This window comes from Bidens hawaiensis, unplaced genomic scaffold, assembly GCF_021521415.1.
Source record: "Bidens hawaiensis isolate Kalapana, Puna unplaced genomic scaffold, B.hawaiensis_p1.1 tig00018852_1, whole genome shotgun sequence".
In the NCBI taxonomy this organism is placed as follows: Eukaryota; Viridiplantae; Streptophyta; class Magnoliopsida; order Asterales; family Asteraceae; genus Bidens; species Bidens hawaiensis.
The window spans coordinates 322,537-394,625 of record NW_027492865.1 but is presented as its reverse complement, the minus strand read 5'-3'; the positions used below and the strand labels follow the sequence as shown (position 1 = coordinate 394,625).

Below are 72,089 nucleotides of genomic sequence, written 5' to 3'. Positions count from 1 at the left end.
TTTAGTCGTGTGAAGTTCTCTCTTTTCAATATTTTCTTTTAAGTAGTTCGACAACGTCTCTCGATGATGTAGAACATCATAACCGTAAACTACGATTATATGAACTTTAAGTGTGAAATTTTGATAGATAGAATACCTAATTCATACCCTTCTTTATTAAAATATCGACATAGTCGTTCGTACTACGTACAACTAGTTTTATTAAGATCATATAAGAGTTTTGAGATTTATAAAACATATCTTGAGGTATTATTTTTAATCTTTTAGGCTCTTTTATCCATTTAGTGATACTCATGTAGATGTAATGTTTAATTGTCATCTATAATAATATAGTGATAACATTCGAAAGTATAATATGAAGTCCTTTTAAGATTACCAGGTCGATTAAAACATCTAAGGGTTATGGCATCCACTACAGGGGAATACGTTTCCTCAAAAATCAACTACTAGGATTTGAGAAAACAACCATTGTGTTACAATTCGTGACATACATCGCAAAATCTCATTATTTTCATTTTTATTTTTAAACACACCCATTTGTAACCTACTGATTTTGCGAATATGTGTGTTCAGACTACAGTTCCGAAAATGTTTTTATTGTCATACATTTAAACTCAGCCTTTTTAGACATATTACATTTTAGGCAATCATCTATGTGCATGCACTTTTACAGAGTTTTAGATATGTAATATCTCTCATTGATTAAGTCTGTTGCTATAGAATATACAAATATTTCATTAGCATGTGTTTCATGTCGGTTCCACGTGTATGTTTTGTATATACTTTATTGAGATCTCATATATTTGTGTGGTACCTGAGCTTCTTCTAGAACTCCACTATCCTTTTTAGGGTTTTACTAATCTCTTTTCAGATTCCGTTAATCTCTTTTGGGATTTTAACAATAACCTTTATTTGGTTTTACATGCGACCTCTTATGGTGTTACAGAGGGCCGGCTCGGAGGGTGTTCGAGCCGTACGGTCGGCCGGGGCACGTAATTTTCGAGGGCCCAAACATTCGGAGTGTTGTGTTCTTTTTTCTTTTCCCGATCATAGTTAAGAACATGCAAGCACCTGCATCATCGGAACCAGAGGGGTACTTGTCAAAGTTTAATTTTTTTTTTCGACGATGGCTGCTATATGTAGCGTCAAATGTGTGAAAGAGAAGAAGAAGATAAATAGCAAAATATGAAATAAAGAAGTTTACTATGGTCTATTGTATTGTTTCATTTAAAAAAATATTATTTTATTGGTTTTCTAAAAATAGTGTAGACTACTTAAAAGCTTAAGGTGACACAGTGAAATCACATGCTAAAAGCATGCCATCCATAGGTTCCATCATGATTTTACTATTTTAATTAATAATAAGTATGTGTAAAAACAAGTACTTCAATTTTTATCCAAATGTTTGATTTAATTTTAAAAAAAATATTGAATTTTTTGAAAAACCTTGTAATACATGTATGGGGAAAGTTAACATAGAAATGAACTTAACGTGCTAATTGTGAGAATCAAGTAGAGTAATTATGTAATTACATTATGATGTAATTACGTAATTACTCTAGTTACATATATAATTACTCTACTTGATTTTCACGTTAATTTCATTTGTATTTGATCCAAACTGTAACACCCCGGCTTTAGCGGAATACGTCCGGGTGTGACGTACAGATTGCCCAAAACACATGTGACACTATTAAGTGACAATAATATCATTAATTCATTCAAATCCCAAGTACACAATTTGTTCAATAAGACAAATATAAAGGAAAAACAATAAAACACATCTTCTTGTTTATATTTTAAATAACCTAACTGCTGGTGTCTTTCGCCATTTCATCCTCTAATGTAAGTACATGTAGCATATATATAAAATAAAGTCAACTAATTGAATAGTTTGTGAGTTCACACAAGTTTAAATACTACATAAAAACATTACAATTTCATGAAAACTTGTGAAAAACACATAAGGGTTATTTATACTAAAAACAATGGTCCATGAGTGTAAAGAATAAATGAAGGTCTTTTTCAGTTGGGATTGTTCACCAACGTACTCAGCTCGGAGTCCCTTTTACACTAGAAACAATGGTCCTGAGTGCAAAGGGGGGCGTATGATCATACTTATCGACGAAATCCATGCACGTAATATTGTAGCAAGTAACAAGTAAACACACAAGTCCATGATGCGAATTGTAGTTTGTAAATAATAAATAAACGAAATTGAATTTTGGTAGAATATATATGCTACCCCCAAAATAGTAAAAGGGGGGTGTGAGAAACTCACCTTTGATATTGGAGACAACTTGAAATAATAACCGAAAGCTAGTTAACAAACGAAGCAATTGAATCTCACGAAACTATAAATAATAACGAAGATACAAAAATCAAGGACTAGCTACCGAAATTATAAAGTTAATTAACTTATGGTAAATGGGGACTTGGGGATTTTTAATGAGTTTAATAAAAATAAATAAAGTTTATATAAATCATTTGATGTTTATTAGTTGAAGAATGATTTGTAGACAAATAATTATAACTTATTAATATAAGATTAAATAATATTAATAACAATTTATGGTTAAACATTTGTTTCCAAGTAACATAATTAATTAATTAACTTAAATGTCATGCATGAATTCTCTTAAAATGGAAAATTGGATTTTAATAATCCCTATTAAATGGTATTGGCCGATAATAATCCCTATTCGTTTTATCGCCACTGGCGGTCCCAAATTCAAAAAAGTTGGCCACCAATGATCCTCCGTTAAAAATGACTTAACGTCGTTATAGTTTTTTCTGAATTTCAAACCAATGTTTTGGGCTTTTGATAGTTAGGAGGATACGAGTCTATTGGTGTAAAACTTAGCTTGAAATAGTGTTTCAAAATGATGAAACAATGCTTCAATTCGGGTGTTTGAACTTACAACTAACCAAAATCGAGTCGTTTCGATCATTGTTTCGAGCTAAGTTTTACACTACTCAACTCGTATCCACCTAACGATCAAAAGCCCTAAAACATTGGTTTGAAATTCAGAAAAAACTATAACACCGTTAAGTCATTTTTAACGAGGGACCATTGGGGCCCAACTTTTTTGAATTTGGGACCGCCAGTGGCGATAAAACGAATAGAGATTATTATCGGCCAATACCATTTTATAGGGATTATTAAAATCCAATTTTCCTTTATAAAAATTTATTTTATTTAAAATATTTTACAATAGATATAACATACTTCATATCTTTGAATTAATAATTGAGTAAATTAATTATTGTTTATTTTCTTTCAACATAACTATTATGGAAAATTAGATTTTAATAATTTAAAATAAATTTTTATAAATAATCTTATTTAAAAGAAAGTTTATAGGTTATGATGATCAACAAATCATAAGATTTAGATAAATATATATTCATGTTTGTTCTTGTAAAATAACTAGGCTTGATCCAAAATTTAGAAAAATCAAAGTGTTCATCTTGGATATCCATGATCATAATGATTCTTAAAACCAAGATATAATAATTTTATGATAAAAGTAACATGAACATGAAGAACAACTTATGAACAAGTATGAACATTCAAGATAAAATCAAAACAAAAGCTATAAAATGCTTGAAATGGTAACAACTTACTTGTTACTGCTCTTAAACTTAAGAAAAGAATGGATTGAGGTGTGAAAATAATGGAGGATTTGTCCTCCTTTTATATTGAAAATATAGAGTTGTTATGTCTTAAGAAAATTATGAAAATTAATCATATTTAATATAATTAAAACACAAACTAAAAATTGTTTAATAGGGTATTCAAAAGGTTTAACTATTTTAATAAATTTTATTAAATTAAAACATTCATTAGTTTTTATTAGTTAAGTAACATATGAAAAGATGATGATAATAATAAAATTAATAATAATAATTATAAATAATAAAAGTAGTAGTTGTAGTTAAACAATAATTCTAGTAAATTGCATGGGATATGTACATAAATATTTGATCTTGATTATGAATGTTTTAAATGAGTATGTAATACTACAAGGGTGGTGAAATGTATAATTGCATAGAAATGATCACATAAAATACATTAACGAAAATTGAGATTAATTAATAATATTATAAAAATATATAAATTTAAATAGAAACAAAACCGAAAATTTAAAATGGGTCGGGTTTTTGGGTTTGAAAAGTAACGAATGTTACAGGACTTACAACTTTTAGAAATTTCGTCCCGAAATTAAAATAAAAAAAAATTAAAAGAGAACAACTAATAAGCGGAGTTGTTGGAAATTTTAGCAATTTTATACATGCATAATTAAAATAAAATAACAAAGATCTTTGAATGACCCGAAAGAATGCCACAAATAGGAAATATGACAAGGACACTTATATATAGAATGTACCGGCGACGTATCCACCATGCCCTTATCATATTGTATTTGCCCCGTTCTCCAAAAATCATTCCAAGTTCCGAGTTATTTCACACAACCGGACTTATTATATTTTCCATGCGAGGAATTTGATAATTACGTGTCGACCCATAATTACCTCTATTGTCGGATGGTCCATATAACTTGCTCTATTGTGTGGTTTTAAGACATAGACTTTATAACTACATAAAATTCTCATATAGAACGTTGGAAATAAAAAAAATAATGAATTTAAAGGGTAAGCATTACTAAAACATATTGATAGACTATTAAGACCAAGGACGACGCGAAACACTAAGTCAACTAAATAAAATCACCGAGTCTAAATCAAGTAAACGATTTAAAAAAACGAAATAAACGAGGTAATGAAGTTAAAGAATGAAGCATTTAGAATTATGAACATCGTAACATGTGATTGAAATAATGGGGTCGGGAATAACGTGGTAAGTAAACGTAGCATTTAACCAACGAAGTATGAACATGTAAATGATAACGCATTTGGGTTCGAGAATAGCTTACATAAACAAAACTTTTTATGTATCAAAATACCATGATGTTTAACAAATGGAAATCTCCGAAAGAATGCATCGCAATTAACGGTAACATTGAGGTGAAATGAAGTGAACATTACAACATATAAATTAATAATTTGAAATAAAACGGATAAACGAAATTCTATATTCACATTATTAAAATCCATTTAAGTTTGTGAAAGAAAAGTTACAATATCAACCTTGAGTTTATCAAAGTAAACAATTGAAATTTCGAAATCAAAATAAAGCATTGATTCCAGATTGATGAAATCAAGAACAACATAATGATTTAAATAAAACATCGAGTGAAAAAGAAGTACACAAATAAACAAAACAATTTGTGTAAAAAAATATAACATAACATAAACTCGGCATGTACATGGGACACAGTCCCGGTTCTAAGTAAACAGATTCGTTTGGAGAGAACCGGTCACCGATAGTAAAATGTATAAATAAAATGAAAATACAATTTCTATTAGGTAGCATAGTCCCAATTTCCACTTAACGGTTATGTTTAAGAAAAATGGGTCATAGACCACGAGATTTGAAATAACAAACGTAAACTGATTTAATAGAGCGAATAAGAATGATGTACGAATTCACGTTTCGTAAAAATACAAACGAATATGGATCAAAGATCAATGAACAATCAAAATAAACTTCGTAACAAATATTCTAAAGAAGTGGGTATAAAAATCACTTTGGGTACGTCCGAAAAAAATATGTGAAGGAGAAGTTAAAGAAAAGAAAATGCAGCTTGCTACGTTTGTCTTCTCGAATGTCGGTTTATTTGGGGTATGAGAGGTTGACGTGGGAGGTGGTGCCATGATTTATTAGCCAAAACTCATTGGCGTTAACGAAGGGGAAAGAAAGGAAGGGATACAACATATATTTTAATTTACGAAAATCGGTTTTAAATCGTGGTGTTTTTATATCTCATGGTGAAATAATATTTATTCTATTTTTATTTAGGCAAAAAGTGTTTAGCTATCGCTAAGACTTGCAAGTTTTATGAAATCTTAAACGTAAAAACAAATGTTTTCTTCTGGCCAGCGGCCTAGGAAAAAGATTGTTAGATAACCTGACTTGTTGAATGAAATATAGCCTCAAAAGGGCTTAAGATTTGTTTGAAACAAAAAGTTTACTTTAAATACGGTTTGAAATAATAATTACATTATTATTAGATGTGACGATAATACTAGTAATAATAATATTACTAATCATAACAATAATAAAAATATTATTGAGTTAAAAAGAAGAAATAAATAGTTTCAAAAGGGCTCCAAACTTGTTTGAAACAAATATTTTACTTTAAATATTATTATATAATAGTAGTGACAATGATACTAATAATATTACTAATATCAATAATAATAAAAAAATATTAACAATAATAATAAAGATAATAAGTTTTTTTTAAGAGAATCCATTTGACTGAATGTGACAACCGGTAATTTCCCAAACCCATAAGCTAAGTAATCAACCTAATAATTAGGTGATTGTAAATATTAAGCGCGTGCATTTGTTATGTGCGCCCTGCGCGAGCGCGCCATGTTAGTCAGCGCGTGCAGTTGTTATGTGCAACCTGCGCGAGCGCACCATGTTAAGAACCAGCGTGAGCATATGTTATATGCGCCATGCGTGAATGATTTGGCTTTATGTTTTCATGTAACTTAAACGTTATGTTGTCTATGGGTTGACCATCCCGCATGATGCTAAGGCGGGTGCATCCTACATCGTTTATGCGCGTGCGGAAGGGAACTAACCTACCCGCATGGCGGGAACGTTGAGAGCTAGTTTGTCTGAAGCTCCAAGATGGAATTGACTTCAACATGACTGATCACTATGTTGAAATACCAAGACCACCTGGAGAATCTACAAATGAAACTCAAATGTCCCTAACTGCGAGAAGGTTACGCACCTACCCGCAGCAAAGACATGTCCTATACGCAGAAAGCTATGCGCACCAAGTTATACGCGCAGAACACTTGGTCTATTCTCCAGTTAAGGAGATTACTCCCGCCCGAAAGGAAACAGTAGCGTGTTTCAGAGATTTTCCACTTTTTACTGTACACTGACAAAAGTACCTGAAAAAGCACACTGTAACATGAAAAGTCAACTGTCAGCCACCCTATTCTCACCAACCCCAGACCTGCATGTTCTGTCCAAATCAAATCAAAATCTTTTATCCACCACTCCACTCTTAAGTAAATAATAATAACTTCCATACTTTATCATCATTACATTTAGATATGAAAAGATTTCAATCCCCTAAAGCAAGGGATTGTGTTCCCTTGAGTTTGCCTATAAATTTGTAGCCTAAATTATCACCCAAAACACACTTCAAAGAACTACAAACTTGCACTAATCCTTTCCCAAGCATCCGTTGTTTCCAGCTCCGATCCTGTTACTAGGTAAGCCGAGAATATAACCTTGAGACCTACTATCCAACCCTTATATTCTCCTATTTCTTGATCTTAATATATATACTTGTTATTTAATCGTATTCTAGACCTTCGATTCCGAGGCCAACACCAAGAAAACCCGAATCTCGATTAATCCCTTAACAAGAACCTCAGGTGAGTCTCACAGCCCCTATTTTCACTGTTTTCACTGTTTTTAAACTGCTTTCGGGGCGAGGGACACGTACTTAAATAATGTTTTATCATGGTATACTTACAAGCTATGCAAGCGATTATGTGTTTAAGTTATGTTTCATGATGAGCAATGCAAACGGTTATCTAAGGTTTTCAATGTATGTGCGCTAGAACTCGAGTAAGTGATCACTTTACCATTGGAACTCTAAGGGTAGGGACTGCTGGTTTGATCCGCCCACTCGTAGGGGTCGCACCTCTTTGCATGGACGAGTGCCTGGCATGGGGCAGTACTATGGGGTTGAGCCCGCTCGTAGGGGTCGCGCCTCTTTGCATGGACGAGCGCCTTGTTTTCCGGCACAACGTCTGCGCGTAACCCGCGGGACGGTATCCTTAGCTCGTAGGGGCAATGCCTCTTTGCATGGACGAGCACAGTTTCTCAGAATTGTTCGCGCGTAACCCGCGGGACGGTATCCTTAGCTCGTAGGGGCAATGCCTCTTTGCATAGACGAGCCTAGTTTTCCAGAAACGTCTGCGCGTAACTCGCGGGACGGTTTTACGTTATTTTAGCTCGTAGTGGCTGCGCCACTTACATAGACGAGCACCGTATCCAGAATTTGTTCACGCGTAACCCGCGGAACGATTTTTATCAGAATATTGTCAGAATTATGTGTTAATACGATTTTACCAAGCAGATGTTAATAATGTTGCCAGAAATGTTTCAGAATGATTTTATCAAGTTACTAAAACTTGTGAACTCACTCAGTTTATACTGATTCAAATGTTTTTACGTGTCTTTCAGGAGATAACTAGGTAGCGCATGGAGTCACACTTAGAGCACCACACGCTGAACATCTAAAACAAGCTTTTTGGAAGATTTTGGTTTTATCCCCTCGATGCGCACGGTTACCCGCCGCGCAAGGGGATATGGCGAGGAAATCTTCAGTTTTATACTTGGATGTTTCTTTTTGTAATCTTTGAACAATGTAATGTGTTTGTACTAAACTTCTCATGCGCAATAAAAATCTTTGAATGTTTTGCAATGGCCTGTGCTTAATTATCAATCCCCACTCGTGCGCGCCCGGCTGTTTCCGCCGCTCAGGGCCGGGTGTGACAGATTGGTATCAGAGCACTGGTTATAGCGAACTAGGAAAAGAAGTTTTTAACCTAGACTATAACCTTTGGGGAATCGCATGAAATATTTTTCAAAGAATATTTTCAAAAGAATATTTTCAAAAGAAAAATCACACACGCACTTAGGAACACGGGTCACAGTGTCTAGAGATAAGAACATTATGTGCTCTGAGTACATGCGCTAAGTTTGTTATATTTTCTTTTTATGAAAAGAATGCCTCCAACCAGAGCCAAGGGAATTACCATGACACCCGAGGGGCTCGCAGAAATAATCGCGCAGGCGATTGCAACGCATGAGGCCAGCAAGGCCGAATCTAGTCAGGGTCGCCAAGAGAACGAGACCCCAGAACCCGAATCCGGAGCCTTGAACAAAGGATGCTCCTATAAAACATTCATGGCCTGTAGGCCTTGGCCGTTCAAAGGCACCGAAGGAGCCATTGGGCTCTACAATTGGATTGACAAGATGGAGACCGTTCTCTCCATCAGCGGATGTAGTGAAAACCAGAAGGTCCTTTACGCGACCTGCATGTTCCAAGAAGCAGCTTCGTCTTGGTGGAAGCTCCAAGTAAAGACTTTGGGGCGAGAAGTTGCTCTTCACAAGACCTGGGAAGAATTGAAAGAAATGATGATGAGAAAGTTCTGCTCTCGCGCAGAAATTCAGAGCTTGCAACAAGAATTCTAGAACCACACCATGGTAGGAACGGATATCGATGCCTACACCAATCGTTTCAACGAGCTTTGCCAGCTGGTGCCAGACATGGCAAACACAGAAGAAAAGAAAATCGAGAGGTACATCTTTGGGTTACCTCCTGTCGTTAGAGTCCCGCTCAACGCCGCCGCACCTCCGACCTTTGACGAGGCGGTTGCGCGAGCCATCACCCTTACAAGGGATACGGTTCGTGCGGGTATGTTGACCGCTCGCTTGAACGAGCAGCGAACCTCTGACTCCAAGAGGAAATGGAACTCCCACCGAGGGTCAGACTTCAAGCAGCCACCGCCCAAGAAGCAGGAAAGCACAAGGGTTTACGCGATTCAAGCCGCGGAACCATCAAGGAAAGGATACAGCGGGCCTCGCCCATGGTGCAGCAAATGCAAGTATCACCACGAGGGTGAATGCGCAAAAATCGAATGCGCCAAATGTGGCAGACCAGGACACAAGGCGATGAATTGTCGCATCAGAGAAGCTGGATCGAGCGACAGCTGCTACGCATGCGGGAAGCCTGGACACTTCAGTCGGGATTGCCCACAGAAAGGAAACCAAGCTCGCGGGAGAGCTTTTGTGATCGGCGCGGGTGAAGCAAAGGAAGAGCCGAATGTGGTAACCGGTACGTTTTTGCTTAACGGTCATTATGCATCTGTCTTATTTGATACTGGCGCTAACCTAAGTTTTATATCCCATGAGTTTAAAAACTCCCTGGGCTTAGCGACCAGTAGGCTAGACAAACCTTATACTATAGAACTAGCCAATGGTAGGCAGTTATGCGCGAATGAAAGGACTGAGCAATGTGTATTAGTCATGGGAGGTCATGAGTTCAATATAAACTTGTTGCCAATAGATTTGGGAAGTTTCGATATTGTGGTAGGTATGGATTGGTTGGTCGAGAATCTCGCGGAGATTGTTTGTCATGAGAAGCAGGTTCGGATTCCACTGTTGAACGGAGAAACTTTGATGATTCAAGGGGAAAGAAAGGGAGTTGCGACGAAACTGATTTCGTGCCTAAAGGCGCGCAAGTGCCTAAGGAAAGGGTACTACGCCTTCCTGGCGCATGTAATAGAGAAGGGAGATGAGCGAAGAATTGAAGACTTACCTGTAGTGCGCGAATTTCCAGAAGTTTTTCCTAAAGATCTGCCCGGATTGCCGCCACCGCGACAAATCGAGTTTCGAATTGATTTGGTCCCAGGAGCTGCGCCAGTAGCCCGAGCGCCTTATCGATTAGCTCCATCTGAGATGCAAGAGCTATCCAATCAGTTACAGGAACTTTTGGATAAGGGTTTCATACGCCCAAGCTTTTCACCTTGGGGAGCTCCAGTACTGTTTGTTAAGAAGAAGGATGGTTCGTTCCGGATGTGTATTGACTACAGGGAGCTGAATAAGCTGACAGTCAAAAATCGGTACCCCTTACCGAGGATTGACGACTTATTTGACCAGTTGCAGGGATCCAGTTATTATTCGAAGATAGATCTACGGTCAGGATACCACCAACTTAGGGTCCATGAGGAAGACGCGCCAAAGACAGCCTTCCGAACCAGATATGGCCATTATGAGTTCTTAGTGATGCCTTTCGGGCTAACTAATGCGCCGGCTATATTCATGGATCTGATGAACCGTGTGTGCAAACCATACTTGGACAAGTTTGTGATTGTGTTTATAGATGATATTCTAATTTACTCTCGAACCAAGGCCGAGCATGAGCAACACTTGAGGTTGATTTTGGAATTGTTAAGGAAAGAAAGGTTGTATGCAAAGTTTTCTAAATGTGAGTTTTGGCTTAGAGAGGTTCACTTTCTCGGTCACGTTGTAAACGAGAAAGGAATACACGTCGATCCTTCTAAGGTTAAAGCCATCGAAAACTGGGAAGCGCCAAAAACCCCAACTGAGGTGAGGCAATTCCTTGGACTAGCTGGCTACTATCGACGCTTCATTGAGAACTTCTCCAAGTTAGCTCTACCTCTGACCGCGCTAACTCAGAAAGACAAGGCGTTTATTTGGGGCGAGAATCAGGAAGCGGCATTTCAAATGTTGAAACAGAAGTTATGTAGTGCGCCAATTTTATCTTTACCAGAGGGGACGGATGACATCGTCGTTTACTGCGACGCTTCACACCAGGGACTCGGATGTGTCCTTATGCAGCGAGACAAAGTTATAGCGTATGCCTCGCGCCAACTCAAGACCAATGAAAAGAACTACACAACGCATGATTTAGAACTTGGAGCGGTTGTCTTCGCGCTAAAGATTTGGCGCCATTACCTCTACGGTACGAAATGTGTAATCTTTACGGATCATAAGAGCCTCCAACATATATTCAATCAGAAGGATTTAAACATGAGGCAACGAAGATGGGTTGAATTGTTGAATGATTATGATTGCGAGATCAAGTATCATCCGGGGAAAGCGAATGTGGTAGCAGACGCGCTAAGCAGAAAGGAGCGAATAAAAACACTACGGGTCAAGGCCCTAAAGCTAACAATTCACGCAGAGCTCTCTACGCGCATCCGAGACGCTCAGCAAGAAGCCTTGAAACCAGAGTTTGTTAAAACTGAATCCCTTGGGGGTATGATTAAGAATTTGGAACTTAAAGGGAACACTCGATATTTTGCCAACCGCATATGGGTCCCTCTCAAGGGAGGACTGCGCGAGCAGGTATTAAACGAAGCTCACAAGACGCGGTATTCCGTACATCCTGGCGCAGACAAGATGTACCAAGATGTTAAAATGTTGTATTGGTGGCCCAATCTTAAAGGCGCCATCGCGACACATGTCAGTAAGTGCCTGACGTGTTCAAAGGTAAAGGCTGAATACCAGAAGCCGTCGGGGTTACTTCAACAGCCAGAAATTCCCATGTGGAAGTGGGAACAAATCTCCATGGATTTCATCACCAAACTACCAAGGACACCTGGGGGTTACGACACGATATGGGTTATTGTAGATCGGCTAACTAAGTCAGCGCACTTCCTGCCGATTAAAGAAACTGATAAAATGGAAAAGTTAGCCCGACTATATATTCGAGAAGTAGTTTCAAAACATGGAGTCCCAGTGTCCATCATTTCTGATAGAGATAGTCGGTTCACCTCAAGGTTTTGGAGATCATTACAAGAGGGGTTAGGTACTCGACTGGACATGAGTACGGCTTATCACCCCCAAACGGATGGACAAAGCGAACGAACGATCCAGACATTGGAAGATATGCTGCGCGCGTGCGCGATCGATTTTGGAGGTAGTTGGGATACCCACCTTCCGTTGGTTGAATTTTCTTACAATAACAGTTATCACACAAGCCTCAAGGCAGCGCCGTTTGAAGCGTTATATGGGCGCAAGTGTAGATCCCCACTGTGTTGGGCTGAAGTGGGCGACAAGCAAATGACTGGTCCAGAAGTGATCCAAGAAACAACAGACAAGATTTTTCAGATAAGGGATCGCCTTAAGGCAGCACGCGACAGACAGAAAAGTTATGCTGATATGAGAAGGAAACCGTTGGAGTTTCAAGTAGGGGATAAAGTACTTTTGAAAGTCTCTCCATGGAAGGGAGTCCCCCGTTTCGGTAAGCGAGGAAAGCTAAATCCGCGCTACATTGGACCATTTGAGATCCTGGAGAGGATCGGTCCAGTTGCTTATAAACTCCGTCTACCCGCCGAACTCAGTGGAGTTCATGATACGTTTCATGTATCCAACCTCAAGAAGTGTTTATCTGACGAAACGTTGATTTTACCGTTGGGAGAAATTCATATTGACAAACAGCTGCACTTCGTAGAAGAACCCATAGCAGTAACCGATTGGAAAGAACAAAAGTTACGCAGAAGCAAAATCAAGTTAGTAAAGGTTCAATGGAACTCGAGGCGTGGGCCTGAATTCACTTGGGAAAGAGAAGACCAGATGCGCACAAAATACCCACACCTCTTTCAGAACATGGCTTCTGCCAGCAACGTCTCCTAAATTTCGGGACGAAATTCGTTTTAACGAGGGGAGAATGTGACAACCGGTAATTTCCCAAACCCATAAGCTAAGTAATCAACCTAATAATTAGGTGATTGTAAATATTAAGCGCGTGCATTTGTTATGTGCGACCTGCGCGAGCGCGCCATGTTAGTCAGCGCGTGCAGTTGTTATGTGCAACCTGCGCGAGCGCACCATGTTAAGAACCAGCGTGAGCATATGTTATATGCGCCATGCGTGAATGATTTGGCTTTATGTTTTCATGTAACTTAAACGTTATGTTGTCTATGGGTTGACCATCCCGCATGATGCTAAGGCGGGTGCATCCTACATCGTTTATGCGCGTGCGGAAGGGAACTAACCTACCCGCATGGCGGGAACGTTGAGAGCTAGTTTGTCTGAAGCTCCAAGATGGAATTGACTTCAACATGACTGATCACTATGTTGAAATACCAAGACCACCTGGAGAATCTACAAATGAAACTCAAATGTCCCTAACTGCGAGAAGGTTACGCACCTACCCGCAGCAAAGACATGTCCTATACGCAGAAAGCTATGCGCACCAAGTTATACGCGCAGAACACTTGGTCTATTCTCCAGTTAAGGAGATTACTCCCGCCCGAAAGGAAACAGTAGCGTGTTTCAGAGATTTTCCACTTTTTACTGTACACTGACAAAAGTACCTGAAAAAGCACACTGTAACATGAAAAGTCAACTGTCAGCCACCCTATTCTCACCAACCCCAGACCTGCATGTTCTGTCCAAATCAAATCAAAATCTTTTATCCACCACTCCACTCTTAAGTAAATAATAATAACTTCCATACTTTATCATCATTACATTTAGATATGAAAAGATTTCAATCCCCTAAAGCAAGGGATTGTGTTCCCTTGAGTTTGCCTATAAATTTGTAGCCTAAATTATCACCCAAAACACACTTCAAAGAACTACAAACTTGCACTAATCCTTTCCCAAGCATCCGTTGTTTCCAGCTCCGATCCTGTTACTAGGTAAGCCGAGAATATAACCTTGAGACCTACTATCCAACCCTTATATTCTCCTATTTCTTGATCTTAATATATATACTTGTTATTTAATCGTATTCTAGACCTTCGATTCCGAGGCCAACACCAAGAAAACCCGAATCTCGATTAATCCCTTAACAAGAACCTCAGGTGAGTCTCACAGCCCCTATTTTCACTGTTTTCACTGTTTTTAAACTGCTTTCGGGGCGAGGGACACGTACTTAAATAATGTTTTATCATGGTATACTTACAAGCTATGCAAGCGATTATGTGTTTAAGTTATGTTTCATGATGAGCAATGCAAACGGTTATCTAAGGTTTTCAATGTATGTGCGCTAGAACTCGAGTAAGTGATCACTTTACCATTGGAACTCTAAGGGTAGGGACTGCTGGTTTGATCCGCCCACTCGTAGGGGTCGCACCTCTTTGCATGGACGAGTGCCTGGCATGGGGCAGTACTATGGGGTTGAGCCCGCTCGTAGGGGTCGCGCCTCTTTGCATGGACGAGCGCCTTGTTTTCCGGCACAACGTCTGCGCGTAACCCGCGGGACGGTATCCTTAGCTCGTAGGGGCAATGCCTCTTTGCATGGACGAGCACAGTTTCTCAGAATTGTTCGCGCGTAACCCGCGGGACGGTATCCTTAGCTCGTAGGGGCAATGCCTCTTTGCATAGACGAGCCTAGTTTTCCAGAAACGTCTGCGCGTAACTCGCGGGACGGTTTTACGTTATTTTAGCTCGTAGTGGCTGCGCCACTTACATAGACGAGCACCGTATCCAGAATTTGTTCACGCGTAACCCGCGGAACGATTTTTATCAGAATATTGTCAGAATTATGTGTTAATACGATTTTACCAAGCAGATGTTAATAATGTTGCCAGAAATGTTTCAGAATGATTTTATCAAGTTACTAAAACTTGTGAACTCACTCAGTTTATACTGATTCAAATGTTTTTACGTGTCTTTCAGGAGATAACTAGGTAGCGCATGGAGTCACACTTAGAGCACCACACGCTGAACATCTAAAACAAGCTTTTTGGAAGATTTTGGTTTTATCCCCTCGATGCGCACGGTTACCCGCCGCGCAAGGGGATATGGCGAGGAAATCTTCAGTTTTATACTTGGATGTTTCTTTTTGTAATCTTTGAACAATGTAATGTGTTTGTACTAAACTTCTCATGCGCAATAAAAATCTTTGAATGTTTTGCAATGGCCCGTGCTTAATTATCAATCCCCACTCGTGCGCGCCCGGCTGTTTCCGCCGCTCAGGGCCGGGTGTGACACTGAAAGTTAAAAATAACTAAGGATTTGGGATTAGGCTCGAGGTGTTAGTAAAAGAAATAAAATGTAGGAAAGTATGCAAAAGAAAATATAGACGAGTTTGATGAGTTTTGTAAAAATCTAAGTATTGAAACCGAAAAATCGTATAAGGTCGACAAAGGATGCGAGGTTAGGATATTGCATGGCGGAAACAAGTTAGGCCTTCTAAAGTATGGTGGGTGTGCTAGGGTCACCATGATGATTGTAGGCTTAAAGCATGTGGTCAAACATCTGATTGAGACAAATGGTTAAGTACAGGGTGAATGGCCTTGAGTTTGGGTAGGTTTTGGCATTATGTGGTAATTGAATCTACCACAAATAGAAATACATCAATGTTTCAGGGAAGTAAAGTTGTGGGAATTACACATACTATACAAAAGGGTGTGTTTCTGTGTGAGGGTTTTCGGTTGGGTTTGGTTTGAGTTTTCAAGAATTGTGCTGGATTTGAATTGGGAATTACTATAGCGATGAATGTGGGTGTGGTTAAGCGTGGTATGATTGGAATCTTGGAGGCCTTTTGCTTGCTAACTTGGGTTGTCATTTTGCGGGTTGAGCGCGAAAACTTGGAAAACGAGAAGGCGCGATACGAAACTTGAAGAATTCGCGTGACTTGGGACGTAAGTATGACACGACCAACAGATTTATCGAGATCAATCATAAGAATAAGTAAATAAATGAAATTTCATGAAACAAAATTCAAAATCAAAATTGAAATTCCTATAGTAGTCATAGGTTTTCATATTTCAAGAAACGAAAAATCTCATAAATCATATGGAAAAGTATTACACTTAACAATAAATAGTGAAATCGATTTAAAAATCGAGGGTTTATGTACCACCATGACTTTTTAAGTTCAAACATAAGGGTAAATGAATATGGAAATAAGGTAATCGAATTGAAATTCGACCATTCATGTATCACCATGACCTTTCGAAATTTCAATTCTAAAACGTAGTAGTAAATAAATAAAATAATATAGTAATCAAATCGAAATTCAACCATTTATGTATCACCATAACTTTTTGAATTTTCAATTCTAAAACATAATCGAAAAATAACAAATGAATCGTTTGAAATTTGGTTGTTACTTTGCAAACTTTTAAAAGTTTAAGCCGTAAATGAGCGTATAAATAAAGAAAACGTGTCTCAAAATTTTTAAAACTTAACTATTCTCGTATAAAAATGCGTAATTAAATCGAACCGAAAGTTGGGTATTCGTGTACAGACTTCCAGTTAAAACACATTGTAAAACATAGATGAGTGCAACCATATTCTTTTCACAGAGAGAACATGGTCGCGCTTGAAAACTTAAAGTTGTGATTCATATGGCGTTGAAAGTGGTATGCTTTGGCTTAATAGAGTTCATGCTCTTTCCTAACTATCCAGGTATGCAACCGGTCCCGCGTCTGATTGGGATTTATACGCATTGCTTATCCTTAGGTTTCAATAACATTGGTGTCAAGAGTTTCGGAAAATAGGCATGTCCCCCTTACAGTTTACTACATACCCGCCATATAGAACCATCTTTAAGAAGAATAAATATCGGAACACCACAATAAAAATCAATAATTGAAAATGTTAGAAAAATATTTGTTTTTAGGCATAAGCCTTGGACTTGTGTGTGCTTGTGTAATTGAAGTACTTGAATCATCAGTATAATAGTATTTGCGTACATGAGGCATAAACAAATCAATAATTATCAAATAATGTGCATTGAATAATCAAATTAGGCTCACATAATTTCTAATCATGCAACCTATACAATTAAGCAACTAAACTATAGCCAACTAGAAAACTACGTCTAATGTCCTATCTTATAGTCACGGCTCTCATACCAATGGCCTCTCGTACTACAATATTGTCTGCTTTGCCCCAATGGGTTGCCCATCCGGGAACTCACGGCTTTGTTTTGGTTGCCCAGGTAGAGACTTCCCAGGTGGTCACCCATCCTAGTACTACTTCCACCTAAGCGCGCTTAACCGTGGAGTTTTCATGTGCTTCATAGCCAACTAAGCCCAAAACGCGTTGGTGATTGAAGAGACAGGACATTTACTTATGAACTAAGGATCTCTCTTGTCCATGGCCGATGTGAGATAGCCTAAGAGTGGGACGATGTTGTGTTTGCCAAGGGTGTTACACAAACCCTACATGTATATACAATTTAATTATTTTATGCCTTAAAACTTTTTACTTTATTTGTTTCTCTCAACATATACATATGTATTATATATATATATATATATATATATATATATATTCATTTGTGTATCATAATGAGGAAGGTGTATTTAAAAGTAAAACAATAACTTCCATTTCGCTTTGGGCCTTCTAGCTGACCTATTCTTTTTAACCCGACCAACTTTTAATCCTATCCATTTTATGCCCCTAGTGAAAATTTTTGTACTAATAACTCGTATTAGCATTAAATTTTAGGGACTTGTAAATTGGGGTATTACAATAATACTATATTTTAGTAATGTTAATTTTTATAACATTAATCGTCGTTTATAAAAATTTGCTTATATATTTCGTTATTCGTTAAGTCCTACGGGCCTTTTTATTTTGGCTCGGCCGGGGTATAAATCCTCGAAGACGGCCCTGGTGTTACACCAACTGTATTATTCTAATAATATGATTTTCGTGGGTATTATCTTTGGAACCGATTTGCCTTCTACGTTTCTTTGCATGGTAATCTTATTTGGATTGCTTCAAATCGAGCAAATGCATTTGATACTAGTATATGTGACATTGTCACTCTGTTTGTGTTTGTGTTTGTGTTTGTGAATGCATTTGATAATTCTTTTATATATTATTTTCTCTAAATGTTTGGCATATATTAGACTTCAAATTTACATTAACTACTTCCAGGGTGAAAATTTGATTATGACGCATTCAATGTTATATGCAGTTTACCAGTCTTTTCATATTCTTATCCCCCCTAAGACTAGAAACACTGTCATATGCAACTAATAGTTAGCATACTGAGATGCTATAATTATTTCTCTACTTGTTCATATAACTGTAATTTAAAACCAATACAAATATCTTTATGTGAAACATATTTGATCTCTTATGGAGATTAGTTCTTTTCTTTTCTTTCTTTTTTTTTTGAAAGGCAAACTTATATAGAAAATAAAAAACTATCTGGTTAGCAAACCACTGACCCGGAGGAAAACATTCAATTACATGAAGAGAATGGGGTTTTTCAACCACTCTGTCAAGCCAAACTTACATGTACTATTACGATTTGTAAAACATTCAAGAAAATCATTGTTCCTACCATGACTCACAAAAATAGATTGGTTACGCCTTTTCCAAATACTCCACCAAGACGAAAAGATGATAGCTTCGATCAAGTTCTTCTTTGTTCTCAAGAAATGATTTGAATCCAACCAATTTAAAATGGATTGAAGGCTTTTTGAATCTGGAAATGATATATTGAGCCATCTCTCAATTCCACACCAAACACGATTAGCAATATTGCAATCGCCAAAAACGTGATTCACAGTCTCAACCACCAAGAAGCATAACAAACACAAAATAGATGGGATACCAAAACCTCTCTTGCTCAAATTTAATCTCGTTGGAAGTCGATCCAAAAATAGCCTCCACACATGAATGTTCACCTTTTTAGGCATCATCAAACTCTATCTAGTAGGTTGAGTAGCATCCGGTAAAAGTACCCGGTCAATACTTTTCCTCACTCCATTAATCGAAAATTCATCTTCGCAATCACATACGCATTCCCATTTGTCTTTCGAGTCGGTAACCTGGAATACTCCCAAAACCCACATAACTCATCTAACTGCGAAGCCTCCGCCCCTCCCCTAAGAACCCATCTCCAGTCCCAAATGAAACCTGAGTTGTGTATTCGATGGCTAATTAAAACCTCCTTCTATTTATCTAAACAAAATAGCCTAGGAAATCTATCACGAAGAGAGGTATCATTTAATCACATAAATCTATCACTATGAGATTAGTTTTTATGAGGAGTATTCGTAATAGTTGAATAGTTAGTTAAAGATAAGGTTATGTGTGCTCTACCCGAGCCTTCAATAAGATTACTAACACCAAATGTAGTACAAACATGTGTCTCTGTTAGAGACAACTTAGAGAAAATTTTATATGTTTGAGAATGATGTTAATACTACCGCTATCCATCATGATCGATCATAGCTCTACTGGAGCTAGTGTACATATTTCTTCAAGAAATAGAAATAGATAAAATACTTTTCAAAATGTGAATGGTAAGTTCTTAGTTATATATGCTATCGGAACACTAAACCGAACTATTATCAAAACTCAACATCTATGTATCGTTTTATAAATAATATGTTACATGATGAAAAAGTTTATAATAGTTAAGTATACCTACATTATGAAAGTACTTCTCATTCAAAAACTAACATGTTTTGTTCTCATTTATCTAAACATGATTGTTTTAATAATGGAAATGGACTTGAATTGACCCAGAAACCCGTGATTAACTAACGCTTAACCCTATTACCCAAAAATTGAATCATTTTGTAACCAAAGTTGATTAGTGATTAGTTATGAAAATCTAAAAGACTAAAACCGAAACATCGATTATATATTAAAATCTTGGCTCATTACCAAACCAATCAACCATAACACCATATTTAATAAAACTCCTTATGTATATATCTCACTTTGCGAATTGACCAGTACGCACAAATCAATTCTAGTTAAATCTTAAATTTAGTGCATGAAAACTTAGGTGAAAATGATAGCTTGTGTCATTTGTTTCCAGCTTTGATTTGTGTACAATTCTCAACAAGTCTTTCGAATTTAGCGTGACCTTAAAAAAAACCGAATCCGGAACCGGTTTTTTTATACCCAGGTTTTTGATACCCGAACCTGTACTCAACCCTATCCGTAGGGTACGGATAGGGTATGCATTTTTGTACCAAAACCCGTACCCGAACCGGACCCGATTTGTACCCGGTAATACCCAAAAACCGGTTCCATACCCGGAACCGGGTTTTTCCAATACCCGAAACTGGGTTTTTCAAATACCCGATCTATACCCGAAATTACCCGAAAAATATCTAGAAAGTACCCGAAAAATACCCCTAAAAATTCCAATCTATACCCGAAAAATACTCGGAAATAACCCAAAAATATGGTTTTTTCAATACCTGAAATAGGGTATTCAAATACCCAGTTTTAGAATACCCGACCCGAACCCGATACATAGGTATGGTTTTTAGAGGCAATACCCGGAGCCGTACCCGACCCGGGTATTGCTAATTCCCGATTTTCCAATATCCGATCATACTCGAACCCGGATTTTTCTAATACCCGATTTGTGCACCTCTAGGTTAGTTTGTTCTAAAAAAATCAATAACAATTTGTGCTTGTTTTTCTAGATCCATTACTATATATCCACCTTCACAGTTTAGACATCAAGATCAAACTATAAAATTTGATCACGGATGATAACTTTTTGAATAAAAGACGTGTTCGAATGATCAAATGATCCCCTCAAACTGTCCTATAGCTCCGCTCATGCCTACATATATATACTTTTAATATATTTCATGTTAATATTGGTTGATTTTTATATATAAATCCGATAATTTTTGTATTTTTGTAACTAATTTTTAACTTCTGTCTTCTAAAATATCCAAAGAGAGACGAAATAAGAAACGAGCTGATAAAGTGGATGTCTTACAATAAACATTAAAGCTAAAACTAAAAAAATTGAGACTGATTCTAAATTTTGTTTGATGCAAATGGTTTATTGTGCTTAAGCCCATTCTGAATGTGGACAAGAATTAGAATGTGTACACCAATGTTAGGTCCTACATGAGCTTGCCAATGCAAGGTACAATTACATTTGCACCAAGTACAACCTTACAGAGCTCTAGCCATTTCAAGAACAAACCTAAATCTTGATCCGCTCTTAACCTATAAATACAACCCATCTAAAGCATCAATCTTCATAAACCAAAACACTCGAATTAACCATTTAAAGGTCTTTTAGCCTTAAAAATTATGGGTATTTTGACATACACTGACGAGCACACCTCATAGGTCCCGCCGGCTAGGATTTTTAAGACCTCAATAATCGACTCGCATAATTTGATGCCAAAACTCTTGCCAGATGCTATTAAAAGCATCGAGATCATCAAAGGCGATGGTGGTGCCGGAAGCATTAAGCAAATTAACTTTGCAAGAGGTAAAGTTATACAACTCATATTTGTCTAAATATACAAGTTATTAAATGTGACTAATTGCTGTCTAATATGTCAAAATGTCCAATTCAAAACAATTAATTTTAAGTTTGGATTGATAGAAAAGGTTTAGTTGATCGACAATCGCGCGCGCACACACACTTTTTATGTAACAATATTAATACCATATAAGCCATTAGGAACTTTAATTTGTTGATATTATACATCGGGCATATTAGACATGTCTTTACATTTGCTAACTTTGTTGAGTTTTTTATATATTTAACATAATGTGCCGCCTAAACTGACTTACTAATGCACGCGTAAGATGATTAAAAAAGTTATTATCTCTATGCACTTGAATTTGATAAAATTCTTTAATGCAGGCTTTGTGAAGCACCAAATAGATGAACTCGATGAGAACACGTTCACATACAAGTACACTCTGATCGAAGGAAATGGAATATCAGACAAGGTTGAAAAGGTATGTTACGATATTAAGTTTGAGAGTTCTCCCGATGGAGGGACCATCTCCAAAATGATCACAACTATTTACACAAGGTGATTTTGAGATCAAGGAAGAGGAGCTAAAAGCCGGCAAAGAAAAGGTGCTAGGACTTTACAAAGTTGTGGAAGCCTACCTCGTCAAAAATCCTGATGCTTATGTTTAAGGATTCTCATTGTAACTTGTGTTGTAGCCAAAATTGGCATTTTTAAGATTCTTGCATGTTTCCTTTCAATAATTGTTACATCATCAAAACATCAATAAAGTTTGACTCAATAAATTGTTTCTTCGTGTTATAAAACTTTTTTTGATTATTTATTGATGCATTTGTAACGTATCTTTGTAGTTGAAATAAAAGAGGCGTGTTTGATATTATTACAAGAGTTGTCTTAAAAATCTTAGTTGTGTAAATAACGTAAACTTGAAACAATGTATCTTAAGTTGTGATGAGATACAAGAAAATGAAGTTTGGACTTTGTACATGCGTTTATGGCAAAATAAATATTGTTTAATAGAACTGAGTTCACGGATTGATGATTTAGAACAACGCTCGAAACTTATTCAAAGTTCAAACTCACTAAACTCAAACCAACAAATTTCGAGGTGGCTTGAATCTAGATGGACATGTAAGATGGGCCGTGTAATGAGTTAAAATGAATTAGATTAAATCAATCCATTTTTAGTTACTGTAACGTTTATTATGAACACAAAACAATATTATTAGAATATAATCTACATCATTGAATTAACAGATTTATAAGCTTTATTAATGCGTTAAAGGTAGAGGTGACCCTTCTATGTTTTTGCTAACTCTGTAGAAGTGACGTATTTGATATAAAACATACCCGACCCGACTAACTTATCAACACATTTAGGCATAAACGAAACAAAATGCCACTATAGACTTGATACCATTTTATTGTGTATTGATTTATTTGAATCAATTCTTTAATGTAGAAATTTGTGAAGCACCAACTAAATTAATGAACTACAAGGTTGTTTAACAATCTTGTGTTGAACCATTAAGTGACCTGACTAATTAAGAGGTGCATCTGACTTATTCAACATGTTTCTAAGACTAACTCTTTAAGAGGCATCATTAACCATTAAGAGTTATCTTTTAAATAACCAAACATACTTTATCCCTAACCAATTCAGAAGTAGCCTATTAATTAAATTATTATATTAAGAGACTATCAAACAGCCCACCATACACATACAAATACAAGTATACTGTTTTCTAAGTTAAGTATCACTATTATCAATAAAATTCCGATTCAATAATAAACTATATTGTGTGTAAGTTACAAGTAAACGTATGCAAACATGGTACACAACCTTTTGATGTATTGATCGGTTACAATATAAACACGTGTCTTTGAATACAAATAACAAAGAAATTGATTGTTTAACTTAAAATCGTCGTTATCGTTATTGTTAGAAACAAGTTTATAGTTGTCCAAATAACTTAAAATTGGACACACATGTCAAAAGTGTGATGTGATACAAGAAAATGAAGTTCTTTTTTGTGACACCAATTAGGTCCACACAAAGGAAAGAAAGTTTTGCACATTTGTTTTACATAGTGGATTTTATGACCAATTGTGTCCACATATTACTAAAGTTTACATGTATACATAACGCAAGTTGGATCACGAACCAGCCATGTGTCCGGTTCAGTCAGGTGACGGTTGTATGGTAGAATAAGGTTTGAAAAAAATAATAAAAATAATAATTTGTAAGTTGTTGTTATAAATATATTATTATTATGGTTATCAATACCTAATATAGATTAGGCTTGTTCTCCAAGTTATCTTCTCCTATATATATATTCCATTGTACCCAATTGTATTACACACATATTAATGAAATCTCTCTCTTTCTCCTAACATCTCATTGACATATTGTTTTAGCTATTAGGATTGTTTCAAAACACGTTATCAGCACGAATTGCTTTTAGAGTTGGATATAAGTATTTATCATAAGAAATCGATTTCCACATCCGTTTATGTAAAGATCGGAGACCGTGTGGTATGTATTTTTTCTTATTATCTTTACCTATTAGTTTACCTTAATCGTTAACTGTGTATGGAATATTTTGGTGATGCTAACATCTACACGAACAAAACAAACTTAGTTTGAGCATTCATTCCTGAAAGAGCCTTTTTTTTATGTTAATATATGTGGACCGTATATATTTAATCAAATAAAACTAGCAACTGGTGTTGATAATTTTCGACGGCTATTAACTTGATTAAAGGAGATGACCTAATCTATGGATGATATTGTGAAAGGAATTAATATCAAAAAATTCTGGATTTAAAAAAGACAGCTTTATTTTACTTTATTTAGTTAAATTAAATAATTGTTAATTGTTTAATAATGAAATTAAATACCCTCCGTATAAATCTTACATTTAGTTTTAACTCATTCCATAGATTAGGTCACTGCTTTCCTATGTTATTAAATTAAATAATAATATTAATTAATAAAACTAAAGATTAATATTCCCAAAAAAATTGCGAACTAAAACTAATTAAAGCAATGATTAATATTTAAAAAAATATAAACCTAAAATATAAAAATATTAAATTTTGTGTAAATGTTTCCGGGTAGTTAAAAACGTAAGTATATATCGCTTAATTTACCGGTCTAATCGCATGTCAAAGTTGTTTACAAGACAAAAGGTTAAATTTTAGAAAACAAATCCGTCTTCATTAAAACTCATACTCAGATATTCAAAATTCATCATCATCATCTTCGTACTCAGTATATCCCACCAATAGCAATGCTATGGTAGGGTCTGAGGAGGGTAAGATGTAGACAGCCTTACCTCTATCCCATAGGGATAGAGAGGCTGCTTCCGGTGAGACCCCCAGCTCGATAGTAGTTTTGAATCAAGCCTTGGACATAAGACACATAACACTCAATCATCGGGACACCGGCTGATTGGTGCATGTGCCCTTGTCTTTCGGCTATCAACGCCACCACATGATGCCTGATTAACCTTCCGCCACTTTTAACGTTATTTTCACGTGATTAGTAAAATAACGTCAAAATTAGTGCAATTTTACTTTTGCCCACCCAAGGATTCACACATATATACATTATATGTGCGCACCGCAAGCAGGGCGTGAGATATTCAAAATTACAAATACAAATTATTAACTAAAAATGAATTTAGTTGCTAAATTATCTAAGTAATTATAATTAGAATTTAAATTCTTTAACCGGTGATTTAACGTGAAATTATCCCCACCAATTTTCACAATGGGTGGTCCCGACTGCCCCCTCATATTTGCAAACCATACAGCGATTATACTAACAATACGACTTTTATTATTTTGTAAGTTAAACTCAAATTAAGGACTCCTTGGAATCTTAGAAGGGAAAAGTATGAAGCCACTAAACGACTAGACATGAGAAGTCTCCAAAAGCATATATATATATATATATATATATATATATATATATAAAAGAAAACCATTCTATAAAAATGGTACATGTTAGCATCATACAATAGCATATTACTTACACTTTTGTTCCAATATAACGTGTGGATTATATTATTACACGTACGATTATTAGTGTGTCCACTTACAAGAGATGTGCCTTTCATCGCTATCTGGTGTATCCGTGTATATGTGACTATGCGTCGTCCATTAATTTTTGTTACTATGTGCCAATATAACAATCTTGTTGGCTCTTTTCATCTTTAAAAACTAAAAATATTATTGTATAAAGTAAACTTTTTTAAATTAATATATTAAAAAAGTTTGTTATTTAAATCAAAACCAAATTTCGCATCTTTGAAGAATTGAACAAAAATTAACGTGCGTATTATGTGAGGTGAAGAAAAATTTACCTGCTATACTGACTATAATCATCATCTCTAGATTCTAGTCATCAACTTCGTCAACACTCCATAATCGTGTTTCATATTTCATACTTCTCACTATCGGAACTCCTTATGATATCATCCCATGCAACACACACTCATTGAAACACTCCAACCCGGAACAGGCTGACGTGTCACTATTACAGATATCAAATCAACTTAAGTCACATTATTAAACCAAAATGGATGAACTTTTAAAACTTAAACTTCATTATTCTCTTTCATCACTAATTTCCCCAAGTCCCGGATTACCTGAAAACAAAATAAGAAAAACAAAACAATAAAATACGGTTGAGCCAAAAATTGCCCAGTAACGGAAAGAACAATAGTATAGGTAAGGACATACGTAAGAAAATAAATATACGGACTTCAATTCAAACTCAAAACCAACCTTTTTACCGAAACATATACTTCATAAAATTCAGAGGTATGAACCAACACTTGGCCAGAACATAATCAAACGCATACGGAAACATATCAGAACATATCATAACATATACACACATCAAACCACGCGAGTACACATATATAAAAAAAACTCAAAGTCACGTGAAACGGAAGCACCCATGAGCCTAAACAAAACAGACTGGTACACAGCTAGCTAGTCCATGCACCTATGAGACGGTGAGCGTGGCGTACACCCATTATTCCATCTCTACACAACAAACGCAAACTCAGAGCTAAGATCGATCTATATGCCTCTAGGGGCCAAAGTGCTACGAAAGCACAAGCTAGAGACGCCGTGAACTTTTATTACGCACTGTCACGATAAGTGCATGCCGTTGACGCCCATACGACATATCAGACATGCTCGGGTGACAGAGTACAAAAACTAAATTCATATAAATATGCAACAAAATACTACTAACGGGATATGCAATAACGAGTACACAATTTATTATCTATTGCATGTTACAAAAATGATTATAAAATATAATATACCAAATAAGCCAAACTCAAATGATAACTAAAAGTTAACAAAAGGTCCACACTACAAAGTGAGAGACACCGAGTACAAGATAGAATATGACCAATACTACGAGTAAACGAAAACAGAAACCGTACAACAAAGTAACGGACTATAATTAATACTAAGGGTAATAAAAATAGAATCCGTACAACAAAGTAACGGACTATAATGAACACTAAGAGTAATAAGAACAGAAACCGTACATAAATTATTGAGCAAAAGTAAACAAGGTGGCTTATTTTCAACAATTATGAGAACCTACGGTTTATTTAAGGATCAAATTAATTTTATGAATTAAACTTATTTATTATCTGACGCACAAAGTTATTATATATTCCTGCGACAAAAGCTTTCTGTTTCTAAGCTGATGACTTGTATTATATACATATGATATTAGATATGAGTATGGACTTTCGTGTAACCAATTTTGTGATCATAGCAACATTCCATAATATTAATAAAATAATCATATGCCTTTGTATTAATAAAAAAGACGTATTAACAAAATAACCATTCATGATGCACGAGTACAAAATAATTTAGATCAGTTTAAAATTCTTCGTCGCCGAAACGAACTAGACTCAAGAACCATGTTAACCCGGATTATTTAAACAAGAACGATTAACAAAGACGACTATTACCTTCCTAACCGACCAACACCAATCGGTCGAGGAGTAAAACGGTGCGTGCGGAAACAAACGGACGCGTGACGATAACTGCGTATTTAACCGAATGAGTTACCACTTTGTCACGTAAATATGATATCAAAAGAATGAAACTGACTCGGGTTGGAACCGGTCTCTTACTAAATCGGGGAGATCGATGGCAGCGGCGGTGTATTCCCGGAAGTTTGCAGAACGATGGTGGTGTAAGGTACGTGACAGCAAGCGACGAAGAGGGTGGCGGAGATCGCCGTTTTCTGACGACGAGTTATAGGGAGGTGGTAATGCCGTAACGGATGAATAATCATGTAGGGTTTGTGATAAAAGAATATATAATCAAACGAATCGTACGACTCAAGTTAAGCTTCAATCTAGGATTAGTTTTTTTTTTCAAATTCAATTGCCGGAAAAACCGTCAGGAAGATGCAGTGGGTTTACAATTCAAGTTTTGAGTATTTGGCAAAACTGGTCCTCCTACTTTGTTTCATAATTAATTTAATATTTACAAAACAAATCTTTATGTTTAGTATTTAATTTAACTATCCCCTAAACTCACTTTTATCATTATCTAACATGTTTGACTATATATATATATATATATTTTTTATTAACGTTCCAACTGGTTAACGAGATATTAACACATCTAATAATTGACCCCAAAACATTCAACGGTTATTTCTTTATTATTTTATTGTTTCGATGTTTCGTATCACTCATTATGTACCCCTCACCGCCACTATCACAGTCATAAGTTTAGTAGCAAGTCCAGGAATTTTCATTATGAGTGAGTAAAAAATGGGCTGGGCAAATAAAACGGTAAAAGATGACCACACTTGTAATGAAAACAGGTTGGATCAATAACCATTTTAACTTACTAAAACTCGTAAAACAACATCTTCCAGTTTCATAAAACTAATGCATAAATATTCTAAAGCAATAACCTTTCAACACAAGATGTCGTAGCCTACATGACAGTTGAGTTAGGAATTCCTACAATAAGGCGATAACAATGCTACTAACTATATAAGTACACATCTTAATCAAAAGTATGAGGGTGCATTGTGATCTAAACTATCCATACACTCCCTTAAAAAATATCTTAACTTAAAATATTGTTTTATAATTGATTAATTTCTAAATTCCTATTACTAATGCATATAACATTATATTTATTTAACTAGTGTAATACGCATGTTTCTAACCTAGTACTAATACACACACATATACTTAAAAATCAAGAAGTTAGGACTTGTATCCACCGAAAAAGTTTGTAGGTGTAATGGGCTTCATGTCATCATCCATCCCTTTTCAAGCAGTACAAAAAATAAAAACAATCTCTCTTGAAAATCCATATGTTTACCCTACCTTTAATTCCACCTGATTAAATTATTTGAATGCTTCATAAACATTTTGAAAAAAAGGTGAGAAATCACAAAGGAGATAAAAAGTGCATGATTTTATATTAGTTATAAAAGGTCTCAATAGTTTCAAATGGATTACACTTGTTATGCATCAAGAGTTAATGGTAGCTTTTATAATTCACTTTATTAAAAAGTGACCCTACAAGTCACTGTGCTTACCTAACATTAGCTTTCTATTATCCTTAATACTAACTAACTAGGTTAAATATCAATCAGAAATCCCCAAATTGATCATGAGTAGGAACTTACTCTTAAAAAGTTTTGAAACAAATTCATTTGAAAAATGGTTTTTTTGTAAACGAGCTGAAAGTCAAGCTCAATGTTTAGCTTGGTTTAAAATTCAAGCCGAGTCAAGCTAAACTGGCACGATTTTAATATCAAATCAATTTCAAACTCGAATCTAAACACATATATTATGATCTGTCATACTTAATCCACTTCAAGTTAGTTTTATAATTTGCCGTGTCATTTAAAGAGGTAACCCGAACTCTAAACTTTCTTTTTGTTTTTAATAGTTATAGCGTTTAAACAAACCTTTACAACCACATAAATTATTCCAAGATATTATACAACTAAGAATTATAAAAAATAAAAACTAAAATCCTAAACTCTAAATAGATATTTATCTTATCTTATCTATGAACTTATTTTCCAGATACTTTTGGCAATTTCGGGACTACCCAAAAATACTACCACTTCAATAAAATAAATTATATTAATAACTTAACTCTAGTTCATTTAAATTATATTCGATTTGTTAGTTTGATTCTCCAGATAAATTTAAATTTTATTAAGATTTTTCCAACAATCTTTATAAGAAAATATCAAAGTACAACTTTAAAAAGGCTTACAATACAACAAAATAACTAATAGTATATTTGATATTTCAAAACAAATATCACTACTGTATTTAAATAGATATTTTCTTATCTAATCTTATGAACTTATTTTCCTGATATTCTTTATAACTTTAGAACCATCAAAAAATATTACAAGTTCACTAAAATAAATTATGTTATTCACTTAATTTTAGCTTATTTAAATTTAAATTTAAATTGAACTTATATTCAATTTCTCCAACACCAACTTAAAACCTTACCATTTTTTTTTAATTTAACTTCAACAAGTTTTTAAATATTAAAAAATTTAAAATAATGTTTTCAAAGCATTATTTAATACTTATAATACCTAAGAAATCAATACTCATAATACTCACCATAATAATAAAAATATAGATATTTTAAACAAAATGTCACTATAATTTCGCTTAAAATTTAACAAATATAATAATAATAATTTAATTCAAGTTTTCAAACAACTTTTTCAATAATAAAATAATGTTTCCAGAGCATTATTTAAATTTAATACTTAATACCTAAGATAATATATACTCATAAAATACTTATATACCATAACTAAAAAATAGATATTTTAAATTTTAAAACAAAAATCTCTATATTTTCGATGATATTTTGGTTTATTATTGACCACAAATTCAATTTATTCAATTAATAACGCGTACAAATTAGTTGATTGACTTACACGCAAAATCCACTATATAAATAACCACACACGACACGCCAAACCCTAATTTCATCAAATTGCTATTGCTTGCTTACGAAAAACCCCCAATTTCTTCAACTCTTTTTCGCGTTCAATAACCCTTACGTACTTTCGATTAATATGATTCTGGATCAGAAGATGATTGTCGTACCAGCAGAGATGATGTGTGATCAGTTCAATTTCAGTTTGTTAAAACTCGCCGCCGTTTCACCGGAGTCTAATTCTGTTTCGATCGCTGAGAATTTGGTAAGTTTTTTTTGATGATTTTGATCTGGGTGTGTTTAATTTGGTGTTTGTTCATCTGTGTTTGCTTTGGTTTTTGCGATTGATGTGTCGATTGTGGGATTTAGGGTTTGTGTCTCGATTTTGGTAGTTAGGGTTTATCGGTGGATTCGGTTGATTTGGGTTTAGTTGCTTCTGGGTTTTGTTAGTTAGGGTTTTTTGCTTCTGGGTTTTGATAATTAAGGTTTATATGTTTATGGATTGTGTTAATTAGAGTTTATGAATAGATTGTGTTAATTAGGGATTATAGGCGTATGGATTATTCTGGAATTACCTGGGTTAAGTTTATGATCTTTGTTTGAATCAATATGGTAGATGTTCTGGGATTTTTGTTTTTAGGTTTAGGTTTGGTATTGATCGGTGCCGGTACCGTTAGAAATACTGAAAGCATGAAAATTGTGTTTGGTCGGTACTGCTTCGGTATGGTACTGGTATTAGGTGAATATTGCTAATATCTAAGTATAGATCAAAGTTAACATCTCATCATCTATATTGAAATACGCAACCAAAATAATTGAAACGATTCAGTTTGCGCTGTTCAAGTTTAAGCTTAATTTTGCGCGTTTGCCCGGATTCCTTTAATCTTGTACATATAAGGCTTCTTCATCTGGACTTTAAATCGACCAATTTTGATTCACGTGATGGTTAGGTCTGTTCTGTTAGTAATTATTTGCAAAAAACATGTATGTTTTGTTTGTTCCGTATATCTATGCTTGAATGTGCTACTAGTTGGATGAACTTCAAATATGTTGAATATGTTGTTTGGTTATAATGATGGTTTTACTGACGGTTTCGTTTGTTTTATAGGCTGTAAGCTGTTCTGCTGTTATAAAGAGTACTACGATTGTGGAGTCTACTACAAGTTGTGTGAGTTCAACAAGCATCCGATCAGGAAGCCACACTGACATCGGGCTGCGCAGATTAAACGAAGACCAACATATCATGGTTGATGACCTGTCAAAGCATCTGGGCGAAACTTACAAGTGGGGCCTACCGAGCTCTTTCTATGCTATATTCGATGGTCATGGTGGGGCCGAAGCTGCAAGTTACGTTAAACAACACGCCATGCAGTTCTTCTTTCAAGATTCTGATCTGCCGCAAAGCGTTCTGGATAATGACTTGTTCTTGAAACGAGTGGAGCGGTCTCATTACAATGCGTTTTTACAGGCGGACCAAGCCTTAGCTGATGAATGCAGCGTGAGATGTGATTGTGGGACCACAGCTTTAACGGTTTTGATTGTGGGAAAACATGTGATAACCGCCAATGCTGGTGATTGTCGGGCGGTGATATGTAGAAACGGGTCTGCAACACAGATAACTCAAGACCACCGAGGTTCGACTTGTGAAGAGAAGGAAAGGTGTGAGCGGTTAGGTGGTTACTTTGACCAAGACGGGTACTTAAACGGTCAACTCGGTGTGACCCGAGCCCTCGGAGACTGGCACATGAAGAACAGTAAGGTTTTAACTGCTGAACCGGATGTGAGACAGATGGTGTTGACGGATAATGATGAGTTTATGATTATCGCATGTGACGGGATTTGGGATGTTATGTCGAATCAAGAAGCGGTGGGTATCGTTCGGTGTCAACTAAGGCTGCATAACGACCCGCAACGGTGTGCTAACGAGCTCATCAACAGAGCTTTACGGCTGGATGCTACTGATAATCTTACAGCGATTGTGGTCTGCTTCTCCTCTCCCTCGCCCGCTCCTGCGGCTTCTGCGCCTACTCGGTTTCCGAATTCTCGGCTTTTTAAGAGGAAGCCCTTAAATGTTGTTCAAGGGAATGTAAAAGTTGATCAAGTGGTTACTTAGGAGAGACCAGAGATGTGATATTTTTGGATTCATTTATTGACAGGATTTAGAATATTTTTGATGTAACAGAAATTTTGTAAGACCCATTGAGTGTTTATATAGAATGTTAACAGTTTTGCATGTTTTGATATTTTTTACCAACATGTCAGATTGTTTTATTTAGTAGCAGGTTCTTTTGATTCATAGTTTATTCTGCTTTTGTAAAGAATGTTTTGCAGGAATATTCAGTTATATATAATAAACATAGTCATGAAAGTTTCTGTCTTACAAAGATATATTTTATTTTTTTCTATTACTTTTATTTACTTGACCTCTAAATTAATAATAACATGACAAATGTCCTCAAAACTTTATATAAAAGGCCATGTGTTGACTCTTGTTTTATATTCAAGAGCAGAAGAGCTTAATCATGTAAACAGTATTAAGCAAAGTCTAGAAGCATCAATGTATATTCTATGAGTTGCGTGTTCTTTTAGCATTTGACCTTTTTTTAAAATGATTTAAAACAAATTGAATTACAGTTGTTTGGTTGGTAAAATAGACAATCCAATCCAACAACTTCTAAATCATTTCCATTATTATTATTTGAAGAGTAAACGGTTGTTTGAGATCGATATCGTACCGAAAATCCCAACCAAAATCGTAAATTCTTAGTAACGGTATCAAAATATTCGGTTCGGTACTGATACTGGTATTGAAGATAAAATTCAGAAAATACCAATACCGTATCATATCAATCCTGAAACTCAAAACTTATTATTATTCGGTATTGGTACCAATATTGAATATGCTCATCCCTAGGCTTTCTAACACGTGGCTGGTCATTTTTTGTCATTTATGTCCAAATACTTTTTTAACAATCCTTGTGGTATCTAAAAGCGAAAGGCCACCAATCGCCGGAGACATGGTTCTGAACCGTATGCAACATTAACGACGAACTGCAATTTTGTCATGTCAAGATGATGTAGATGGTGGTTTGAGGCGACTGCGACCGGTGTTGTGGTGGTTCCATGGCTGTTTAAGGAGGTTGGTGGTGCGTAGACGGTTGTGGTGTTGTTGCCGGCATAATGGCGGCGGCGTCGGATGGTGACAAGCGCTGCTGCTGTGTATAGTGGTGGTTGCTTTGTTTATATGTAGGATATAATTCATTAAAACACTTAAAATGACATAAATATCCAACGGAATAAAACTTACAATGTCAGAGCATCCATGATAAGGAGACATAAAAACATGCTTTGTTAGTTGTCACATCATAAAAACATTCACAACCTACCCAATAAATGTTGATATCAATTCGATGTTTTACTTAAAACAAATAATGAAAATGAAAAATAATTACAAGAAATTAGAGAATTTAATTGATTCTTATTGTGTTTACAAGATCGTTATTACTGCTTCAATCTTTTACTTGTTCTTCATCTCACATCTTTAACGAAGTAGACAAAAAAGTGAATGAAGATTGTGCTACACTATATAACATTTTTTTTTTTGGCATCTTTAAACTTGGTGGCTTTGCAAGTTGTATCTTTTTTGTCATTTTGTTAGTGCAAATTGAGTTAGTCAGCACGTGTCCTCCTGGTCTGTCTTTTCTACGTGTCGTCTTCATAGGACATATACTTTGAAGCTGTGACTGGTATTATACACCTTCTCCCTTTTATTATCATTAAGCATTAAGCATGGCCATCATCTGTCTTATTCCTCTACTCTCACCGTTCTTCATTCTCATCTCCGTTGCTCAGCCGAATATTGGAGTTCGGAAACCTACATCCGGTGAGTAATTATGCACACTGCATAACAACACCGCAGATCAATCCATAACGGTTCAAATACAGATTCGTTTGGTAATGCTTCTAAATTAGTATAGTTTAATTGGTTATGTCGGCTACCATTTGGGAACCATAGGTGGCAATGGTGTGGTGATGCACTGGCCGGATTTACCATTGTCCTGTTCCGGTTGGGAACCATAGACGTGGTCTTGGGTTGGCCATCGTCTATCGTTGCCTGGTGGTTCCAATTCGGAATCCTTGGTCGCGGCGGAGTGGTGGTGGTGATAGTTTGTTGAGGTTGATGATTGTTGGTAAACCGTTTTCTGATCTGCTGTCGGTATTCCTTGCCGACGGCGATACAGCCTTCTGTGGCAGTCTGGATTCCATTTGGGAACCGTAAGCAGTGTTTGTGTGGTGGTGTTTTGGCAGTTGTCTATCGTTTCCGTGGTGGCGGTGGTGATTGTCTATTGTGGTTGGTGATTATTTCTAATCAAACCTTTTCTGACCTGTTGTTGCCGGCAGCTATACGACCGTCTATGACAACAGTGCACCGCGATTGGTTGCGGCTTTGGGTCGATTCAATAAGTAATAAGGCGTAGGGAACTTAAGCTACTAATTGTAGTTAAAGTGGGGCAGCCAATACGAGTACATAAAAGTGAGGAATCGCTTTGTTTGTGTAAATATTTTTTCATGTTTTGTTCACAAATGTATAGTAGTCTTAGTAAATGTGTGACATTCATGTTAGCCAAAAGAAGACGTGTATCTATTTTTCTTAATGGTTGTGTAAACGTTGCAGCGGGTCTACCATCTAGTTCAAACTAAAACCAATGGCTATACTTCGAATGAGGCTACCCAAAAAAAACCAGTGAAAGTTATGCAGTAAGTTGTACTAATATCCAAATCAACACTTTGGTATAGAGGTGTTCACCAACTAAGCCTGAAGAGGTGATAGATGCACTGGACCACCCTGTTCGGGTCAGTCGGGATACTTTCTTCAACATAAAAACATATTGTGCAAAACACCTCATGATCTTTTCACATCAATACATCATGAATCAAAGCCCACAAATCCATGATAAAAAGCGGTTAAAAACAAATAAACCTTCATTTGAAGAAGAAAACGTGACTTAAATGGGCAATTTCACAATAAAAAATGAACATATCATAAGAGCGGCTATAAGTATTTTCACGACGACTCTTATAACAATAGCCTCTTGCCTCTCGGGGAAATTGGCAACCAACTCAATCTTGTTTCTGGAGCAGCATTCCAAATGAGAATGAAACGTAATGGTTTGTGGTAACACATATTTTGTTGATAGTTTATTCTTGTTTTAAGTATTTGGCATAACAAATTGTTGCTGATGCTACTTCCATTCCTACTTGATCATAAGAGGTGGCTTACTTCTGAATGGATTGATTTGTGTTACGTATTATCTCAAACATGTCACATAAAATTTGACGGAAAGGACAAGTTTCCGATCAAGTGGTTACTTAGGAGAGATCAGATATGTGATATAAGTTTCCGATCAAGTGGTTACTTAGGAGAGGTCAGATATGTGATATGATTCGATTCATATATCAAAAGGAGAGTATTGTTTATGAAACAAAATGTTTGTACACTATTCTATTAATATAATAAACTACTAGGTTATTAACCCTTGTACGACACGGGTGAAATAAAAAAATCGTATAACAAACACGTGTAATTTAAAACCACAACATATGCTATACACAATATTTCTGAAATATATATTTCTTTTTAAACTATACATAAGTTAACTATTTTTAAATCAAAAAGCTATTTGAAACGACCTTGCCCATATTAAATTTAGTTATTAGTTTATAAAACTAAACTCTCTAAAAGTAGAAAAGTAATTTGTAATAAAACTATTGTAAGTGAGGAATATATGGTATCACCATTAAATGAAAAGTTTCATATTGTAAGAGCATATATATTAGGCATTTTTTTGTTTTAATTTTTAAAGTAACCAAGTTTGACTTATCAATTAGATAGATAATACTTACTTGGTACTAAATTTATCAACAACTATCTCCAAATCTCCAACGCATTTGTACTTTCCAACTACTAAATTGAATCCACATAGCTCGCGTAAATATGTTCGTCGGCGCCAACAGTCGATTATAATAAGAATATAATAAAAATCAGAGGGCCGCGTATACACTGGTGATGAGTCAAAAATAAATTATGACCCGTGTATTTGACTTTCAAAACAAAGAAAAAGAATGTTTGTGAAAAAAATTCGCATTGAGAAAAGTGGTTGTTATATATGGAAGCAATATGGTTGAACCAATAAAAATATATGATGTGTCAATAAACTCTATTGGTTTAATGATATATAGGTTATTAATCTGTGTACTACACGGGCGAAAATATAAAAATCGTTAATTAAACACAAACACACATATATTTATATTTGAAGAAATGTAACGGATTGTTTTACATAAATTGGTCGGAATAAATTGTTTTACCATAGTAGAAAAGTTACGTCATGAATTGTGCGATGCAGCCTAACCATAAACATGATCAGTTCAAGTGTTCATAAAATTACTAACGTATCAAACATAGACCAAGCAAAACAAAAGTAAACATTGAACCAATGTCTCGGACGAAATAAAAGAATTGACAAGCCATCATTTTTATGTTTTTGTTATGATCACTTAATAAACTAAAAGAGTAAGAATTCAAATTTGTTTACATGTACGATTTACCAAATCATTACTAAAATTCACCATTATATATTAGAATACAATACTGAATTGAAAATAAAAACGCAGTCTAAACGTAACAACCCATACCGTAACCTGCAAGAATAAACAAAGCAAACAAACATTATTTACATGACAAAATTTGCAAAGTAATTATTTAAAGAGGAAAAATAAAAATGAATAAATGTTACTCACTAACTACTTATCTTAAAATAAATATGAATTAGAATAACAACTTGAATACCTATTTTAAGAAAACGTCAAAACCTAATTAAATATAATTAATATAAAATAGGTATTTGATTTTGATAAATAAGGAAATCATATTAATTGTTTAGAACATTGTTTGAATAAAAAATGGTAACAATTGCAAAACATACTCTACATTGTTATATTCAAATTGCTCACTTTCAAGATGCATGTTTGACCTTTCTTAAAATGATTTTTGAAAAAGTTATTTTTTTTCTTTGAAAATTAGACTCTTTACCTTTCTATAATTAACATTAGTACAAAATTGTATAAAAATTATACTAAAAAATGAATGTGTAACACTACCATTTCATCTTGCACAATCATTTCAATGGACCAATATTCTCCGGGCTTTGAATTGTCCTTGAGACACCAAAGTTTCAGTTAATGCACCTTGAGGATACAGTCACTTTTAAAAACATCCAATTGATTCAACATAGTGATATTTGTTGCCTTCATCTTCCTGATGGTGAAAATTTAAAAATAAACAAAACATTAATTGCTGAACAATAACACTTTTAACCGAAAAACTAAAAAAACAAATGAATGATACAAACAACAAAAAATATAAACCTTAGAAACAAAAAAATTCGTTTAAGCTATATTTGGTGTGATAGTGTAAGAATGTTGTATGAAAGTGAAGTATTTATATATAGTTCATAGTAAATGATTGAATTTTGGGAGATTTGAATAAAGAATGAATGTATATATGGAATTAATTAAAAACATAAAATTAGGGAATTTCAATTAGCTTAAATCATGGACAAAAATAGGGATTTTCAAAATTTGAATTACTAAAATTTAATGTTGTTAAAGTATATTATAAATACAAAGTAATTCAGTTCATATATTTAAATCTAGACTATATTTAAACATACAAAATTAACTTATTAATGTGGAAAAATAAGTTACCAATATATTTATTTACATGAATATAATTAATCATCAATTTAATCAATGAAATAATTACCGTATATCTTGAATTGATTATAAATTACCATATATCTAATATCTAAAGTTATAATAAATTATGATATATTTAAATTCTGAATCATATGGTTGAAATTTATAAAAATAGTCAACATAATATAATTAATAAGCATTCGAATAATTAAGTAATTGATATATGCTGTGTAAAAATAAGTTAGTAATTTTTTTTATGTATTAACATTAACACAATTTTAATATAATTATACATCAGTTTAATTCTCACCTAGCCAAACATCATGTTTCAGTATGCAAGCTTTCCTTACATATGCTTACATCCTCTCACCCTGTTACATTATTTATACGACAAAAATTATAATTATTAAATATATATAATGAGGAATAAAAAAATGACTAAAAACAATTATATTTGTATAGAATAATACCATCTCATCTTGTAAAATCATTTCTATGGACCAATCCTCTCCGGTTTTATTGTTGTCCTTCAAACGCCATAGTCTGAGTATACGAACCTTCAGTACACAGTCTGTAACATCCCGAAATTTCCAAAATGATATTAATTATATTACTTAATAATAAAGGGAAAGTTTACTCGGGTTATCGGGAAATAAATAAATAGAGTAGGAGTTGGTATGGGTCGGGCTAGTGTTGGGTAATGGATATGGGTTATGGACTTGGGTTATGAAAGAAGGAAGGAGAGTCCATGGGCTTAAGCCCATGATCCCTAATATAAATACCCTTAACCATCATTTCTCACATATTCCATACACATACCCAAAACACACACGACCCGAACCAAGATCCGAAGGCGAAAACCCGAGCTTGTTGGTGCTGGAACGTCGTGACGGACCAAAACAACATCAAGGCTTAACCGTGTTCGTAGTTCGACTCGTTCAAGGTACGTTTATAGCTAGAAATCGTTCGTATAGGTTCGGTTTGATTTGAGAAATGCTAGATCTGAGTTTGTATGGTAAAAACGAATTCAACAAAGCTAATCTTACTGAAAATGGTTATGATTTGATGGGTTAATCGATTGATAAAAAAAACCCGTACCTTTATGCCTAAATCGCACCCTCTAAACATCGATGTTAGGTCGATTTGATAGTTGGGGTTTGTAGGCGCTGGTCAGACGATTCCATGGGTACCTAAATCGAGTTATTTGGTTAAGAAACGAAGGATCTAAGAGCGAACAGAACCTGCAGACGAGAACTTCGCCTTCATCTGGGCAACTTCGCCTTCAAGCGATGAACTTCGCCTGCAAGCTAAGTTCGCCTGATGACAAGTTCGCCTGAGGTTTAAGTTCGCCTGATGATAAGTTCGCCAGAGGTTTAACTTCGCCTAAAGCTAAGTTCGCCTGAGGGTTAACTTCGCCTAAAGCTAAGTTCGCCTGAGGTTTAACTTCGCCTAAAGCTAAGTTCGCCTGAGGTTTAATTTCGCCTGAAGCCAAGTTCGCCCGAGGGTTAACTTCGCCTGAAGCCAAGTTTGATTAGAAAATAAATTATTAAGCGATAAGTTAAAGTAAGCTAATACTAGGCCACCAGATTGGATCAGACGAGTATTGATACGTGTAACTTGTACAGTCAGCCGAGCTCAGATAGAGAAGGGATTTACAGCTATCAGAAAAAGAAGCAGAATTCAGGTGAGTTTCTAGCCCCTTTCTCTGTGACGTTTTTCGGGGCTGTGTGCATACTCAATATGTTTGTTAATACACTTATCCTAAGAGATAAGTGTATGCCTTATATGGATAATGTGAAATATATGAATGATTGCTTGATGGTACGTGAACGATCTTCGGATATTGCACGTACTGTCAGGTTGCAGCGCTAAGAATAAGGTAAGTATGTTATGTATGTTTATGTGTATGAACATGATAGAGATAGTAGAAGAAAGAAATGATAACGTATGGTTGTATGGTTACGAAGAGGGTACCGAGCCCTAGTAATACTCGAGGAATGTAGGGCGTAATGCTCTTTATAACGTAAGATATGAAAGTAAGATAATACAAAAGAAAGTAAGAAAGTATGAACGAAAGGATATAATTTTATGTGTATGCCGTGTATGGTATATGTGATCGATACGAATGATAGCTTGTCGGTACGTGAACGATCTTCGGATATTGCACGTATCGTCAAGGGAAGTGATTAGCTCTTTACATGGATATTAAATAATAACGTATAGATAGTGTTCCTTTTATGGAAAGTATAGTGTTCCTTTTATGGAAGGTATAGTGTTCCTTTTATGGAAGGTATAGTGTTCCTTTTATAGATAGTAAAGTGTTCCTTCTATGGATAGTATAGTGTTCCTCCTATGGAAATTATATATGGTAGGGTAATGGTAATGGTTCTTTTAATAGATATTACGTGACGATCCTCCTATGAATATTTATACAAGGTTAAGGTAGTAATATGTGTCTTCGGATACGGGAAGTAATATATGGGAATATATTGTATGTTGCCTGATTAACTAGAACTCACTCAGCGTAGCTGACTTTTAGTATGCACGCAGGTGAGCCGATTATAGAGTTAGCAAGAGGATGACGCATGGCATGGATTGAACGGCTGGCATCTGAAGAAAGAAGTAAAAATTTTTTGAATATAAATTTTTGTGTTATGGTATCAAAGAAAAGATTTAATGTTTTGTAACAAATGATTGATGTTTTATATTCCGCGAGAAGTTTTAATAAACTCTGATTTGAAGGACTGTGTTTATGAGTAAATCCGACGCTAAAGTAGGGCTACCGGTAACGGGGCCTTACAAGTTGGTATCAGAGCAAAGTTCGAGAGATTTAAGCATCCTACATGCTTAGACTCGAATAGAGAATGGGATTTAAGTAAGAAAAGAAAGAAGATGCCAGTTCAAGAATGCCATGTGTCGCTCAAGCAAGATCAGTACAGGTAAGGTGTATGATTAAATGATATATGTTAATGAGAAAGAAAAGATACGTGAACGACAGGGATAGGAATAATTGATTGTTTGATTTGACAAACTGCTTAAGTAGAACCAGCACAAATAGACTCATAAAGGGAAGTGTATGGGACACGGAAAGTAACGTGATCAGCTAATCACAACTGGCCACTGTTATTACCTGTTAGCCTTACTATCCTTGTACTAGATAGTTCCTTGAGTGATGATGTTTGTGTTTTCCCTTTTAGAATACTAATGGCTGGAGCAAAAAGGTTTGTTGGTAAGGGAGGTCACACTGGACGTCCTCTTGGAATACGCGTTGTCCGAGAACCTTCTGAAGAACTAGTTACTACCACGAAAAAGGATAAAAGTGAAACTTTGCAAGGACCAAGCAGCAATGAAGGGTATCAGCTGGATCCTGTTACTCAATTTGCCATTTCTTACGCTGTAGCTGCTGCAGAGAAGAAATTTCGTACTGACAAGTCTGCCGAAAACCATGCAAGGGCCACTGAGAAGGTAGGAGAAGACGGTAAGAAGGGTGATGATGATAAGGGAGGAGCGAAAGGAACCAAAGGATCTGTAGATGTCGTGGAGTATGCGGGGAAAAAGATACCAAAGGTCGCGGGAAGGGAAACATGCAAAGTGTGCGGGAAGATGCACCTAGGAGAATGCAAGGCTGGTCCAAATCAGTGCTACCGATGTGGGAAGAAGGGACACATAACTCGTTATTGCACCGAGGACCAGAAATGTTATAAGTGTGGTAAGTCGGGTCACTTTGCTAGGGATTGTGGGGGAGCAAGAACGGTGGGGGAAAAGAAGGAAAAGAAATGGGCTACCTCTGCTAAGCGGTCTGGCGAGATGGTGACAACCACTGATGAGAGGAAGGCCAAGGTTGGGAACAAGGATGCGTGTAAGACATGTGGGCGAGTGCACCCGGGGGAATGCAGGATTGGGACAGACAGGTGCTATCGGTGCGGAAAGGGTGGGCATTACTCTCGAGACTGCCCTGATCGTCCAAAGTGCTACAAATGCGGAAAAGCTGACCACATGGCTAGGGATTGCAAGGAAGCAGGGGCGGGAGGTGCGGAAAGATAAAGACTTGGGGAAACTGCAGAGAGGAACGCTTGATGAAGGAATAATTGTTCATGCAATGGTTTTATTAAGTTGCTTTTGCTTAAAGACTTGTTGTGTGTTAAGGTTTAAAACTTATGGTTATCAGTGACGTGTAATATATTGAGTAGGTTATGAATGATTATTATGTTATGATGAAATGTTGTTTTAGACAATAGTGTTAAAAGTACTAATCGAAGCCCTTGGAGGTATGAGATGAGTTGTGGTACATCGAGGGTCTCATGGACAAGCTACCTTAAATAGCTAAAACACATGACCACCATTCGATGACTGCAAAGTCGGAAGTAAGAAGGATAACTCAGAAAGCGAAGGCGATTCAATAAAGCGTGTAAATATAAGAAGTTTTCCTTTTATAGGGAATAAGTTAGGTTTCGGGGAGGAAACCTCTTTAAGGAGGGAAGACTTGTAACATCCCGAAATTTCCAAAATGATATTAATTATATTACTTAATAATAGAGGGAAAGTTTACTCGGGTTATCGGGAAATAAATAAATAGAGTAGGAGTTGGTATGGGTCGGGCTAGTGTTGGGTAATGGATATGGGTTATGGACTTGGGTTATGAAAGAAGGAAGGAGAGTCCATGGGCTTAAGCCCATGATCTCTAATATAAATACCCTTAACCACCATTTCTCACATATTCCATACACATACCCAAAACACACACGACCCGAACCAAGATCCGAAGGCGAAAACCCGAGCTTGTTGGTGCTGGAACGTCGTGACGGACCAAAACAACATCAAGGCTTAACCGTGTTCGTAGTTCGACTCGTTCAAGGTACGTTTATAGCTAGAAATCGTTCGTATAGGTTCGGTTTGATTTGAGAAATGCTAGATCTGAGTTTGTATGGTAAAAACGAATTCAACAAAGCTAATCTTACTGAAAATGGTTATGATTTGATGGGTTAATCGATTGATAAAAAAAAACCCGTACCTTTATGCCTAAATCGCACCCTCTAAACATCGATGTTAGGTCGATTTGATAGTTGGGGTTTGTAGGCGCTGGTCAGACGATTCCATGGGTACCTAAATCGAGTTATTTGGTTAAGAAACGAAGGATCTAAGAGCGAACAGAACCTGCAGACGAGAACTTCGCCTTCATCTGGGCAACTTCTCCTTCAAGCGATGAACTTCGCCTGCAAGCTAAGTTCGCCTGATGACAAGTTCGCCTGAGGTTTAAGTTCGCCTGATGATAAGTTCGCCTGAGGTTTAACTTCGCCTAAAGCTAAGTTCGCCTGAGGGTTAACTTCGCCTAAAGCTAAGTTCACCTGAGGTTTAACTTCGCCTAAAGCTAAGTTCGCCTGAGGTTTAATTTCGCCTGAAGCCAAGTTCGCCCGAGGGTTAACTTCGCCTGAAGCCAAGTTTGATTAGAAAATAAATTATTAAGCGATAAGTTAAAGTAAGCTAATACTAGGCCACCAGATTGGATCAGACGAGTATTGATACGTGTAACTTGTACAGTCAGCCGAGCTCAGATAGAGAAGGGATTTACAGCTATCAGAAAAAGAAGCAGAATTCAGGTGAGTTTCTAGCCCCTTTCTCTGTGACGTTTTTCGGGGCTGTGTGCATACTCAATATGTTTGTTAATACACTTATCCTAAGAGATAAGTGTATGCCTTATATGGATAATGTGAAATATATGAATGATTGCTTGATGGTACGTGAACGATCTTCGGATATTGCACGTACTGTCAGGTTGCAGCGCTAAGAATAAGGTAAGTATGTTATGTATGTTTATGTGTATGAACATGATAGAGATAGTAGAAGAAAGAAATGATAACGTATGGTTGTATGGTTACGAAGAGGGTACCGAGCCCTAGTAATACTCGAGGAATGTAGGGCGTAATGCTCTTTATAACGTAAGATATGAAAGTAAGATAATACAAAAGAAAGTAAGAAAGTATGAACGAAAGGATATAATTTTATGTGTATGCCGTGTATGGTATATGTGATCGATACGAATGAAAGCTTGTCGGTACGTGAACGATCTTCGGATATTGCACGTATCGTCAAGGGAAGTGATTAGCTCTTTACATGGATATTAAATAATAACGTATAGATAGTGTTCCTTTTATGGAAGGTATAGTGTTCCTTTTATGGAAGGTATAGTGTTCCTTTTATGGAAGGTAAAGTGTTCCTTCTATGGATAGTATATTGTTCCTCCTACGGAAATTATATATGGTAGGGTAATGGTAATGGTTCTTTTAATAGATATTACGTGACGATCCTCCTATGGATATTTATACAAGGTTAAGGTGGTAATATGTGTATTCGGATACGGGAAGTAATATATGGGAATAGATTGTATGTTGCCTGATTAACTAGAACTCACTCAGCGTAGCTGACTTTTAGTGTGCACGCAGGTGAGCCGATTATAGAGTTAGCAAGAGGATGACGCATGGCATGGATTGAACGGCTGGCATCTGAAGAAAGAAGTAAAAATGTTTTGAATATAAATTTTTGTGTTATGGTATCAAAGAAAAGATTTAATGTTTTGTAACAAATGATTGATGTTTTATATTCCGCGAGAAGTTTTAATAAACTCTGATTTGAAGGACTGTGTTTATGAGTAAATCCGACGCTAAAGTAGGGCTACCGGTAACGGGGCCTTACACAGTCGTTATTGGAAACATCCAAATCCTTGAACATGGTAATGTTTGATGCTTCCATGTTGCTGTGACAGAAAAAATAAGATTAAAGCAATGATTAAAAATTCAATAAATCATATTTATACTTTGAAGAAAATTTAAAAACCTTCAGAATGACAAAAATATGAATGTTCAGTAACGAAGTGAGAAATGTGAGATTTTCTTTATTCGGATTATAGTATATATAGATAAACATATATTGTTAGAAACTTTGAATTGTTAGATTAAAAGGAAATGTGTAAATATAGTAAATTTAGAGAATACAATTAGGGATTTCAAAAATGTAATTGATAATTGATATTTACTTAATTTGGTAGTAATAACCGAATATTAAATATTGTCAATTTATAGAATGTATTTCGTGATTTATTTATAACACAATAATAATAATAAGTCATAACTCATATGATATCTATTAAATTATATTATAATTAATGTTTACAAAATTAGACACATTAAGAGATTGAATTCAAATTAAAATACTTAAAAAGTTGTTAGGTTATAGTAATCATACGAATCAATAAAAATCAAATACTGTAATTGAAAATTGGAATGACTTACACATTAAAAATTTAACATTTTACAATTTAACAAATACCATAATTGAAATTTGGAATCAAATACATAATAAACATCGGAAACATATCAATATGATCAATATGAATAAATGAAATTATATTATAATTCATGTTTACAAAATTAGACATATTAAGTTGACTTTAAATTCAAATTAAAATCCTTAAAAATTTGTTAAGTTATAGTAATGATATGAATCAATAAAATTCAATTACTGTAATTGAAATTTGGAATCAATTACACATTAAAAATTTATCAAATACCACAATTAAAATTTGAAAACAATTACACATTAAACATTACACATTAAACATAGGAAACATGCCAATTAATATAAACAAATAACAATTGAACATGATAACCTAAAAATGTAAAATACTAACCTAGGTTAATAATCTAAAATATATGTTAAATTTTTTTTTACATATAATGTAATTGAAATTTGGAATCAATTAAACATTAATCATAGGAAACATATCAATTAAACCTTAAACATACTAATCTAAGAATGTAAAATAATAACCTAAGTTAATATGTAAATGTAATAGTAACCATCGATGTGAAGATACTAACCTAAGGATGTAAAATACTAACCATGATGTGATTAACAATCGTCATGGATCTATTGAAATCGTTTCCAGGATGTAATGAAATCAATCGTTGTTATCAAATATCCGGTGTCGAATAACGGACCTTTCCTTCTACCGCCAATGGCCCAATTTATAATCCGATATCCGGTGTCGATTTTATATGAAGAACCTAATGTAATAATTATCCGATTGATATCATGGGCGATCGAATGGAGGATTTGGTTGATTAGGTTAAAAGGTTAAATATGAAGGCGAGGGTGCATTGAAGATGAAAGAAAAGAAATATGGAAACCGGGTTTTACTAAAATGGTTACATTAACTAATTTAATTAAGTATTTTAATTATTAGTATTTTTGATTTATTTAATTGGTAAGAAAAATAGAGAAGTGCAAGATATATTTGGAAATAAAGGTAATCGTCCAATAGAAAAGGGGCATGTGGAGGCAAACTAATTTGTTTTAATAGTATAGTAGGATTTAAAAATATATATGAAAAAAAGAAATTGGTAAAGTGGGGCGTGTGGAAATTTTTTTTTATTGGTTTACACAATTAAGTCACTTGGTTGTTAGTGGGGTGGACCCATCAATTGCTTTGTTAGCGCCGTTAATGAGGCGACACTATCCACATATAGCGTCTCATGTTAATTGCCCAACGTGATATATATAAGACCATGTGTAGTGGATGCAGGCATGCAGCCCTCTGAGGGCGTTATGTGTCACGTCACCATAGGGGCTCTATGGTTGAATTCAGTGAATAGAACACATTCAAGTCATTACCTCATTTTTTTCTTTGTTATTTAAAATAATACAAATAATATTTTATTAATAAAATAAACAAATTTTACATTAAAATTAAATAAACGACTATAAATTACTTGTCTTCGTCGTCTTCGTCTTCACCGTTTTCGCCATCTTAGCCGTCTTCGTCTACGTCGAGCTCGTCTTCACTTCCCTCGTCTTCTTCGTCACACCGCTTGATACGATTTCACCTTCGCCTTGAATTGGCCGAACCGCCCAAGCATGTTGGACCAAATCCGTTGTAAGTGTCACACCCTGACCAAAGGCGGCGGAACATGCCAGGGTGCAACAGATTGCCCATGAACACAAGACACTATTAAAGTGACAATATTTAAACAATTCATTAATTTCATTCAATCACAAAAGTAACACATCTCGTTCATACAAATAAACACCAAATACAAGAAATAAATATTGTTCATTCTTCTAATAACCTAGCGGTATCAAATAGAATGGCGTCTTCAAACTCCAAATCAAGTAATAATCAAACCTGTAACAATTCATAAAATAATATTTGTCAACACGTATGTTGGTGAGTAATTTCATAGTTTTGAGTATATATAATATGAGGCAAAATCTACAAATCGTATATGAAACTATAAATAAAAGCAACAATTGCGGTATATAAATCATAAGTAAATGAGGATACTTTTTAATCGGTAACAACCGACATACTCGGATAATGAGGCCCTATTCTACTAGCACAAGGCTAAGTAGTTAGGGGAGCGTATGATCATACTTATTGAGGCTCAACAACAACATAAAAATAAACAATCATGCACTTAAAGCAAATGAAGCATATAACACACAAAAGAGCAAGTATTCTAGTATCATACACCCTAACGTTTATGGTTTGAGGATCGAGTATTATAAATCATTCTTGTTTTGAATAAGTATGCATGTTACCCCCAAAGTATAAAAGTGAAAACGGGGGATGAAATGCACTCGCATGAAATAAGTAACTTGAATGATAGTTTGTGATAAAAACGGGGGAGGGTAAGTTAAACGGGCAGGACCTAGATTAAAAATGGTCTTGAGTTAGTAGATGGTTTTAAAAGCTTTAAAGTAAAATAATTTGACAAGTAAAATAAATAATTAAAGTTTGAGAGTTAAAGTGTAGATACATAAGAATTAAAGTAATGTTTTAGAAAAGTAAGTTTACTCGAAATCGGGCCTCGGTATTCTATTTATTAGTTTTTACTTAACCTTTGTTAAGTAAATATTTGGGTATAATTGCAATATTGCAAAGTTAAATAGATACCAAAACGAGATTTTACGAGTGTTCGGATTTGTCGTTTGACTCTTGATAATTGATCAAGCTCGAAGCCGAGATTCCAAAATGTTATGAGATAACTCAATGAAATCAAAAGTAAGTGTGTAGCTATACAAAGAAGAACCTCGACGTCCGTCAAGCGAGTGTTTGGTTTTGTCGGTCCAACTTGGTTAAAAGATCATGTTGGATCCGATATACCAAGTATTTTGAGAAAACAAGTTAAAATTTGTTTATAATATAGTTTTTGAAGAAAATGAGATTCGGTAGCCCAAAACACACTTGTGTATCTTAAGCGAGTGAACTCGGTTTAGTTCGGTCCTTGACTCGAAATGAAACCAAGGATGGTTACGACATACCCAATACCACGGAACTTTATTAAAATAACTTAGAAATAATAATACTCAAGTTTACATACAACATGTTTAAACAAACATGTTTAAACAAAGTGTTTAACCAAGAGTTCGGTTTCGGTTCGGTCCTTGACTCGAAATGAAACCGAGGATGGTTGCCACATATCCAATACCATAGAACTCATTAAAATAAACTTAAAAATAATAATACTCAAATCTTTCATACAATATGTTAACAATAAAGTATTAAACGAAAGTTCGGTTTTGGTTCGGCTCTTGACTCGGGATGAAACCGAAAATGGTGGCTACATACCCAATACCATTGAACTATTAAAAATGATTTGGAAACTAAAAGTAAGGACTAAACAATATTAATAAGCATAAACAAAATTAAAGCATAAATTAAAGTATTTATCAATGACTATAATAGTCCTCTATGTAGTCTTGCCTTGTAGCAAGACACTTCAACCGACCGTGACCGGATAAGTGAAAGCCGAAGGAAACAAAGGGTGTATATTATATATATATTGCAACATCAATCTTTTAGGTAACAAGAATTAGTTAGAAACAAAGATTAGTATCAGTTTGACCTTGACGAGACAAACTATATAAGAACTTGAATAATGGATACTTGGATCTTAGTTTGAGAGAATTTGAAGAAGAATGAGCAACCAAAATGGTGCATGGGACATTGCTTTTATAGAAGTATGGTTTATTCATATGGGTAAAATTGCATATGATTGGTTAAAATGGTCAAACAAGCTTTTGATAATTGACAATAATAGTCCCTAAAGTTTGTTTTAAGTCGTTTTTCATCATAAAGAGGTGTTTTAACGTACCAAAAGGATGTTTTCTTGACCCGAAATTTGTGAAACATAAACGCACATAAAATCCAACACTTTATTAATAACGACGAATCCGAAAGATCAAAACGCGTAGGGTTTTTGATACAATACAAATGCAAGTTAAACCGAAAAATGACAAATGTTACAGTAAGCGCATATGTATCTCACTTGAACGCATTTGATAAACATTTTGCACCCTCTCTTCCATAGTTGCTTGAGTTTGTTGTTCTTGGACATTCCCCGGTATATAATGTTAACATATTGCTCCCACTTCGTTTTCTATAATCATGTTATGCAATATGATACATGTATGCATATCATATCTCATTTTTTCCAATGTCCATGCACGACACGGATTTTTCACATAATGCCAACATTGGCGAAGAACCCCAAAACACCTCTCGATGTCCTTTCACGAAAACTCTTGTACTTTCTTAAAATAGTTTATCTTTTCATCCATCGAGTATCTAAAAGTTTTGACAATAATAAAATATCTTGGATATATCCCATATCCCAAATAGTATCCGTGTGGATAAAAGTTATCGTTAGCCCAAAACGATGTGACTGGTGCGGTAGCGGAATGTAATCCTCTACCACGGGCGACGCCTCCAAAATGTTTATGTCGTTGTTGGACCCGGGGCTTCCAAAGTAGGCCGACCAAACCCAAAGGTCGTACGAAGCAACCGCTTGAAGACTCACCGTTGGTACTCGTTATTTGTAGCAAGCGCAACTGCACTTGTAACCGTCTCTTCCTCCGCCTCGTCATCGGCCATGCGCTCGTTATTTTTGCAAATATAGATTGATTATGTCAGACGAAGAGGGAGAATCCATTTTGTTGGTGTTTTGAATAGAAAGTTTTAAAAACATTGTGAAAATTGGTGTAAGGTTTGTTGAAAGTGTTTAAAAGTGTGAGGAATTTGTGGAGATTGTTTTAGAAAGTTTAGATGTTTGGTTATTAATATAGTAAAAAAATTGATTTTTTATTTAAAAAAGTAGCCGTTATCAACCAAAAGGGGAGGATGCTAGGCGCTTTGTTGCATTCTTGTGTAGTTTTTAAAATTCAGGACCGATAACTGATATTAATATGTAAAAAAAATAGAAGTACAAAGAAATGGCTTGGTTCTCAAGATCATTAGATGCTCTATACCATATTCAACTACATAAATGTAATCCCAAGAAAGTTACATAATGAGATAAATAGATAAAACAAGTCAAAACTCATTAAAATTGTAGTTTTAATGCATACAACAGATGCTTCAAGCAAGAAAACTATGACCCGAGATGCTATTTAGAAAATACCACAAAAACTCAAGAGCTTAGATGAGAACAGACGAAAAATACAGCCGATTTGTACCCATATTTTTCTATAAAATATGATCATATTTTTCTTTAAAAAACCGATTTGTACCCATAGTCCCATACCATTGGAATGAATGTAAAGCCCTTATATGATGAGCTCGGGCTCAAATTCTCATCTTAGTTTCAAAACCAAGTCCAAGCTCTTATACGTACTATTCATGCAAATTAATTAAATACAAAAGTTAAAGGTATCGTAGATATAATAAAAGACTCGTTTTGATTAACAAATGTTTAACCTTTGCCAATTTAGTTTTAAAATAGTTTTAAGCTACGGGGTATTACATAAATCACATTTTAAAAAAGTAAATAAATAATGGGATTAAACAGCGAGCGATCTCAGCTCGGGCTCGGCTTGTTTTCAAATTAAGTTAATTTTAAGAGATTTTTTTTAAATTAATTAATGGGTTTAAAGTAAACTGAGCCTCTTAAACTCCCTTTGGTAATTACATAAAAGCCCTAATCAATTATCATTTGAGGTCACAGTTTCAAAAGGAATCATGGCTTGATGGAGAAGAATCCCCCGTGACTTCGACGGCAGTTACGATATTAACGGTAAGCATCCTTCCGATCATCAACAACACATTATTGTTTTGTACTAATTAATTCATCGTTCATTAGATTAGATTTTTATGTAAACAATCATTATAGGATCAGTTGTTAGGGTTTTACCAATACACTAAATGTTTATTAAATTTACAGAACTTAGAACTTAGTGGTGCAAACGAGCCGAGCACGAGCTTGGCTCGTGATTAGTTTTTCAAACTCAACCTTTTTACTATTTCTTAATTAATTATATATATATATACTAATTATAATTGTATATATATCATAATATGTGTTAATATTAAATTTATTAATTAATAATTATTGAAATTATATTATAAAAATTGTATTTCACAGAGCCAAGCCCGAGCTGGGCTCGTTTAACTTACACAAGGCTTGAGCTCGGCTCGTTTCAATCTTTATTAATAAAGCCCAAGTTTAGCTTTTGAGTAGTTTTCAAGCTATAGCTTGGTTTGGTTACTATTTCTCAATTAATTTTAATATATTTATACTTTTATTTATTTATTTATTTATTATAATTTTATATATATCATAATATATATTATTTAGTTATTTTTTCATAATATTGAATAGATTAATTAATAGTTATAAAAAATATATAGATATGTATTGTAAGTATTATATTAATGACATGCTCGTTTAGGCTCACGAGCCGGCTTGAGCTCGATAAGTGAAGCTCGGGCTTGAGCTTGTTTATTAAAAAAACTTACTTTTAGGCTTGAGCTTGGGCTCAAACTTGTTTAAGCTTAGCTTGATTGAGCTTTTTCACGAGCCAATCTCAAATAGCTTTCGAGCAACTCAACTCTTTTGCACCCCTAATTTTGTTGTTACGAGTGGGATTATACCAGGTTACCTTTTTTGATTTGTTCTTGTTTGATTGCATCCCAGTGATAACAACCACTGATAAGATCACCCGTGTTACGGTCAAAGATTCAGACACCATCAGTCAAATAGAACGCAAGATTCAGGGTAAGAAGAAATCTGGTTCTTCCACACTTATGAACATATTCATCAAGAACCTTGAAGGAAAGATCACCTATTATCTTGAAGTCAACCCTTCCGACATCATCGGCAACGTGAAAGCCAAAATGTCTGATTTTGCGCACGTGCTGGTCTTCAATGGTGTTGCTCTTGAAGATAGCGTTACACTTGCTGATTTAAACATCATCGACGGATCAACTCTTACACGCATTGATATGGTACCACAAGAAATGATGGAACTATTTGTGCATACTTTCACCAAAAAGACCATCTCTTTGATAGTCAGCCCCACAGATACCATCTCCAACGTGAAATTGTGGATCATGTATAAGGAGCGTGTTCCCGTTGACGAGCAAGTGTTGATCTTCAACGGAATGGCTATTGGGAACAGCGAGACCCTTTTCGACTTAGACATTCACGAGAAATCGACCCTCACACTTGTGCGTAGATCAAGGGGATTAATCAAGATATTCATCAAGACATTAGTAGGGAAGATCGTTACTGTGAAAGTCCATCTTTCAAACACCATTGGCGATGTAATATCCAAGATCCCGGGTGTGGTAGGTATTCCCCATGACGAGCAGAAGTTGAGCTTCAATGAATCAGTTCTAGCCAACATCGACACTGTTGCTGAATGTAACATCATGGAGGAATCCACTCTTGCACTTGTGCGCATATCAACGGGATATATGCAAATATTTGTCAAGACTCAAGGCGGAACGACCCTTACTCTGTACGTCAACCCCTCTGACACTGTCTACAATATGAAATCCAAGTTTGAGGATATGGAAGGTATTCCCCGCAGTGACGCGAAATTAATCTTTGCAGGGAGTCAACTGAAGGATAACTCTACCCTTGCTGAATGTAATATCCAGAAGGAATCAACCCTTCATAGTGTGTTAGTACTAAAGGGAGATTAGAGAAGCATATTTTATGAACCATTTAATATTTTTGTACTAAAACACAATGTCTTGTGTCTTTTGATGTTGCTCTCTTTGGTAAACTTGTGTACAAGTATTTGAATTTATAAATGGTTCGGTTAAAGAGAAATGGCTGTGTTCTTTAAAATTAAAACTAGTTTTAAAATGTTTGTGAGAAGACAAGCGATAAAACGTGTATGCAATGGATGAATTTCGTAAGTTTTTGTTGATAAATTAGGTGTGTGAGTTAACCATTTGGTATTTCAACAACTCAACCGATCTCAATATAAAACTGCTCTACATAGTTTTGTTATACCTTTGAATTACGATCATTAATATATGTAGTATGCATCCAAACTGTTCTTCTGGTGTAAAGAATTATCTTTATGAATTTATGAAGTGAAATGTTCTGTTTCAACCTTTTTTATTAATGCTTTTATAACGTGTAGGTCCCGAAACCGGATCAAACAACAAAATGAACTAAGGACTAGTCGTTCTTGGATCAACCTCACAACTAGTTGGCGGAAACAACTAGTTGGACCGAGATTTCGGATCTTGTGTGTGTGAAAGGGAGGCCGAAATATAGAGAGGAGGGTGAGGGAGTTGAGAGAGTTTTTGTTACTTGGAAGAATTGAAAATGCAAAGGGTTGTTTGGTGTATTCCATACACACACAATATATAGTGTGGGTATGTTATACACCATTCCATTAATAACAAGCCCAATAGGCTGTAACATCCCGAAATTTCTAAAGTAATATTTATTATATTATTTTGTCGGGTGAAATAAACGAGTTAGTGGAACGATAATAATAATAGCAAAATATGAAGACTTAGTAGGATAATTAGATGGGATTAGATATGGACCAAAAGGAAATATGGGCCTTCTGTCCATGGGCTTAAGGGAGTATAAATACCCCCTTAAACCCTAATCCTTTCCATTCCATCCATTTATCCATCCTAATCTCTACACACTCCAAAACACACACGACCCGAACCAAGATCCAAAGGCGAGGACCCGAGCTTGTTGGTGCTAGATCGTCGTGACGAACCAAAGCAACAAGACCAGCTCGTGTTCGTAGTTCGACTCATTTACGGTACGTTTATATCGAGAACTTGTTCGTTTAGGTTTGGATTAGTATAGAAATGATAAATCTGTGTTTGTATGGTAAAAACGAATCCAACAAAGCTAAACTTACTGAAAATGGTTACGATTTGATGGGTTAATCGATTGATAAAAGAACCCGTAACCTATATGCCTAAATCGCACCCTTTAAACCTCGATGTTAGGTCGATTTGATGGTTGGGGTTTGTAGGCGCTGGTCAGACGATTCCGTGGATACCTAAATCGAGTTATTTGGTTAAGAAACGAAGATGATTAAGGGATTTAAGCACGAACAGTAGCTGCAGCCGACAACTTCGTCTGCAAGCTAAGTTCGCCTGATGAACTTCGCCTAAAAGCTAAGTTCGCCTGCCTAAAAGCTAAGTTCGCCTGATGACAACTTCGCCTAAAAGCTAAGTTCGCCTGATGACAACTTCGCCTAAAAGCTAAGTTCGCCTGATGACAACTTCGCCTAAAGCTAAGTTCGCCTGATGACAACTTCGCCTAAAGCTAAGTTCGCCTAAGGTTTAACTTCGCCTAGAGTCAAGTTCGATTAGAAAATAAATTAAAACGATATGTAAAAGTAATCTAATACTAGGCCACCAGATTAAATCAGGCGAGTATTGATACGTGTAACTTATACAGTCAGCCGAGCTCAGTTAAAGAAGGGATTTACAACTATCGGAGGAAGAAGCAGAGTTCAGGTGAGTTTCTAGCCCCATTTATGTGTTATGTTTTCGGGGCTGTGTGCATACTCAATATGTTTGTTAATACGCTTATCCTAAGAGATAAGTGTATGCCTTATGTGAATAATGTGAAATGTATGAATGATTGCTTGATGTTACGTGAACGATCTTCGGATATTGCACGTACTGTCAGGTTGTAACGCTATATATAAGGTAAGTAAGATATGTATGCTTATGTGTATGATCGTGATAAGTTAATAAAAGAATGAAAGGATGGTTGTATGGTTGTATGGTTACGAAAAGGGTACCGAGCCCTAATAATACTCGAGGTATGATGTATGGTTGTATGGTAACGAAGAGGGAATCGAACCCTACTAATATTCGAGAACTAGGGAACCGAACCCTACTAATATTCTAGGAAAGAGGGACCGAGCCCTAATAATACTCGAGGAAAGAGGGTACCGAGCCCTAATAATACTCGAGGAAGGAGGGTACCGAGCCCTAATAATACTCGAGGAAGGAGGGTACCGAGCCCTAATAATACTCGAGGAAGGAGGGTACCGAGCCCTAATAATACTCGAGGAATGTAGGGCGTAATGCTCATTATAACGTAAGATATGAAAGTAAGTTAATACAAATGAAAGTATGAAAGTATGAAAGTATGAATGAAAGAATATAAGTTTATGTGTATTGTATAGTGTATGATTAACTAGAACTCACTCAGCGTAGCTGACTTTTAGTATGCACGCAGGTGAGTAGAATGAGACAGCTAGCTTGAGCGGGCACATGGTGGGCGAATAGGAGACTGGCATCTGAAGACTCAAGATGTTTTAATGTAATTGACGTTTATTTTGAAAGACAAGAATGTTTAATTAAGGCAAGCTTTGGATTGTTGTAACGTTTCATGAAAGTTTTTATATTCCGCGAAAGTTTTAATGAACTCTGATTTGTAAGAACTGTGTTTATGAGTAAATCCGACGCTAAAGTAAGGCTACCAGGTTCGGGGCCTTACAAATTGGTATCAGAGCATAAGTTCGAGAGATTTAAGCATCCTACATGCTTAGACTCGAACAGAGAATGAGAGTTAAAATGAGAAAGAAAGAAGATGCCAGTTCAAGATAGCCATGTGTCACTCAAGCAAGCCAAGTAAAGGTAAAGTGTATGGTAAATGGTGTATGTTAATGTTGGCTTATTTGCTAAATGAAGAATGAGTGCAGGTTAGGGATAGGATTAATTGATCTTAACTGATTAACTGTTTAAGAGTGTAAACAAGCACAAGTGAAATCATGAAGGGAAGTATGTAGAACCTGAGGAGTAACGCAAATAGTTAATTACACTTGATCAACGTCATTAACTACTTACTTTACAAATCATGTGCTAAATAATTCCTAGAGTGATGACGTTTATGTTTTCCCTTTTAGAATACTAATGGCTGGAGCTGGAGAAATTGTTGGAACTGGAGGTCGCACTGGACGTCGTGGCAGGCCTCGTCTTGTCCGGCAACCCTCGGTAGAAGAAGCTTCCAACACCGGAGACGAAGGAGGCGCGGCTGGAGGAAACTCGAGCAACAACGAAGGACATCAACTTGACCCTGCTGTTCTAGCTGCCATTTCCCAAGCTGTGGCAACTGCCATGAAGACTGGGAATCCCGAAGGATCTGCTGGAAGAATTGCTGAAGGATCAGGAGAGAATGGTGGGAAGGATGGTGAGGGAGTGAAGGGTGACTCGAGTGAAGCTGGATCTGTCAAGGTTGGTGATGGGAAGAGAGGTCGAGGTGGGTGTAACTACAAGTCCTTCAAGGGATGCGACCCGCCGAAGCTGACTGGTTTGGGAGACGCAATCGCTACTCTTCAATGGATAACCACTATGGACAAGATTATCCGCATTAGCGAATGTCGTCCCGACCAAGCTGTGGGTTATGTTACTCAGTCATTTGAGGAAGAAGCTATGTATTGGTGGGAAAGTGTGGAGCAGAGAAAGACTAGGGATGAGATCAAGGCGTTGAGATGGGACGATCTGAAAGAGTTGGTGATGAAGAAGTTGTGTGCAGATGCCGAGGTTGAAAGGACGGAGATGAAGTTCCTGAATTTAAAGGCCGGTATGATGACGCATCGTGAGTATACAACTGAATTCAACCGACTATCTAGGTTGGTGCCTAATATGGTTGACACTGAGGTCAAGAGAATCAAATGTTATGTGAGGGGATTGCCACAAAAAGTCCGCATATTAGTCAGGGCAAATAAACCTGCTACTTTTGACTCTGCTGTTGAACTTGCAGAAGTGGTTTATGCTGACCTGGCTGAGGACGATGTGGTGGTGGAGGAAAAGAAGGAGAAGAAATGGGCTACCTCTGCTAAGCGGTCTGGCGAGATGGTGACAACAACTGATGGGAGGAAGGCCAAGGTTGGGAACAAGGATGCATGTAAGACGTGTGGGCAAGTGCACCAGGGAGAATGCAGGACTGGGACAGACAGGTGCTATCGGTGTGGAAAGAGTGGGCATTACTCTCGAGAATGCCCTGATCGTCCAAAGTGCTTCAAATGCGAAAAAGCTGATCACATGGCTAGGGATTGCAAGGAATCAGGGGCGGGAGGTGCGAAAGGATAAAGACTTGGGGAAACTGCAGGGAGGAACACTTGATGAAGGAATAATTGCTCATGCAATGGTTTTATTAAATTACATTTGCTTAAGAACTTGTTTTGTGTTAAGGTTTAAAACTTATGTTTATCAGTGACGTGTAATATATTGAGTTTGGTTAAGAATGATTATTATGTTATGATGAAATGTTGTTTTAGACAATAGTGTTAAAAGTAATAATCGAAGCCTTGGAAGGATGAGATGAGTCTTGGTACATCGAGGGTCTCATGGACAAGCTACCTTAAATAGCTAAAACACATGACCACCATTCGATGGCTGCAAAGTCGGGAGTAAGAAGGATAACTCAGAAAGCAAAGGTGATTCAATAAAGTGTGCGATTATAAAGAAAAAGGTATTCCTTTTACAAAGGTATTCCTTTTAAAGAAATAAGCTAGGTTTCGGGGACGAAACCTCTTTAAGGAGGGAAGACTTGTAACATCCCGAAATTTCTAAAGTAACATTTATTATATTATTTTGTCGGGTGAAATAAACGAGTTAGTGGAACGATAATAATAATAGCAAAATATGAAGACTTAGTAGGATAATTAGATGGGATTAGATATGGACCAAAAGGAAATATGGGCCTTCGGTCCATGGGCTTAAGGGAGTATAAATACCCCCTTAAACCCTAATCCTTTCCATTCCATCCATTTATCCATCCTAATCTCTACACACTCCAAAACACACACGACCCGAACCAAGATCCAAAGGCGATGACCCGAGCTTGTTGGTGCTAGATCGTCGTGACGAACCAAAGCAACAAAACCAGCTCGTGTTCGTAGTTCGACTCATTTACGGTACGTTTATATCGAGAACTTGTTCGTTTAGGTTTGGATTAGTATAGAAATGATAAATCTGTGTTTGTATGGTAAAAACGAATCCAACAAAGCTAAACTTACTGAAAATGGTTACGACTTGATGGGTTAATCGATTGATAAAAGAACCCGTAACCTATATGCCTAAATCGCACCCTTTAAACCTCGATGTTAGGTCGATTTGATGGTTGGGGTTTGTAGGCGCTGGTCAGACGATTCCGTGGATACCTAAATCGAGTTATTTGGTTAAGAAACGAAGATGATTAAGGGATTTAAGCACGAACAGTAGCTGCAGCCGACAACTTCGCCTGCAAGCTAAGTCGCCTGATGAACTTCGCCTAAAAGCTAAGTTCGCCTGATGACAACTTCGCCTAAAAGCTAAGTTCGCCTGATGACAACTTCGCCTAAAAGCTAAGTTCGCCTGATGACAACTTCGCCTAAAAGCTAAGTTCGCCTGATGACAACTTCGCCTAAAGCTAAGTTCGCCTGATGACAACTTCGCCTAAAGCTAAGTTCGCCTAAGGTTTAACTTCGCCTAGAGTCAAGTTCGATTAGAAATTAAATTAAAACGATAAGTAAAAGTAATCTAATACTAGGCCACCAGATTAAATCAGGCGAGTATTGATACGTGTAACTTATACAGTCAGCCGAGCTCAGTTAAAGAAGGGATTTACAACTATCGGAGGAAGAAGCAGAGTTCAGGTGAGTTTCTAGCCCCATTTATGTGTTATGTTTTCGGGGCTGTGTGCATACTCAATATGTTTGTTAATACGCTTATCCTAAGAGATAAGTGTATGCCTTATGTGAATAATGTGAATGTATGAATGATTGCTTGATGGTACGTGAACGATCTTCGGATATTGCACGTACTGTCAGGTTGTAACGCTATATATAAGGTAAGTAAGGTATGTATGCTTATGTGTATGATCGTGATAAGTTAATAAAATAAGGAAAGGATGGTTGTATGGTTGTATGGTTACGAAAAGGGTACCGAGCCCTAATAATACTCGAGGTATGATGTATGGTTGTATGGTAACGAAGAGGGAATCGAACCCTACTAATATTCGAGAACTAGGGAACCGAACCCTACTAAGATTCGAGAACTAGGGAACCGAACCCTACTAATATTCGAGGAAAGAGGGACCGAGCCCTAATAATACTTGAGGAAAGAGGGTACCGAGCCCTAATAATACTCGAGGAAGGAGGGTACCGAGCCCTAATAATACTCGAGGAAGGAGGGTACCGAGCCCTAATAATACTCGAGGAATGTAGGGCGTAATGCTCTTTATAACGTAAGATATGAAAGTAAGTTAATACAAAAGAAAGTATGAAAGTATGAAAGTATGAATGAAAGAATATAAGTTTATGTGTATTGTATAGTGTATGATTAACTAGAACTCACTCAGCGTAGCTGACTTTTAGTATGCACGCAGGTGAGTAGAATGAGACAGCTAGCTTGAGCGGGCACATGGTGGGCGAATAGGAGACTGGCATCTGAAGACTCAAGATGTTTTAATGTAATTGACGTTTATTTTGAAAGACAAGAATGTTTAATTAAGGCAAGTTTTAGATTGTTGTAACGTTTCATGAAAGTTTTTATATTCCGCGAAAGTTTTAATGAACTCTGATTTGTAAGAACTGTGTTTATGAGTAAATCCGACGCTAAAGTAAGGCTACCAGGTTCGGGGCCTTACATAGGCACCAAGTACACAAGGCCTCGGGCCCAATACATATAAACGTAAACGAACGAAAACGTAAACTAAAATGATACAAATACGAAAGACTCAATTAAACAAAACCGGGCCTTACAATCTCCCTCTAGTCTTTTGGTATTTGTCTTATTTCCTTCTCACCACTCACATTCGGACTCAAAGTCAAATACACCATTTGGGTCTTCTTCGAAAGGCTGCTTTTCAACAAGTAATCTGAAAAACTTGTTGAACTTTCCAACGATGGCGTCCGTGTAGTCACGACAGACATCTTCGACTGTGCATAGTGGCGACTCAGTTAGCTTCCTGAGGTCGCGGAGTCCAAATCTAGTCAATTCGTGCTCATCAAAGAACGTGAGCTCGTGACTACGAGTGCAATGCATGATAACATCATCGAATTTGTTGTTGAGTTAGACCTTGCATGCATGTTTTCCAATATGCTAATGCTGTAGTATTTGATTCCTCTTCTTGACCGACTTCTAGCAGGATCAGCAACAGGAGCGACAACATGCTTGTCAACAATTGGCTCAACATTTTCCAAGTTGGCGGTGTGTCGGGTTCGGGGGAATAGTTGATGTCGTCATCATCATCTTTATTTTCTTCACCGGCTTTCTGAACTGAAGGAACGGTATCTGCAAAAGAACAAACGTTAAATAAAAAGGAGAGCTCGGCCTCCACCTCAGTTTCCGTTTCCCTCGTGTTCTCAGCCTCCTTTGACGGCCCAGCATCAGCCGTCTTATTTTCAGTGGCATCACCACTACCACTTCCATTACCACCACCATTTCCACGAGTATCATCATTGCTATCATACTCATCCTCATCCTCATCCTCGTCATCTCTCTTCTGAATCATCATCGTCTCCATCCAAGCGCTTGTCAAGATATATTTTATCGGGTCAACACTTAACAAACAATGCAATGAGGACCTTGTAGCAAACAAAAGCCCATTTTGACTAAATACTTAAAAATTAAAATAAAATTTTAAAAAATAAAAGAAAATATAATTAAAATTTTAAAATAAGTTTAAAGTAAAATAAAATAGAAAGAGAAACTTTTATACAGACACAAAATTTAGACAAAACTTAAACTAAGTTTAAAATAAAAAGATTTACAAAATGATAAAGCAAAAAACTTAAAAACTAAATTAAGAGTTAAAACCAAAAAAAATTAGAACAAAATAAGATAAAGTCAAATATTTGAAAACTAAATTAAAAACGAAAAAATCAAAATAAATTTAAAAATAAAATTAAAAGTAAAAGTAAAAGTAAAATAAGATAAAATCATATTAAAAGAAATGTAAGTTAAACTAATTTTAACATGTGAAATAAAAATAAAAATTTAAAATTTAAAAGAAGGAGAAAATTAATATTATATTAATTAATCATATTAATTAATTTACAAAATAAGCTATTAATACTTATTTTTGGTGAGAAAGATCACAACATGGAATCATATTGTCTATGGTGTCCTAGATCACACTTCTATTTGGATATTATTATGCCAAGAACCCAAGGTCGATTGTAGATATGTTTGTCCACTTTAAACTTAACAAGTATTTTGATTTCATCGTGATACGTTAAGGTACAATTTGGCACAATACTTGTGTGGTCCCCTGTGAATCCGACATGTTACAAACTCCATCATACCTCGGGCATACTTTGTGTTCATCAGTATCACCCCGAATTGACTCCGACCCCCTAATGATTGATCAAAACATTTTGAGCTTCATAGACTTTTTGCAAACTTTTCTTTTAAACAATATGTAAATGTTGAACCATGGACTTACTAGCCTTGTTGACTTATGCCTTCATATAAAGTGTTTAGGACTTACTTGTTTGCCCCGCGTTACGTGGTTCTAATATACCCCTTTTTGTTTGATAAAATTATCAACAATTTTGTTGATTTTGAATATTTTTTGAGTATTTTGCAGTTTTTCTGCTTTTTCAATAATTTTTGATTTTTTCAATATTTGAAGCTAAAGCAAGAAATAATTTTCATTGTGACCAATCACTAACGGGCTCGTGTATGACTGACTATTAGGATTTTTGCCTTCATTAATATGACTTATTTGGAGTCGGCAACCGCTTCATAAGAGTGTAACCACTAGCATAGGCAGATATTTAAGTTTATATCACTATGATACTTACTCATTTGTTAAGCCTATCTATACATCAAGCAATGATCTTGTTGGTTTTTGATCTACTCTTTTCATGTGCTAGGATCACCTGAGATAATTTCCTATCATTTTCCAAAGGTCGGATCGATTTCTCAAAATTTTCTTTAATATTATTCGACTCTTTCTAAACAGGAGCTCCCTCTAAACGAGAGATTATACATTTAAGGCTTTTTGAGGTTTTCTTGAATAAAATAACGAATATATAAATATTTTTGGAAGTCAAGTGACTAAAATTTTGATTTTCTTAACAAAAGTAAAATCTTTTTGGTGAGTTAAGACTCATTTTCTCCCTCTAAAATTGTGACATATTTGAAAAATATTTACAAATTTTATATACAAAAAGATAAAAGAAATTTGAAATAAAATGAGATGAAAATTAAAAAGAAAATTTAAAAACAAAATAAAAATAAAATAAAAGTTTCAAATTTTAAAATTTTTAAAAAATAAATCTGAAAATAAAAGTTTAAAATTTAAAATAAAAGAAAATTTAAGCTAAATTAAAAAGAAAACTAAATTAAAAAGAACTTAGATAAAATAAACTTTTAAGAAAAAAACATAAAATTAAATTAAATAAAACAAAATAAAATTAAAATAATTTTAAAATAAAAATAAAACAAAAAAAATTAAAACTTAACTTTGTACAAAAGAGATCATGCCAAGTGACTCAACGAGAAACAAAAATCTGGCACGATCAAAGGCTTTAGTAAACAGGTCTGCATAGTTGTTATCAGTATCGACCCGTTCTTTTATGACAAGCTTTCGGTTCAGATATGAGAGATGCTAAGCAAGTTGTGGTTTAGTTGTTCCACCAAGTTGACATCTTCATATGTCAGGACTCCATTTGACACTTTTCCTTGTTTTGAAATATTTCCACCCATATCTCCAGCAAAAGAAACGTATCCGCCATTGAACGGTTTAATGTCAAATAGCAAGGATTCGTCTCCTGTCATGTGTCGGGTACAACCACTATCCAAGTACCAAATACTGTTTACAGAATGTCTTGGCTGACCCTTCACACATTAGCAGTTTAATTAGATAGAGGTTCCCGAGACTTAGTTGTCTCGGGAGGGTCAAATGTCCTTTTCTCATTGTTGTTTATGAAGTTGTGGGACGTGTCAGAATCAGAAGAGCAGTCTTTAGGATTCCATGCACGAGCAGGTTTCCTGTTTTTAAAAGATTTTTGAGACTGTCTCCTTCTTGGTTTTAAAACAACATCCTCAGATTTGTCAATATTTGGATGTCTTTTCTGCCTTTTTTTGATGAATTCTCAGACTTGTCAGTCTTTGAATTCCTTTTTGCTCTCTCATTCTTGGTTATCCAAAAAGGAGGTTTATCATTCTTTTTATTTCTGGATCTCACATCCATTTCGCTGGCAGAACTGTCAGGTTGATCATTTCTTGTTCTTGAGCTTGGTTTACCTCTTGAACGGAATTGATTAAACCTACTGTTCGTTTCTCTTTTCATCTTATGCCAGCTCTTGCAATGTCTTGCAAGGTGAGACGGGTTACCACACACAAAACAAAGTTTTCTTCTATCTTCCCTATAGAAACCATTAGAATGATAATACATGGGTTGTGGCGAATAAGGATATGGTTGTACGGGAACAAACAAGCTGTCAGATCTATAACCCCGATCATCAAAAACATTTGTATAGAAAGAGTTCACATAATCTTGTGGATAATAACCATAGTAGCTATTATCAAATTGATTGTACAGTTGAGGTTGATAATATTGATTTGTGGATTGATAAAAATTGTTTCTATGAGGTGGCACATATTTACCAGATGTACTTGCCTTTTCCTTTTCAAAACGATTTTCATTAATTTTAGTCTCCTCAACTTTACAATCTTTTGACGAGCAGCTGAGTAGGTTAGTATTCACAGAAACCGTTTCATGCACAGTTCTGTCAACAATGGTTTCATCAAAAATAGTTTTACAATCACTATCGGAAATAGAAACATCATTTTCATTCAAGAGACGTGCCAACATGAACATTCTCATCAGATACATCATTGTTCAAAATGTTTTTGGAAACAATATTATTACAAACAGGGTTGTTAATAGATGAATCAAAAAGTAAGTTTTTATCTCCAGAACCCATGTTTGTTTCCATACACCCATTTTCTTCTGCACGACATGCTGCAGAAGATGAATCACTATTAGGATTAACTGAGGAATTAGCTGAAATTACAATCTTGGGAGCTGCAGGAACAAATGTCTGTGATATGGGTACATGACCAATACCGTAGACCATTTCTTCCTCAGGAGGAGAGTTAAAATCAAAGTGAGGAAGGCTAGTATAGTTATTGTTAAACGGTGGTGGTACAGCAGAACTATCATAGCCTAAACCAGTCTTTAATCTTAATTCCATTTGTGACCCAATTAGTTTATTCAGTTTCTCAAAAGCTAATTCAAAGTTTTCTATGGCAATCTTCTTTTGGGTTAACTCAATTTTCTAATTTAACAATTTTAGCGTTTAGTTCAACTACTTGATTTTCATGACGCTTTGCTAAATTTCTAGCAAATGAAACTTGTTCCCTAAGATCGGACATATCATTACCATGAGTGTTAATTCTAATAGTGTAAATCTTTGCAGCCTTTTTAAGATCATCATTCTGAACTCTAATGCTATCAATTTGTTCAAGAATTTTAGCATTATGGTTTCTATAATGAATAACTTTATCAATACATTCTTGAGAGCAAAGTTTGTGTACCTCGGGAATGAGCGAGGCAGGTGAAGGAATTCCATCAATGGTGCATGACGAGGTGCTTTCTTGACTACTTCTACTTGCAGCACACTCGGGGATGATAGGACTTGCTTGACTGCTCACACTCGCATCACTTGTCTCACCTTTATTTTCTCTACACCAAGACTTGATGGTAGAAGTCAACTCTGAGAGTGTTAAGGTATCCAGGTTTGTCGTTCTCCTGATGGTAATCACACTGCTATACCATGCGTAAGACAGTGAATCCAAAAACTTCATGTTGATCTCAGACAACCTAGGGATGATACCGACACTACTCAATTTAGTAACGAGTCACTCAAATCTGTTGATGAGAGAGGCAATCGATTCTCCTTGAATATGTTTAAACTTGTTGAATTCTTCTTTTAACATGTCCATTCGGTTCTCCCTCATATCTAGATTTTTTTTTTGACAAATAAACCCAAAACCTTTTCTTGGACTGGCCCGAAGAAAGATCTTATCAACTTTGAAACCTGAAGTAAGTAATTCTAAATTCCTGAAATAACCCTCAAGTTAGACTCGTGTCAAACCTTTTAAGAATCGCTTGAAGTTAGTTAGCCCGTTTTAACTCTAAATTAACCAAAATGTCCTTCGCGAGAAACTTGACCGATGTCAAATTTTCACAAATCTTGTAAACGGTTTTCAACACCTAAGATTGCTTCTGGTAATACAAGTTCACCAAATAAAGTGTCTAATTTGAATGCAGTGTTATGTGAAGACAACCCAAATCTTCCAATGGTTTTGGGTTTTCTTTTCCTTTTCCTTTTCCTTTTTTTATATGGATTCCATAATAAACATGGCCCCCACACAAAATAAATGTCTAGTAATGTTTACAACATAATGATCGGACTTCAAAGAAAATTAAATTGCGCTTTTTAATTTTTCAATGAAGTACATCTTCTCTTTTCATTCTTTCTTAAAAAACAGAGATCTGCTCTCCACAAATCCCAACAACAGATCCGAAATACCAAGCTGGTTTGCAATTTCTGTCCCCAGCCAAGATCAACGAACACCTTGAACAGATTCTGTTTGGTCACCAAAACCGTATTGCGAGAACCAGAGACAGGTGGGTTGCAAGGTGGATGGTGGTTGGTTACGAGTGTGTTTGTAAGCGACTGATGTGAACAAGGATTGTAAGCGAGTGGACGAGTTAGGATGTATTCGAGTGTGATTGTAATCGAATACAATTGTATTCGAGTTTGACTTGAAATATTGTGATCGAATGAGGTGTAAGCGACTTGGTGTATGCGAGTTAGGGAGATGTAAGCGAGTATGGAAGGTGTAAACGAGTGATGATGTAAGCGAATGAAATATGTAATCGAGTGAAGGTTGTAAGCGATGCAAATGTAAGCGACTGATGATGATAATTGTATGCGAGTGAGCCACTTGTAATCGACTAAGGTGATGTAAGCGAACAGGTGTAATCGATTGGAATGAGAGTGAGTTCTATTCGATTGAACTTGTGAGTCAGTTCGCATATGTAACGTGAAAGTAATTGATATATGAATTAGAGAGAATGCAGTATGATGTCACAGAGCATTCAAAGTCTATGAGGTAAATGATAAGTGACGTCATAGTCCACTCTTTGCACAAAATCAATTTCAATTTCAATTTGCAAGATGAGCTGGTCTTCAATTCAAATAGAGTAAACTGAGTATTCGAATTAAATAATTGGGACTTCAAGCAATTGTATTCGAATTTGATATTGTATTCGAGTTCTGATTTTGGAAAGTCACCAACTAGCTTTCTTGCCACATTTTTCAAGCAAGCCCATTCTTGTATAAGTCACAACCTTTTATCATACCTTTGGAGATTTTTCACCAACACAAACACCAAATATTGTATATTCAAACACCACAAAAACAAACTTTTTCACAAACCTTTTAACACATACTTGAAGATCACACTTTATTTTCTTGAACCTTGAAAAACATAAGAACACCGAAATCACTTATTTTCTTTGAAAACATCCGTCTTTACACACGCAAGACCAAAATCCAAGGTTGTGACCCAAGATCTACAACTAGTCGAGCCCGAAAGCTCTGATACCAATTGTAGGTCCCGAAACCGGATCAAACAACAAAACGAACTAAGGACTAGTCGTTCTTGGATCAACCTCACAACTAGTTGGCGGAAACAACTAGTTGGACCGAGATCTCAGATCTTGTGTGTGAAAGGGAGGCCGAAATATAGAGAGGAGGGTGAGGGAGTTGAGAGAGTTTTTGTTACTTGGAAGAATTGAAAATGCAAAGGGTTGTTTGGTGTATTCCATACACACACAGTATATAGTGTGGGTATGTTATACACCATTCCATTAATAATAAGCCCAATAGGCACCAAGTACACAAGCCCTCGGGCCCAATACATATAAATGTAAACGAACGAAAACGTAAACTAAAATGATACAAATACGAAAGACTCAATTAAACAAAACCGGGCCTTACATAACTTACTTCATCATCTTTTATTAAGTAATTATGAAAACAAACTTATTATAATTAATTTATATACTAACACTATTTCAGTGAAACCAACTTACACCGCTACACCCTCTATACACATACAATTTGTATATATAATTAATAGGGTCGCCAATGTAAGTTGAAATAATTGTTTGCTGACAAACCCGGCAAGACTGACCCTAAATAACCAGAACCTGGACCGACCCTAGAATTCCATGTTTAATTTTGGTCCTAAATTTTGGAGATAATCGGTCTTGGGTTTAACATATGGAGAACCGATAGAATCAAACCCTACATAAAACAAAATCTTTGTGTTAGTGTTCTTCCCTTTATCCATCTATAGCTAGATTATTACCAATTTGCGTCATAACATTTGAGAAAAACTTGAACTAAAGTACAACTGTTTCAGGCTATCTGGACTTGTAGTATATAGCTAATTCGCTAGGCTTAAAGTACTCGTTTAATCTTTCGTAATGGGTATGGTTCGATGTTGCACATAGTTGCATTATATGGGCTTGGTTATTTGGCAAAATCACTAACTGGGCTAGGTTTTTTTATACCGTTGTTGGTGTCTAACACCAAGGATGAGGTGAAACTTTTGAATCATTATTTTTACAAGCATTTATATCCTCATTGTAAGTATATTTATTGACACTAGAATACCATATTTCATACGTTAAACTTTGAATTAAAGAAGATAAAGCATAATACTTTCATTATAATTCATATGTAGCTTAACAAGCATAAATACATCTACAAGTATCTGCCATTAGACACCGGCCCGACGCTCGTTCCCCTCTTTTACTTATGCTTTATTGTGGCACTTGCTATATTCACATGGAAAAGAGTCCCAAGTTTCTTCACACGCTTTGCTAGTCATCACCGTGCTTCCTAAATTATTTATACATATATTGAGCAATAAAATAAGTAATAAGTCGTTGGATATGTGTTACAAGTATGTGATAGGATTGGAAATTAAACATAAATGATCCATAAGCATTTGTCTTACCGGCAATTGTGAGAATGAGTAAAATTACAACATAAAACTTCATAGATGACATGCTTATTAATTCTTGATATATTAAAATAAAAGTTATGAAACAAAGGGTGTGTTCCTATCAAATGGTTCAAGCATTATATATACTTGAATAAACTAGATGGGCCGGTGTCATAAAATTCTAATATTAATAACAATGATTGCATGATATCAATAACATAAAATACTTCATATTGTTTTCAAATAATAAGCAAAGAAACTTTTATTGATAGAGTAGAAAGAATCATATATTGATTTAGCGGAAACAAATTGAACAAAAGATATAGGTGTTGGTGATATATTTTTCTTTGAAATATTCCAAAACAAAGATTTTCTTATTAATGGTAACCTTAACTGACATATACTATATCGATATATAGGTGTTATTTTAAGACATGATACTAGTTCATTTTATGATTCTGTTAGAAATTTTTTGGTTTAATGTCATGGATTTGATTGAGTGATAAAAATTAGTCTATAACATATATCACAAAAAAAAAAGCTCTTTTAGATTGGTGTAGTATATTAAGTCCTAGGTTGTGACTAAATTATGAATATAAATTACGATCGTGTCAATATAATCAATATAATTGTATCATTTTAGTTTGCTAAGCTATTGTAAAACTCTGTGATGATGTAAGTTAAACTATGATTTATACGGTATGAATCTCTTCTAATATTAGATAAAAGTAACATGTGATGAACAAGAATATTGGATACATAATGATTAAAAAAAAGGAGATATAGATTTGTAAAATTTTCACAATTAATATTACTTACCAAAATAAAACTTTGAAGGTTTTACTAATCTACCCTCATAATTAAAAAAATAAAATAAAATAGAAAAAATATAATTGGTTAATATGAATTTATACACAAAGAACATTTTTCGCATGCACATGACTGTCTAAAACATACATTCCATTAAGAAAAATCATCAAGTACAATCAAACATACATGGCTCCCTAATTATCTACCCGGTTTAGGTAAGCTATACACCCAACCCGCATGTATCATATACGTTAATCGTACTAAAACATACCAAAGTAGGAATTACATTTACATATAATCCCAACAGTTCTATAGCATGCCCATACCATTGTACTTCACCGGTTCCTAATATCTCCTACACAAAGCATCATATTAACCTACACATGCAACTAGAGGTGGCAATGGGAGTGGGTTGGGTTGGATTTGGGTGATGGGTCAAGATGGGTATCGGTCAGGATGGATATGGGTCAGGATGGATTTTTAAAATAGAGGGTTATGATGGATATGGGTCAAGATGGGTAAAACTAATTCATCTTGACCCAAGTGAAGGTTGACATACAAAGGGTTTTAAAAACCCATCAAAAAAATATTCAAAAAAGCTATTAAAAAAATAATAACTCAAAATATAAATAAAAAACGCAAAATGTAAAATAACTAAAATATTTCCCCCATCATCCTCGTTCATAAAAAAAAAAAACTTTTTGTACCGGTTCAGGTTCGAGTTTTTCGGGGGTTTTCCCGGTTCGGTTTTGTTTTTTTTATTTTCATTTCGGTCGGTTTCGGTATCTGCTCGGTTTCAATGATTTCGGTTTCGATTTTTTGGTTTTTTCGGTTTCAATGTTGTTTTGTTTTTTCGGTTTCATTTCGTTTTTTTGTTTCGTTTCGTAACATTTGTTTTATTTTGGTCGGCTACGTTTCAGTTTTTTTGTTTCGTTTTGGTAAGGTTTTTGATTGCATTTCGTTTTTTTTTGTTTCGTTTTAGTCAGTTTTTCGGTTTCATATCGGTTTTTTTGTATCATTTTGGTCGTGTTTCTATTTCGGTTTAGTTTCGTTTCCGTTTTTTTTGTTTCATTTGGTCGGTTCGGTGTTTTTGATTCGTCTTGGTCCGGTTTTTAAATTGCATTTAGTTTTTTTATTTTTCCTTTTGGTCAGTTTTTCAGTTTCAATTCGGTTTTTTTGTTTCGTTTCGGTCGTTTTTCTATTTCGGTTCAGTTTCGTTTCGTTTTTTTGTTTCGCTCTGGTCGGTTCAGTGTTTTTGTTTTATTTTGGTCAGGTTTCAGTTGCATTTCGCTTTTTTTTCGTTTTGATCGTTTTTCTATTTCGGTTCAGTTTCGTTTTGTTTTTTTTGTTTTGTTTCGGTCGATTCGGTGTTTTTGTTTCGTTTTGGTCGGTTCGGTGTTTTTATTTTGTTTTGGTCCGCTTTTCAGTTGCATTTCGTTTGTTTCGTTTTGGTCAACTTTTTGGTTTCATTTCGGTTTTATTGTTTCGTTTTGGTCGTTTTTCTATTACGATTCAGTTTTATTTCGGTTTGGTCGATTCGGTGTTTTTGTTTAGTTTTGGTTAGCTTTTCGGTTGCATTTCACTTCTTTTGTTTCATTTTGGTCAGTTTTTCGGTTTCATTCCCTTTTTTTGTTTCGTTTTGGTCGTTTTTCTATTTCGGTTCAGTTTCGTTTTAGTCCGTTCGGGGTTTTTGTTTCGTTTTGATCGTTTTTTGGGTTTCGGATGAGTTTTGTTTCGCACCTGATAGTTTGGGTATTTTGAATTAGATAAATTTTGGATAACTTGGATATTTTGTTTTGACCTATTTTAACCTATAAGTGAAACTCACTTGTATATTTCCAACCCATCCTGACCCACTTGAAGAATTTTTATGATCCATCATAACCCATTTTACTTTTAAAGTTTATTCATCTTGACCCAAAACAATCCATCTGGGTTGGGTTTGCCACCCTTACATGCAACACAATTATATAACTCCTTACACAAAATCAATACCGAAGGTGAACAGAACTTACTAAACATATTAAACTATGTAGTGTAAGAAGTGAACAAAACATTACTACACTCTACCTTGTAGGGACAGTATAATGCATTATAAGATAATCGGACACTACACATACATCTCCGACACTATTATGTACGTATTATAGTAAATGCTTAATACGTTAAGCTACTACTTGAGAATTGAGATAGAAAATCAGTTATTGAAACTTTAACAACAAAACATATGATCATCAACCGAGCTTCTCAGCATAGGTTCTGCTCGTTTTTATATTAAGTTAATTTTGAGCTGCGATTTTTTTTCAAAATAAACAATGGGTTTAAAGTGGGCCCCTCCTGAGTCCGC

The 72,089-nt window shown here is 35.5% G+C and overlaps 2 protein-coding genes and 1 pseudogene across 3 annotated transcripts; all 3 read left to right on the top strand.

Moving 5' to 3' along the window:
- The first annotated feature begins 21,676 nt into the window (after positions 1 to 21,676).
- On the top strand, positions 21,677 to 22,622 carry LOC143557266 (major allergen Pru ar 1-like; annotated as a pseudogene). Its single transcript, XR_013139542.1, has 2 exons — positions 21,677 to 21,875; positions 22,257 to 22,622. The product of XR_013139542.1 is annotated as a major allergen Pru ar 1-like (transcript).
- An 8,280-nt stretch (positions 22,623 to 30,902) lies between these two features.
- LOC143557274 (putative protein phosphatase 2C 47) lies at positions 30,903 to 33,103 on the top strand. Its single transcript, XM_077046384.1, has 2 exons — positions 30,903 to 31,135; positions 31,979 to 33,103. Exons 1-2 carry the CDS (start codon positions 31,010 to 31,012, stop codon positions 32,981 to 32,983), a joined length of 1,131 nt encoding a protein of 376 aa, XP_076902499.1. The 5' UTR covers positions 30,903 to 31,009; the 3' UTR covers positions 32,984 to 33,103.
- An 18,489-nt stretch (positions 33,104 to 51,592) lies between these two features.
- LOC143557279 (uncharacterized) lies at positions 51,593 to 53,608 on the top strand. Its single transcript, XM_077046390.1, has 2 exons — positions 51,593 to 51,695; positions 52,596 to 53,608. Exon 2 carries the CDS (start codon positions 52,706 to 52,708, stop codon positions 53,606 to 53,608), a length of 903 nt encoding a protein of 300 aa, XP_076902505.1. The 5' UTR covers positions 51,593 to 51,695; positions 52,596 to 52,705.
- Positions 53,609 to 72,089: the final 18,481 nt, after the last annotated feature.

Excerpts from the sequence above, each read along its gene's own strand:
- LOC143557274 (XM_077046384.1), top strand. The coding sequence starts at position 31,010 with ATGATTCTGGATCAGAAGATGATTGTCGTACCAGCAGAGATGATGTGT. Across the intron at positions 31,136-31,978 it reads TTTCGATCGCTGAGAATTTG|GCTGTAAGCTGTTCTGCTGT; the intron begins GTAAGTTTTTTT and ends TTTGTTTTATAG.
- LOC143557279 (XM_077046390.1), top strand. The coding sequence starts at position 52,706 with ATGAACATATTCATCAAGAACCTTGAAGGAAAGATCACCTATTATCTT.